Genomic DNA, 71,094 nt, shown 5'->3' with positions numbered 1-71,094 from the left:
ACAGTCATTGTTTGGAAAGGTGGTGTGATGTCAAGTGTTAATTCTGTGAGCAACCATTTTTGTGAACATGTTCATGCTGTCTGGGAAGAAATGTTTGGGGGTGTGGCCATTATTCTGGAAAGTTGTTTCCAGTTGATTTGTGTTGGCAGAGGCTTTGTTGGTTTTGGATCCAAGCAGTGTCCTCCCTTATTAAGGGAAGTATTGGTTGTCACTGTTTTTGGTCACTGTGTAACTTAACTTGGTAAATCTAGTCATGTGAAGGCACTGCACTTTAGAAAGGAACTGAGACCCAAGAAAACCTTTGGGTATCCATGCTGTATTTTGTATGTGTACTTATCTATTTCTATACAAGCAAACCTAACCTTATTTTTTTACATCTGCCCCAGACTTTCCCCTAAATGGGCCTTGAACCTGTAACCTTACATTATTGTACAGGTTTATTCTGTTTTGCAGGCTATCTGTTGGGATATGGTGCTGTATCTGGCTGTGCTCTTGCTGCTCTGCCTCTGTCAGCAGGGACTAACTGTAAGGGGGCCAACCGTAACCCTACCCTGAAACACATCAACCTTTCTTAAATATCTAAACTTTTAGCTCCCTAACCCTACTCTGGTCTCTAGTCTAACCCCTAGACTGTCTCTCTTGCTCTTTCAGGATGAAACTGGTATGGTAGCTCCTGAGGACCACTCCTGTGGAGAGCAGGTGTTCAGACAGGAGGCCTGGCGGTCAGTAGGAGGTGCTATTGAGAGACTGGGCCGGCAACTACTGGACAGCCTGCATACAGGGCCGGAGCAGCCCAATGTCATCATATCACCCTTAAGTGTGGCCCTCGCACTAGCACAGCTCTCACTGGGTGAGGCGTGTGAGAGCTCATCTATAATGTTAAGAGTGTATAGCTGAGATTGTATGTGCGTGTTAGCTTTTACCTCCAAGACTTAATGTGCTCAACATGGTCGTTGCCCCTATCAGGAGCTCACAACGAGACCAAGAAGTTGCTGCTCAGTTCTCTACATGCCCACACTGTACCCTGCTACCATCACACCCTGGGCAGCCTGCTCCAACACCTCACCAACACTTCCCTACAGGTGGCCACACGCATGTACCTGCGCCCAGGTGTGTGTGCTTCCAGGATGAGTAGATGTCAGCGCTGCAGCTCTGTGCCAGAAAATGGCAATCTACTAACATAATTATAAAGCACATCCATTGTAACTGCTGTAAAGGTCTTACCATTTTGACACTTGGTACATGTTGTGTTCACCTCTCTCTCAGAGTTTGAGGTGTACCAGTCCTTTATTGCAGAATCCCTGCGTAGGTACAGATCAGAGCCTGCCCCCCTGATCTCAGTGGAGGAGGTCAACCGATGGGTGGAGGAGGCCACCAAAGGTCACATGACCAATTTCCTGCCCAGTATTCCGCACGACATGGTGCTAATGCTTATCAATGCTGTGCATTTCAAAGGTATGACTTTTCACTCCCTGTCTTTAAAATAAAGGTTTGGAAACTGTACACCATACAGAAGTGTCTACCCTTTACAACTGGCTTGTTCTCCTGTTGTCTCTGGTAGGTGAGTGGGAGGCTCGCTTCGACCCTCAGCTCACACAGAAAGGGGAATTCTACCTTGACAACAACAACTTTGTCCATGTGGACATGATGCGCTCAGCCAAGTACCCACTGAGCCTGTTAGAAGATGGGGAGCTTGGAGCTCAGGTGAGCTGGGCTGGCTGTTCTGCACTGTTGCTGTCTTAAATTTCTATATTTTGACATCCTCCTACTGGAGATTTGTTTTGATCCTGAAACGTTGATAATAAATGCTGTCCTTTTCCACCTTTCTCTTAATATTTACAGTGCAGTTTGTGCATTATCCCATTCTAAAATCTATCTCCCACCCCCCTTCTGTTTGCAGGTTGCACGTTTTCCGTTTAAGGGAAACACCAGCTTCCTAGTAGTGATGCCGTTGCCAGGAAGAGGAAATGTGTCATCGCTGGTGGCCAAGCTAAACATCTCGGACCTGTACAGGCGTCTACCTCAGGAGAGCACCATGCAGGTCCAACTGCCAAAGTTCACCCTGCAGTACCGTCAAGAGCTACAGGAGGCGCTGTCCAGCATGGGTGAGCACAGACTTAGTCTAAGAAATTCCAGACCTAGGACCATTGCACTAGGTCTGGGAGTCATGTTGGATTTTCTTGGCCAATTCGGAGAGGGTGCTATTCAGACCTGACACTCCCAACAAATCACAAGTTTGGGTAGGCGGGGCAAAAACTAGATGAATAATCCCCTCAAACATGAGGTGTACACCCAGTTATTTTTGCCACAGCCGGTCAGTGGTTGTAAACTTGTAATGCTAATGTCATGGCGCATGCAAACTACTCAGTTGATTCTCCGCAAGTTCCTAGCTAACTGCCGGAAATGTTTGAGGCAGGGCTCTGGATGGATTTTCTGGCAGCCAACTCCGCTCTTTCCGATCTGCCAAACTGACATTTGTCTTAGTACTGATGTGAAATCTGGAACATTGGTAATTTGTGGGAGGCATCCAGTCTGTTTAGAGACTAGCAGAGAAAGGTCAATAGTTTTGGCCATGAGTTTTTTCCTCTCAGGTCTAAAACTATTCCATGAGTCAGGTGAGCTAGAAACAGGTGTTTTACATCAGTCAAATGTAGGATGGATGAATGCTCAATCAAAATCTCTTCTCTCAGGTTTGGGATCTCTGTTCTCTGGTCCTGATCTGTCCGGTATATCGGCGGTTCCTCTGCAGGTGTCCAGTGTGCGTCACGCTTGCGGGCTAGAGCTCAGTGAGGAAGGGGCCGACGCATCTGCAGCCACCTCTGTTACCATAATGCGCTCCGTTCCCATCTTCTTTGTAAACTCCCCCTTCCTGTTCGCCCTGGTAGACCACACCTCCCTTTCTCCCCTCTTCCTGGGTACTGTCACTAACCCTGCCCCTGACACCAGCCCAATGCACATTGACAGTCAACTCGGTGATGATCCCCATGGCAACAATACCCAAAGTGACAGCACTAATAGTAACAATGTACAGAGTGATGGTCCCCATAGCAGCAACAATGTACTTTGACCAGCCATAGTGAGAATGCAGTGTGGCGCCCCTGCTGGAGGGAGGTGCATCGGCACCCCCTGAATGAAGTGGAGGAGGAACTCCAACAACCAAGTGGCAGGGCAAAGATCCTGTGCCAACCCCTCTCATACAGTTCCTTCCTAAACCAACTTTGGATGGGGCAGGCTGGGCATCAATCTCTCACTTTTCTGTCCTGAACAATACAGCACAACCAGCCGGTCACATATGGATCCTAGCCCTCATATAGCAAATCCCAATCCATTGGCACAGTTCCCAGACCAAAATCAACCCCAGTCCCTATGCCTAGACACCTGACTTCTCACAGTCCCTCCCCACTGTGTGCCCCTGGACTTAGGAGAGACCATGGACCTGTCCCATAATACTGTGTGGATGAACACTCAAATTTGTTGCCATTTTTACACTTGGTTGTGCACTGTCTTACACTATTTGTGCTTTGTTCTGATTATTCCCACCTCTGGTATTGATTAAAGAAAAGGGATGAAGTCAATGTCTTAGTAGTAGATGTGATCATGTTACTGGAGTTTTGGTATAAGAACTGATTATTTTATTTGAAATGGGCTTATGCTAGGCCTTATAGCCCAATTTTATTTAATTAGGAATCGCTATTTCCTGGTTGCTAAAATTCTAATAGTTTGCTTAATTTCAGTTTGACAAAATAAGCAAGTATAGTGCAGAATCATTGTACCATCTAAACCATTGAAATATATTTTCTAGAACCAAAAATACTGATATCAGTAGTTTGGCGCTGGTGTACAAAAGTAAAAGACACACGAACTAGAAGCATAGAAATAAAATGCATCTCCCGCATTTTAGACTTGCTTTCAATGAGTGACAGATCTATAACTAAGGTCTGATTTTGATTGGGTCGCCCAAAATGTTACATATTGCAGAATTAACTCTCTTCTCCAGCACGTTCTTGCGATTCAAAAACTAATTCACGTTTTAGGTAATTTGCTTGCACGTGGAATTTGACATACTGTTATGTTAGGGGAGAGAAGGGACCATGAATGTGCCTTTCGCTCAAAACAGCCATCCGGCTTCTTGCTAAACCCAACCGGCTACGTCAGAGCAGGGCGGGGGAAAGTTGGCTCCACCGCACTCATACACCGCTGTGTGCATCGCCCCGCTATATTCAGCACTCTACGCGAGAGACCGCTGCTGAAGACACACGGGCGGGCGACGTGGCCCATATTCGCGCTGAAAGGTTAGTCGCCTTTACGCATCATATGGGATGTTTTATCAAGGTCGATTGCACGGAATGAAAGACTCGGGCACTAAACCTTAACGGTATTTTCTTTTCTCCAGTCAGAACCTCCTGTGCAACAACATTTACAGAACGGAGGAGACCTAATAACACTTCAGTAAGCAGGACTTTTTTTTTGTAAAGCTTTTTAATCAGGCTTTGTAGTGTTATGGTGTTTTGAAGCCTTCATTTTATGATAACTTAATCATATCAGGAGTGAATAATCCATGCTTTTGACTTATAAGTGCACAATGTTATGGTGGATTTGGTCCACTGGTCCCTTTTCTTTTCCAGTAGGCTACTTTTCACTGGTTCAGAATTTCCATTCAAGCTGCTGAGCAGGGCGCCAAGGGAAACACGCCAAGACTAACCTTTCCCAGAGCCCAAACAACTTGTTTAATTGTCCGTGTTTTTAGTCAGTTCTATATCACAGTAAACACTCAAGATGGTTTGAATCAACTGCAAACCTATCTAATAGATACTAAAGACATGTCTAGACTCCATATGCAAGGTGATGTGTATAGAGCAATTGAAGAACACTGTGCACATAGTGGTCCGTACCTCGGGACCTGCAGGATAGACATTCTCATGGCAGGAGATTCATTGTTCGTGACCTGAAAGTATGGGAGTCAATAGATGTGTGAGCGTGTAGGAGAGCAGTGGTTTGGTGTCCAAACAAAACTTTTTGTGCCCCCCACCCACCCACCCCAAAAAACCCAAGATGACCTATAGTACCATTAGCCAAACATTGTGGTAATTTACCATGCTTGTGATTGCCTCAGTACAGAGAGGTGGTCTCTCTGTGGGTTTGGCTGGCTTCTTTGGGTTGGAAAGAGATGGAGTGCCTAGGTTAACCATCAGGACTGCAGAGAGGGGGCGGAGAAGAAGAAAGGAATTGAGAGAAGTGTGTGTGGTCTGAGGTTCAGTGATGGATGTTTCTTTTCATTAGGGAAGCCAGGAGAAGCTCAATGACAACCAGATGTGCTGGGGGAACAAGAGAGTATGTGTGTGTGGTTAAAAGAGAATGTGAGAGGGAGAAGGAAAGAATGAGCGGGGGTGTTGGGAATGAGAACTGGCAGAGTTATACTACTATTCTGTGTTTGTGTGTGGTCTGAAAAATCCTCCTCAAACTCTCCATAATCTCCTGTGACCTTTCACTTTGTCACTTCTCTGTCTGTGTCAATGAGTCTGCTCACCTCTCTGGACTCTGTATGACCCTATTCAACCCACAAAGCTCATTAACATTACTAGCTGTGTTAGTGTGACTAGCTAGTAAACCGGTGTGAACAGTCTGCCTCTGCTTGTGTTGTGCGTTAGCTAAACTGTGTGTGTGGAGAGCCAGAGGTTTGGGATATATTACATGGTTTACACGCTACCCAAACCGGACCCGTCGCGTGCGCAAGCGTTGCAAAATAAAAACACACGTTATTCGAACATTGCACCCACAATGCTCGCAGGCACCAACGAGCGTCTGCGTTGGCAAGCGCTAAAATAGAAGTTGCAAGTCCTGCCTCACATTTCCTCATTGTCTTTTAGAAGCATATACCCACATGCCATCTCATTGGTTATACCCACGTGGGTGATTTTTTTTTTATTTTAATTTTTTTATTTCACCTTTATTTAACCAGGTAGGCTAGTTGAGAACAAGTTCTCATTTGCAACTGCGACCTGGCCAAGATAAAGCATAGCAGTGTGAACAGACAACACAGAGTTACACATGGAGTAAACAGTTAGCAAGTCAATAACACAGTGGAAAAAAATGGGCAGTCTATATACAATGTGTGCAAAAGGCATGAGGAGGTAGGCGAATAATACAATTTTGCAGATTAACACTGGAGTGATAAATGATCAGATGGTCATGTACAGGTAGAGATATTGGTGTGCAAAAGAGCAGAAAAGTAAATAAATGAAAAAAAAACAGTATAAAAACAGTATGGGAATGAGGTAGGTGAAAATGGGTGGGCTATTTACCAATAGACTATGTACAGCTGCAGCGATCGGTTAGCTGCTCGGATAGCTGATGTTTGAAGTTGGTGAGGGAGATAAAAGTCTCCAACTTTACTGGAACGAAAGGCGGCCAAATGAGGTGTTGGCTTTAGGGATGATCAGTGAGATACACCTGCTGGAGCGCATGCTACGGATGGGTGTTGCCATCGTGACCAGTGAACTGAGATAAGGCGGAGCTTTACCTAGCATGGACTTGTAGATGACCTGGAGCCAGTGGGTCTGGCGACGAATATGTAGCGAGGGCCAGCCGACTAGAGCATACAAGTCGCAGTGGTGGGTGGTATAAGGTGCTTTGGTGACAAAACGGATGGCACTGTGATAGACTGCATCCAGTTTGCTGAGTAGAGTGTTGGAAGCCATTTTGTAGATGACATCGCCGAAGTCGAGGATCGGTAGGATAGTCAGTTTTACTAGGGTAAGCTTGGCGGCGTGAGTGAAGGAGGCTTTGTTGCGGAATATAAAGCCGACTCTTGATTTGATTTTCGATTGGAGATGTTTGATGTGAGTCTGGAAGGAGAGTTTGCAGTCTAGCCAGACACCTAGGTACTTATAGATGTCCACATATTCAAGGTCGGAACCATCCAGGGTGGTGATGCTAGTCGGGCATGCGGGTGCAGGCAGCGATCGGTTGAAAAGCATGCATTTGGTTTTACTCGCGTTTAGGAGCAGTTGGAGGCCACTGAAGGAGTGCTGTATGGCATTGAAGCTCGTTTGGAGGTTAGATAGCACAGTGTCCAATGACGGGCCGAAAGTATATAGAATGGTGTCGTCTGCGTAGAGGTGGATCAGGGAATCGCCCGCAGCAAGAGCAACATCATTGATATATACAGAGAAGAGTCGGCCCGAGAATTGAACCCTGTGGCACCCCCATAGAGACTGCCAGAGGACCGGACAGCATGCCCTCCGATTTGACACACTGAACTCTGTCTGCAAAGTAATTGGTGAACCAGGCAAGGCAGTCATCCGAAAAACCGAGGCTATTGAGTCTGCCGATAAGAATATGATGATTGACAGAGTCGAAAGCCTTGGCGAGGTCGATGAAGACGGCTGCACAGTATTGTCTTTTATCGATGGCGGTTATGATATCGTTTAGTACCTTGAGCGTGGCTGAGGTGCACCCGTGACCGGCTCGGAAACCAGATTGCACAGCGGAGAAGGTACGGTGGGATTCGAGATGGTCAGTGACCTGTTTGTTGACTTGGCTTTCGAAGACCTTAGATAGGCAGGGCAGGATGGATATAGGTCTATAGCAGTTTGGGTCCAGGGTGTCTCCCCCTTTGAAGAGGGGGATGACTGCGGCAGCTTTCCAATCCTTGGGGATCTCAGACGATATGAAAGAGAGGTTGAACAGGCTGGTGATTGAAAGATGAACTGAGGTCAGATGGTCAGTTGTGGTAATTAGATGCCATATAAAGTCCAAAGAAGAAAAAGCCTGGAAGGAGGAGAGTTGACTAGAAACGATTCGGTTGACCGTTTTCTGTGAAGATTAATTGTCGGAGTAGTGAACCTTGTGCATTTCAGGTAAAATAACAACCCAGGACAAATTAGCTAGCAACTGCAAGCTAGCTAGCTAAATTGCCATAAATGTTTAATGCTTTTCGACCTGTCCCCAAATTAATATAATTGGTTCAGAGTTTGTTTTGATATTTCAACCTGTGTGTCGTGATCACGTTTGGTGTAGGGGGACAAAATCAATTTTCGCATGATTGCACGCACAGACGGTTTGGGTATGGTTTTAGTCTCTGCTCAGTAAGAGGAAGAAATGGAGTTCAGTTTGAACACACAAACATGTAAACATCACCGCCTAGTGAGAGCAAGAAAAGAAGAGGGAAAAGAAAAGATCCTGACAGGATTTATCACAAGTTAAAACTACGTTCTCCCACAGGAGCCCTGCAGCCAATCACACTCACAGTCAAAAAATCTGACTCACACACCATGGGCCAGTTTCCCTGACACAGATTAAGCCTAGGCCCTGGACTAAAAAGCATTCTCAATGGAGAGAGTGTATGTTTGAATAATAATGTGTGTGTAATTGAGTTTGTGTTGCAGGATGATGCGGACGACCCTGTTGCTGTGTTTGGGGTTCCTCCTCTCCCTCTCTTATGCTCAGTTGGTGAGACCACTCCACATTGCTGTTTTCACTCTCAATTCTTTCTTATGCTCTAAGGTCTTTTATTCACTCCGTCCCTTTGGCTTTCCTGTTCTACACTTCATCTCTCATCTTCCTCTAGTAGATTCACCACAGTCTCTCCATCTCTACGTCCCTCCATTTTCATTCTGGCTTGCCAATTCCGAACAGCATCACTCTTTGTCACATCACTTCTCTATCTCCTTATTTTTCTCATTCTCCATGAACAAGCCATGTCAATAACCCTCCTCTCTCTCTTCCTGTGTCTTTTGATTGACCAATCCCATGCAGTTGGAGACAGAGGAGGCGGGAGGGGAAGAGGAAGCTGTGGAGCTCTTTACCACGCCCAGAGCAAAGATGGCCGCTGCCACCTCTGACTTCGGCTACAACCTGTTCCGGGCCTTGGCGGGTCGCAACCCAAAGACTAACGTGTTCCTGGCCCCCATCAGCATCTCTGCAGTGCTCACTCAGCTATCTATGGGTTAGTAAGCCTCAGCACTGTTATACTTTATATCACTGTCTGCTATTTATCTGGTATTTAATTGGCAAATTTGTAATTACATATTGATCTCTCTCTCTCAGGAGCGTCTCCGGATCGTTCAGAGAGGTGGTTATACAGAGCTCTGAGGTATCACACCCTGCAGGACCCTCAGCTCCATGACACACTCAGAGACCTACTTGCATCACTCAGAGCACCTGGCAAAGGCCTCAGCATCGCTGCACGTGTCTACCTGGCCCGCAGTGAGTGTGTGTGTGTAAGCATGCATGTGTCTCAGATAATTTTGATCAGTCTGTGTGTGTTTTGATTGTGTGTATGTTTGTTGACCTGTGTGTATCTCTCTAGGATTGCGTCTGAAGCAGGAATACTTAGGCGTGGTGGAGAAGCAGTATGGGGTGCGGCCCAAGACTCTGATGGGCGGGGCTAAAGATGTGAATGAGATCAATGATTGGGTCAAACAGCAGACGGGCGGCAAGGTCGACCGCTTCATGTCCAAGGCCCTGGGACGGAACTCTGGTGTGGTTCCTCTGGGCGCCGCCTACTTCAAAGGTAAGGACAGTCTGTCTGCAGTCCAATTCTCTACCCTTCTCCCCAAAGTGTGCAGTCGTTAATGGGATGCTGTTTGTGTGTGTGTAGTGAAGTGGATGACTCGGTTCAGCAAGAGTGGAGTGATGGAGGACTTCCAGCTTGTTGGAGAGGCTCCTGCCCCCATTTCCATGATGCAGCAGGACAATTACCCAGTGAAGATGGGTGTAGACCCAGACCTGGGCTGTACAGTGAGTACAGATGCAGTATATTCAGCAGTTATGCTTTCTCCAGTGGTCATTACTTTCTTAACTAGCCAGTAATCAAGTTTGCCTCAGGGAAAACATTTATTGATGACCCCCCCCACACTCCCTCTCCCTTTCTCTCCAGATTGCTCAGATCCAGATGCAGGATGACGTCAGCATGTTTGTGTTCCTTCCTGATGATGTCACCCAGAACATGACCTTGGTGGAGGAGAGCCTGACAGCTGAGTTTGTTCAGGACCTCTCCATGACCCTTCACCCCGTGCAGACGGCCCTCACACTGCCTGTCCTAAAATTCAGCTACTCTACTGACCTCCTGCCACTGCTCACTGACCTGGGTGAGTTTCTTCTCCTCCCTCCTTCTCTCTTCCTCTCACTCCCTCTCGCTCTTCATTTTGCTCTTCTGCCTTCACATCTCTCATATCCTCTTTCTCCATCTCTCCAGGTCTCGACGAATTTCTGGCAGACACGGACCTGACCAAGATCACGTCTCAGGCGGCGAAACTCAGCAGCCTCAATCATAAGGTTGTCATGGAGATGGCCCCAGAAGGCACCCAGTATGCCAGCTCCCACCCCGCCTCCACACCCCTTTCGTACTGCGTGGACCATCCCTTCCTGTTCCTGGTGAGGGATGAGGCCTCGGGGGCACTGCTCTTTATTGGCAAGGTGGTTAACCCACGCAATCTGAGGATATAAACACAGACACACACTGCATTCTAAGCAGGTCCTAGGAGGGTATCAGCCATCGTTAAGCTTAAGCTTCTTTGTGTCATAAATGCACAATATGAGAGGATGGATAAGCAGCTAGATTTACCCATTGATCATATAATACAGTTTCTTAATCATGTATGAAAACCATGCATACCATTCAGACTACAAGTTCAGACCAAAAGTCTGAACACTCACAACTGATAGTCTCAAGTTGTTTTCAGGGAAAATAATTTGTGATTGAAAAGTACACCTCTCATAATGTTTAAATAAAGGCAAATACTTTAACCCCCCCAAAAACACTCTTCATAATATTGTCAATTGCGATGCAATAAATAAACATTGAAGTTAAGTCTTTCTGTTTGTCTGTCTGACTCCATAGAGGGAGTTGTATAACTTAATCCAGTTGACATACAATAGCTGCTTCTAGTAAAGGGTTATTTTGGAAAGAAATTGGACTCTTGGATGTTCTTTCTTTAGCTATTGTGCTGGTAAACAAAATTAAAGGACGAACACAAACATATGTTTGTTTATCTTATGTTGCATAATTTGAAATTGTGTTTTTTACATTGGATAAAGAGCTACAAAATTGTATTTCATACACTGCATTTGAGGAGCAATGGGAAAGTAATTCTGCTTTGAAAGTTGATTAACTTAACCTCACTTTTGAGAAAATGGCCTTTGAATGTTTTGGTACCTACTGGAGAGCTGCTCATTGTCTACACCCATTCAGCATCATTCACACCCTCTTAAGCTTTAGCCGAGCGTTCTGTCCTAACAACGACGACAACAGTCAAGCACCCAAGCTAACGTTGGCTAACTACTTCCAGACACAAATGAGAGAACAGCTCACATATCACCTTTGACATTGTCCGCAAGCTTGAGTTCTTTTGCATACAAATCATACAATGATGGAAAGACCTGTGTGTTGTCCTTCTTATTGCAGACAGAAGAGCTCCAACTTTTTAATCATAGCCCCAATTTTGTCCCGCACATTGAATATAGTTGCGGAGAGTCCCTGAAATCCTAGATTCAGATCATTCAGATTAGAAAAAAACAGCTGTCAGGCATTCCCTTGGCAGCAAAGCCTCTCGGTGGATGCTGCAGTGTACCCAAGTGGCGTCGGGAGCAACTGCTTGCACGCGCGTTACCACTCCACTATGTCTCCCTGTCATGGCTTTTGCACCATCAGTACAGATACCAAAAATGGTAGCAGCTATGTTTGGCTACTTATGGACCGTTAGTGGAATTCCCGCGATAGAGTAACGGTTAATGTGATTGGATGTTAATTATTTGACTAGGCTACCTGTATTTGACATTGTGTTGTTATTTCGCTGAACACCTAGATGGCTTAATTTTATTTTTGGCAGTGAAACGAGGCGATTTAGGCACGGGAATAAAACTCACCCAAATGTATAGCCCCATCTGACATTATAAATGTACTGTTTGAAAATGTGAAGAGATTAATTTTTATTTGGCATACCCCTGACGGCATTGCGCGTACCCCAGTTTGGGAATACCTGTACTACGTGATACATAAAAAAAGCCATGTTAGACAGGATTACCTACACATACTGACCAACTCAAATAGACAGAAGCGAGCTATATGGCAAACCAATCCGAACGCCTCTCTCGGCATGTCCAGCCCACTCATTATCTCAGCCAATCATGGATAGGAGGTTGCTGTTTTTTTTCTGTGGCTAAACCAACTAGGCTTGTAATTTAACAATTGTATTCATATTTACATGGCATACAAGTATGTTATTAAGGCACATGGAAGTTCACATGTTCCAGAAGGCATTTCTACCAAAAAACGCATTTTGATAAAAAGAAATGTACGTTCAAATGCCTCTCCTGTGAAGTAGTGACGTGGAACATACGCCTAGCTTTCTGGAACGGGTCACATATACTCTTCTCATTCTTCTCTGTACGTTAGAGCATCTTTCAAATTAAACATAGATGAAGAGTATGTGTGTGTGTGTGTGTGTGTTTTGCATGAAGTCATGTTTCTTGTACGAGCTGATTCGAAATACATTTTCCATGTTTGGGAAGAGATTCCTGTGGCCACAGTAACTCTCCCCAGAACAAACACAGCCTGAAAGACATCAGTCGCTGATTAGAGGGGAACAATTAAAAATGCAGTGGAACTGGCTTCGAGATCCAGAGTTAAGTTTGAAGGCGTGAATCATGACTCACTCGCTCTCTCCATGCCACCCCTCTCAGGCCCCCATTGTGGCCACTAGAGGGAGCCCTTTATCACGGACAGCGCTGAGGAGGCAGAGAGAGAACAGGAGGAGAGTAATTCATAGTAATTCATATCCCTGTCAGTAAACATGGTTAACCTTTGGCTTTAAACCATTCACCATTTCACAACTTCATGTTTTCATAGCACTATGGGTCAGATTGTCTGTAAGAGGAAGTCGCACATGCACGAACACACAGACAGAGGAAGTCGCACACGCACGAACACACAGAGGAAGCAGTGTGCAGACATGGGATGCAGTTTCACAATGGAATAAAATAAGGGGAGATGTGAATGAGGTAAAGATTAGTCTGTGTACATAGACTAAAGAGGAGAATTCTGACAAATGATTTGAAGACAGTTGACAGACGCGCTCGCCAGCACACCTCTGTGACTAGCTGACTGGTCATTAAGGGATCAGAGATAAATAAAATACAATTTGTATACGTTCAATTACTTATGCAGAAGTAATACATGTATACAAATGTAATTTAACTTATGCCCAAAAAACCTTTACCCTAGGATACTTTAACTGGTGACTAACCGGGAGATTGAATTGCATTTATCAGGTCACTACAGTCCCTGGTTCGAATCCAGGCTGTATCACATCCGGCCGTGATTGGGAGTCCCATAGGGCGGTGCACAATTGGCCCAGCGTTGTCCGGATTTGGCCAGGGTAGGCTGTCATTGTAAATAATAAGAATTTGTTCTTAACTGACTTGCCTACTCACTCACTCACTCACTCACTCACACTCCCCTATACCCCAGCATAGTGTTCTGGAAGCAGCAGTGTTAGAGCCAGCCAGCAGACACACTCACAATTCAAGAATGATGTGTCTCTCTGAAATGAAAACAGGAATTGGGACTTTGCCTTTTGACTCTGTGGGACATGGCAGGACTCCCAGATGTTAACTCTGATATTCTGAGATTCAGGTGCATTCAGATATCAGATATATCAATGTTAGGGAGGTCTTGGCAGGTCCACACACACAATCGTTCATGTATCAGCTTGTGTCACCCCATACCTGTTTAAGACAGTAAGTCAGCAAGACACAGTTCATCTATGAAGTAAAAACATGCCATCTCCTGCCAGGACTCCTTGACACAACCTTTTCTGCAGTGAAAGGATGAGGACTGAACATGTCTGTTGATAGAGTTTATTTACCTTGTGTATCATCACTCAGGATGGCAGTTATAAATGCTTGGCTCAGGTTTCACAACATCCCCGCCCCATCTCCACCTCCCTCCTCACGCTCCCCTTGGAGAGCAATGCCCCTCTTCCATGTCACATGGGTTCACATTAGTTCATTACATGCATGATTTCTTCCCTGTTTGGAAAGGGCCTTTGAACTCACAATGCTTGCCTACCATAACTCATTACATGACAAGAGCAATGGAGAAACAGATGCATTGTGTGGAATTGTCCATCAAATAAAAATTCCACTTTATATAATGTAGTGAAAATATTTATATATTTTTCTTCACAGGATAAGATTATAAGCATGATATATTATTGGAGTTGTATATATGTAAGGCGCCTCCTCAATCTATAATGATCATTTTCTTTGAAAGTATACGTTCAAGTATGCGTTGTTTACAAAGGACAAAAAGTTTGTAAAAAATCTGTAGAAAAATATATGGTATATAAAAATGGTATAAAAACAACCAACATCTGAAGACCATTAGTTTGGTAAGTTTGGTTATCTTAATGCTCTCTTTGGTCTGATAACGCTGATCTTCAGTTCATAGATCAGGTGTCTCCTGTAATACTCACTATAGGTAGAGATTACCCTCTAGAGGTCTAGGATCAGCTTATAGCAGTTTATCCTCCCCAAGTCCTAACCTTAACTATAAGAGGTATAGAAAAAGATCTGACCCTGTTTCAGTGGATCCCAGAGAATGACATGCTATAGTAAACGTACCATGGCTCAGATACAGCACTTGCTGTACACATTATTACAGTCAGTTTGGGCGCAGTAATGGTGTACCTTCTCTATGCCCAGTTTTGGGAGAAGGGAACTATGTAGTTCAAGCAGTAATTGAAATACATTTTGCAGTGGCTTGGTGTTACTTGAACTAAATTAAAATATGGTAGTATTTTTAGTAGGTAACTAGAAAGGTATAGGATAGCCTGAACATGTGACAGTTGGTTTGGTGTTTCTAGCTTGAATGGTTCAAGGGTTACTGTTGGTGAGGTATTTTATGCTAATTTGAATAGTTCTAGTTAATACGCGTTTTAAGAATTGGAAGTTATGATAGTCTGAACATGTGACAGTTGGTTTGGTGTCTCTAGTTTGAATGGTCTAAGAGTTACTGCTGGTGAGTTATATGCAAATGTGGGACACATTCATGTAGTTATAGTTAATGATTTTAAAGTATTTGAAGTAGGTATAGTCAGGATGTTTTAAAGTTGGTCTTGTAGCTTAGCTTAACTGGCCAAGGAACTGGTTTATTTTGATAAGCTACCCCTGTATTCCTATGCTTCTCATTTAAACTCATGTTCATTTTTGCACATTTATATTTAAAGTATACATATTTTAAGAACATCCTTTGACAGGAAATCTAAGTTGGGTCAGTCTGAACATTTCAATGTTGGTTTGGAGTTAATAGCTTAATAGAGATGCATTTTCCATTGAAATGCATTGGGAGCTCATTTAAATATTGATATGGTTCAAAAGGTATAAATGTTATCAAAAATATTTTTCTCAAGCAACCCCAGTTGGGGCAGTCTGGGCATTTGGAAGTTGGTTTCGTGTTAAATCGTTTAAGCTCGAGCGGCCTAAGAAATCAAATAATAATAATATGAGTATGTAAGAAATCTAGAGTTGCACACCTAATTACTTTTTGCCATGTAGGGGTGTAGTTAACTACTGGAACTACACCCTACTCTTTTTCAAAAATAAAATGGGTGATGTAATCAATAATTTCGTTTTTTCTGCATCACACCTGTCTAATTTTTTTTTTTCATTTAGCAAACAAGCTTATTCAAAATTGATTCATTTTTGTACTGGTCCACCATGGGAATCAGACCCCCAACCCTGGCATTGCAAGCACCATGCTCTACCAATTGAGCCACACATGACTTAATTCTCACTTGCCTATATGTGTTTAATAGGCAAATGACACATTCTGTTGATACCCCAAAGTGATGTGTTATTGCAACTGGTAGTCTATGACATTTCAGATGTCATTTTTATTTTTATAAATTTTCACTAAGTAGTTTGGATGTAGTGAACTCCTTTTTCAAAGTAACTTTAGTTTAATAAAACTATATCTTTTTGTTAAAGGGTAGCTTTAGTGTAACTTAACTTCTTCCAGTGTGAAGTAATTGCTAGCTTGGTAACCTATATTTTCAGAGTAGCTTCCCCAACACTTTCGAAGCAGCTCTCATTTCTGTAGTCTTCATCGTGACCCTCTGGGGGATAGAAATAGACTTTCTACGCAGTTCGCAATTCAGTTCTTTCTTTTTACTTTTCTCCTTCTCTATCAGGCCTCTCTCATGCTGCCATATTCTGCAATTCTTTGGAGGCGGTGTTCTTGTCTGGACTCTGCTCTCTGTCAATCATAGTGTATCCCTGTCCTGCCTGCTTGCCTTGTTTTCCTGCCCTATGTCTCAGGACCAGGAGGGAGAGCAGGAAGCAGACAAACGCTCCGGTGACAAAGAATGCCTGCAGACCCAGGAACCTGCACACAGAAGAGAGGAGGGAATATCAGACATACTGTATACTCTATAACAGGCCTGGATCTAAGAAATACAGTATTGGAAATACTTTTAAATACTTGAACTGTGTTTGATTTAGTTTGCCTGGTAAAATGGTCCGTAACAACTCTATGCTAAATCAAGCGCATCTCAAATACTTTTCTAGTATGGTTGACATGGCTGACATGTCTGTTGGCTCTTGCCTCTGTCTGAAGAGGTCCATGTTGTAGTAGTGACAGGACGTGTTCCTCCCACACTTCTTCCCCCAGATGATACAGGTGGTGTCTATGGCAGTGCCATACAGAACTGGGGCTGGCAGGAACGCTGGAGACACACATACACAGAATTATAAACACACATCCATGCACGCACGCACACACACAGACATGCATGCACACACTGTGTAAACATAGATTTAGATGAGTGCCTGTGAGGGGAATCTTCTTGAGTGGCAGTGTTTTTATATGAATTATCCTCGTAGAGTCTTATTTCCATTGTGCACATGGTCCTGCTTAAAGGTAGAGTCAGCTAAATGACATTGCATGAGCAGCAACGCAGATATTGCGATGAGTGAGATGCTTCACACTTTACAACGTGGTAGCCACGGGACAAAACAGCAGAGAAGTTTGGTATCTCGCTCCAATGCTCTTAGTTGTTGTGGAAATTGACCCACTATGCGGTTTGCTTTGTGCATCTACGTCATATTGCTGACTCTACTGTACCTTTAATGTCACCTAACAGGACGTACAGAGTAAAATTCAGGGTTAAATTCAGGTTTAAAAGTCAGTTTCCCAGACATTTGCTGTTAAAATGATGGATGTCTGCTCGAGCAGAAAAGTCAATCCATGTAGGTCATTTATCTACATTTCTTGGAATCCAAGGCAAAGAGGTGAGTGTCTGTGTAATGCTGATATACAGTGTCTTCAGATAGTATTCACACCCCTTGACTTTTCCACATTTTGTTGTTTTAAAAGGTGGGATTAAAATGGATTTAATTGTAATAGATCTACACAAAATACTCTGTAATGTCAAAGTAGAAGAAAAATATGAACATTTGTAAAAAACATTATAATAATATATATATTTTTTAAAGTAGGAAAATAAACACTAAAATGTTTTGATTACATAAGTATTCATACCCCTGAGTCAATACGTACACATTAGAATCACATTTGGCAGTGATTACAGCTGAAAGTCTTTCTGGGTAAATCTAAGAGCTTTGCACACTTGGATTGTACAATATTTGCACATTATAAATGTCTTAATTCTTCAAGCTCTGTCAAGTTGGTTGTGGATTATTGCTAGACAGCCATTTTCAAGTCTTGCCATAGATTTTAAAGACAAAACTGTAACTAGGCCACTTATTTAATGTTGTCTTGGTAAGCAACTCCAGTGCAGTGTTTACTGTATTTGGCCTTGTGTTTTAGGTTGTTGTCCTGCTGAAAGGTGAATTTGTCTCACAGTGCCTGTTGGAAAGCAGGCTGAACCAGTGATGTATTGTGTTGGATTTGCCCAAAACATAAAGCCTTGTATTCAGGACATGAAGTTCATTTTTGTCCATTTTACTTTAGTGCCTTATTGCAAATAGGATGCATGTTTGGGAATGTTTTTTTTTATACTGTACAGGCTTACTTCTTTTCACTCTGTAATTTAGGTTAATATTGTGAAGTAACTACAATGTTGATCCATCCTCAGTTGTTTCCTGTCACAGCCATTAAACTCTACCTGTTTTAATGTCAACATTGGCCTCATGGTGAAATCCCTGAACGGTTTCCTTCCTCTCCGGCAACTATATCTTTGTTGTGACTTGGTGTATTGATACACCATCCAAAGTGTAATTAATAACATCACCATGCTCAAAGGGATATTCAGTGTCTGCTTTTTAAAAACATTTTTACCGATACCAATAGGTGCCCTTCTTTGCGAGGCAATGGAAAACATCCCTGGTCTTTGCGATTGTATCGGTGTTTGAAATTCACTTCTCAGCTGAGGAACCTTACAGATAATTGTATATGTGGGGTACAGAGATCAGGTAGTCATTAAAAAATAATTTTAAACACTATTAATGCACACAGTGTGAGCCCATGCAACTTATTTTATGACTTCTTGTTAAGCATTATGTGACTTGTTACTCCTGAACTTATTTAGACTTGCCATAACAAATGGGTTGAATACTTATTGATTCAAGACATTTTCAGCTTTTCATTTTTATTCATGTGTAACAATTTCTAAAATCATAATTCTACTTTGACATTATGTGGTATTGTGTGTAGGCCAGTGACACAAAATCTAAATGTAATCCATTTTAAATTCAGGCTGTAACACTGTAACTCACCCAGCACTCTGAAGAGCATGTACTGAACCCCCACAGCAAAAGACTTATCCTCTGGTCTCACTGTCCTGCAGAGGAGAGTGGGAGAGAGAAGGACAAATTGATGGAGAGGGTAGATGGGACGGAGAGTGAAAGGATGGGTGATGGGTAACATCAGTAACAGAATCAGTGCTGGTGTGAAGAAGCTACTGGCCAGCTGGATGGAACTGCGTTTAAATCAGAGTGAATCACAACAGCTGAACGGATGCAGTAAACCATGTCAGACTTATCTCTCTCTCTCACACACACACACGCACGCACGCACGCACGCACACACACACAACCCCCATCCACTTTATCTTGTAATCTTTGTTGTTGCATGCACCTTAGAGACTTTTCCCTACATATAATCATTGAACATTGGTCACTTTAATAATGTTTACACACTGTTTTACAGACTTTATATGTATATACTGTATTTTAGTCATGGCTCAACCTATGTAACTACTGCTGTACACACCATTTCTACTCATATACTGTCCATTCTGTCTATACACACCATTATATATATTTATCTTCCTGAACTCTGACATAGCTCGTTCTGATATTTCTTAATTTCTTTTCCCTTTTGGATTATGTGCTTATTGTTTTCTAGGCATTGGAGCACGAAACAAACATTTTGCTGCACCTGCAATAACATCTGCAAATCTGTGTACGTGACTTTGATTTGCAGATGCTTTCCCTCTCCCTCTCCCTCTCCCTCTCTCTCTCTCTCTCTCTCCCTCTCCCTCTCCCTCTCTCTCTCTCTCTCTCTCTCTCTCCCTCTCCCTCTCCTTCTCCCTCTCTCCCTCTCTCCCTCTCCCTCTCCCTCTCCCTCTCTCTCTTTCATTGGTGTGTGTGTGTTCAGTATGTTAGTATCATGTTAGGCCTGTGTGTGAATGGCGTGTGTGTCTGTTCTACCTCAGTATCATCATGTAGGATGGGGTCTGTGAGAATGATGCAATGAAGCAGGTGAGAGCTGAGAGAACCATGAAGGGCAGGAGGAGGTGTTTACAGTCACTACCGCATGTCCCTGGCAATGCATAACCATAGGATCCGCTGACCCCTATGCAGCCACAGTCGGTGTATTTCTGTCAGAGAGACAGAGAGAGTCACATGACGTTAACCACTGGCCAATCAGACTCACACCATTGCATCTGGCAGTAACTGTTGGCATTAGTAGGTATGAATGAGAATCTCACAAAGATGTTGAAAAAAATTATCAAGAAACAGTCTATCTGGCTTCAAGCAAAACTAATATTCTTCTCCCAGGCTTTGTGTGATGGTGGCGTGTGTGTGTGTGTGTTGGTTCAAGAATGCTGAGTCTGGCTTTAAACTCTGTTTTCCGTGCAGTAGGCATCGGATTGTGACAGTAAAGCAGAAGTGAGGCCCCTTTAGAGTCTGTCTGACACGTCTACTACCTTGAAACCCATCATCTAGGGCAGGGGTCCCCAAACTTTTTCCTGTGAGGGCCACATAACTTTTCCCTTCTCTGATGGGGGGCCGGTGTCAGTTTGTAACAGAAAAAGTGTGACGATCGTAGGGGAGCTTAAAAAATTTATTGTTTTCCAGAAAGCCACACATAACCAAATAACCCTTTCCAGGTTCTTTACAGAAAAAAAGTCAGGAAACAAATAATAACACTATTAATGAAATAAATAATAACTAAATAACCCTCTCTGAGTTCTTCACAGAAAAAACAGGAAATAAATAATAACTAAATAACTCTCTCTGGGTTCTTCATAGAAAAAAAAGCCATGGAACATTAACTTTCTGTCGTGCCATGCACAATCTTAACAGATAAAAGTTCAGCTCAGTTGTCAGAGCAGTCTCTTAAAGTTCTTGTGTTCCTTCCTTATAATCCTTTTGTAGGTTCCAGTAGGCTTGTAGACACCGCTGTTTGCAGCTCTCTCTCATCAACTTCCCTGTGAAAACCACAAAAGAAGCAGGTTGAGAAACTGAACTAAGTGATACAGCACCTACACAGCACAATACATTTCACTACCAGTATGGTTGTAAAGATGGATTTTATCCCAGTAGATTTTATTATGATTATATTTGTTTATGCTCAGAATGACTCATTCAAGTCAGAAAAGTGAGCTTACCTATGTATGTTCATCAGTGTGAACTGTGGGCCTGCATCTGGCTGGTGAGAAGTTGAATATCAGGTTCCATTCTAGTTACAGCCAGTCTCAAGCACTGATGCAAATGTTCATCTGTCAATCTTGATCTCATCGGGGTTTTCAGCAGTTTCATGCGAGAAAAGGTTTTCTCGCAGATATACGTGCTGCCAAAAACTGTGGACATTTTCATTGCGTGTTTTTTGATGTTTGGATATGTGTCGTTTGGGAGGGCGGCATAGAAGTCAATGAGACTGTTGGGCTTGAATGCGTCTTTCAGAACATCACAGTTCTGTAACTCAGCCAACTCAAACTGATATGAAGGCTGGGCTTCAACTCCGCCTTCAGCATTTCCAGTGCTTCCACGCACTTTTCAGCTGGGAACGGGACCGCTGGGTTCTCTGTCGACAGGTTTTGGGTAGCAGGAAGATGGACGAAGTTGCGCTTTTTCACTTGTTCCAAAAGCAGCGCTAATTTCACCTCAAATGCTTTTATGTGTGAATACATGTCGCAAATGAGTTTCCCCTCGCCAAGTTAAGGCTGTTAAGTATTTCTGTCACGTCTGTTAAAAATGCGAGGTGCCATTTCCATTCTGGGTCGATCAGCTCTGGGACCGTTTTGTCTTTTAAATGAAGAAATGCGTTAATTTCGGGCGGCTCAGCCATCGGACCTCTGTGTAGTACAGCACATCTCCGTGTGTAGACTCCAGTTCAGACAGGAATTCTTGGAACTGCCTGTGTTTAAGTCCCTTTGCTCTGATGAAGTTTATGCACGACACCACAACCTTCATTACAGAATCCCACTTCAACACTTTGCAGCACAGTGCTTGCTGGTGAATTAGGCAGTGGACTCGTAGCGGGGCGGTGAGACCCCTTTTTTCCAACTCCCGGTTCATGCGTCCTATTAGACCGCGAGTTTCGCCCACCATGCTAGGAGCCCCGTCAGTCGTGATGCTAGCTAGCTTTGACCAGTCCAGGTCCAACTTCTCCATGGTTTGGCACACTTTGTCAAAAATATCCTCTCCCGTTGTAGTCCCTTTGAGACTTTGGAGGGCTGCCAGCTCCTCGCATATCTCAAAGTTTGCGCTAACTCCACGAATAAAAATGAGCAGTTGCGCTGTGTCTTGCACGTCCGTGCTCTCATCCAGTGCTAATGAAAAAAGTCAAATTCTTTCGTCTTCTGCTGCAGCTGGGCATATACATTACTCCCGATTTCTTCAACGCGTCTGGTGATTGTACTCGCCGACAGACTTACGGCATTAAATGCATCTTTCTTCTCGGGACACACCTCCTCCGCGACAGCATCCATACATTTCTTAACAAACTCTCCGTCAGTGAAAGGCTTACCGCTTCTTGCTATCAGTTTAGCAACCCGAGCTGGCCCGAACGGATGCCTGGTTCAGCTGAGCTTGGCGTACAAATGTATTCTGCTGAGATAGTAGTCCACTTTTTAGCTTTGAGAGTTTGTCTGCTCGTATTTGGACTTGCAAGCTATCGTACTTGTCTTTGTGACGGGATTCATAGTGTCGGCGAAGATTGTATTCTTTGAATACCGCCACCGTCTCTTGACAGATGAGACAAACAGCCTTTTCTTTGCATTGAACAAAAAAAAAATTGTTTGTCCACTGCAGGTTAAATACCCTGCATTCTGAATCAATTTTTCTCTTACCTAACCTTTTCGCCATTATTCCGTTCTCTCTTTGACAGGGCCGGGCCTAGGATTTTTTTTCTGGAGGCCAAATAGGAAAAAAATTCGATAGCGTCTCTGGTATTGTTCAGAGGGCCGGGCCAAATGTGCTGACGGGCCGTATCCGGCCCGCGGGCCGTAGTTTGGTGACCACTGATCTAGGGTTTCTTCAGTCATTCTGCATCTTATATGATTTCATTTTCTCTCTGCTTTCTTGTTTAAGCAAATATAATACATGGAAGATTCATTGAATGGGAATGGTTGGCCAGGAGAAGTTAGGATTCGGCCCATTAATGGATAGGCAGGTGTAGTGGTTTACCAGGATTTTGCTGGTGTTGTCATCCAGTACTTTGGTCAAGCAGCCTGCATGACAGGGCGATCTGAACTCCATCCCGTCTGAGCCACACACAGGGTTAAAGGCTTCAGTTGGACAGGAGCACCCAGAGCTACACTCCAAAGACCTGTTCTGTCTGAGAACAGAAGAAGATGTAATAGAAATGGTGCCTGGTACAATATGGCAACATATGGCTTAAGTGTTGTTTTAAGGAAGGTGGAGAGGTGAGGGTAACCTTTTGAGACGGCAACCTACTTGGTGGGGTAGACACCAGTGACCCTCTGTGTGGAGCAGCCGAGGAGGAGGAGAGGCAGTGCGGTGAGTATACACATCAAGATGGCTGACGTGCACATGAGGGCAGAGCCTCGAGTAGAGATTTTCAGCCTCCTCATCAGAGCCCCGCCCAGCACAATGCCCAGCACCGCCAGAGGGATGTTCACCCCACCTACAGGCACACAAAGATCAAAGAGTAAGGGTCACTCAGAATAAAGCAGTAGGCACGTTCCAGATCATGTTAATTGCAGTCGCCCTGCACATCGGAGAAGACAGCTATGTTAATATGGTTCCGGAGACATTTAAACACTGTGAGATGTGCGCATCCCGACTTTGAGAAAGACAATCTGGAACACAACCAATGTTTCCCATTACTTAGGCAGGGTGGTTCCCCTCTGCCTAGCTCTGTTAACCCCCTTCTAAAAATGGTCAGCCTTATTTGGAAAATGTTGATATATTGGCAGCTTCAGTTGCTAACACTGGAGATTCTGCACCCCGCCAAAGAACTGGCTACAACACTGGGGTAAAGGGCAAGTAAATCCTATCCAGATTTGAACCTGTTCATCAAAGAGAACACATTGTATTCCAAGGCTATAAACATGGGTGGGAGGGGTTTGATTGGCTGTGCTCTGCACATACAATGGAGTCTTTATCGTCTGGACAGCATCTGTGAATGATTACCTCCAGTTGTTCATTAATCTGACAGATTTTTCTGCAGATTTTTCTACTATGCTAATTAGATTTGGGGCGGCAGAGTAGCCTAGTGGTTAGAGCGTTGTAACCGGAACGTTGCAAGTTCAAACCCCCGAGCTGACAAGGTACAAATCTGTCGTTCTGCCCCTGAACAGGCAGTTAACCCACTGTTCCTAGGCTGTCATTGAAAATAAGAATTTGTTCTTACTGACTTGCCTAGTTAAATAAATAAATAAAGATTTCCACGGGGCGAGGACATTGACTTTAGGGGATTGAAAGTGTTTATGTGGTAGTTTTCTATGCGCCCTGTGCTTTCCATAGGCCATTGGAGAGTCGAAGCATAATTATCCTCAGCTAATACTGTGTATATGTCAAATACTGGAGGTGTGCAGATTTGACTGAAGAAATCACTCTCCATGGAGTGGAATTTTCATTTGGTCCTATTTCTATTCAAATGAACCGTAATCTAAACCAGGATGTTCCACAGAGATAACGAATGGTGTCTCTCACCGATCATCATGTTGGAGAAGGAGGCGGTCTGGGTGAACTGGCGCTCTATGAACTTGGCCATGAAGGTGGCAAGGCCGGCTATCATAGCTGCCAGGTGGACCTGTGCCAGCACCACCAACAGGTAGATGGGGTTCCGCAGGGTCCTCAGGGCGATACGGGGGAAACCTGGGAGAGAGAAGGGGAGGGGAAAGAGAGGGAGATGAGGGGGATAAGGAAGAGGCGAGCGAAGCCGCTGCTATCTGCTTCAGATCATATTTAACAAGGGATGAGAAGCAACAATAGAGGAAGAGAGAGACCACCACAACTACTTTTCGTATACTATCAGTATCATGACAGTGACCGTCACCCTCAACACCATGTAGTTACCCACAGACACAATGAAGGGAAATGGAAAGGAAACAGACGGATGTGGTCTTATAAAAGAGTCTAACTTTTGAGGAACTGTTTGAGGGTGAGCTCCTGGACGGGGTCTGGCAGCGGTTTCTTTTCCTCCTCGTCTCTGGGTTCTTTGGCATTGCCTGCAGCTTCCTAACCAGGGGAGAGGAAGATCCACAATTATGCTCTTTACTCGTGTTAAAACAGATTTGAGTGTGAATACGGTACAATAAACATGTAATCCTGCCTGTATTGCATTAACTCTCTCTAGTAGCCTTTGCAGAGACCTGGGTCACACAATGTGGCAAAGAGATATTGTCTGTTTGCGAAATGATCAAATGATCAAATGTAAAGTGTCTTTTTTATTTTATTTCACCTTTATTTAACCAGGTAGGCTAGTTCAGAACATGTTTTCATTTACAACTGCGACCTGGCCAAGATAAAGCAAGCAGTGCAACACAAACAACAACACAAAGTTACACATGGAATTAACAAACATACAGTCAATAATACAATAGAAAAAGTCTATATACAGTGTGTGCAAATGAGGTAGGATAAGGGAGGTAAGGCAATAAATAGGCCATAGTGGCGAAATAATTTCAATTGAGCAATTAAACACTGGAATGATAGATGTGCAGAAGATGGGTGTGTAAGTAGAGATACTGGGATGCAAAAGAGCAAAAATAAATAACAGTATGGGGATGGGGTAGTTGGATGGGCTATTTACAGATGGGCTATGTACAGGTGCAGTGACCTGTGAGCTGTTCTGACAGCTGGTGCTTAAAGCTAGTGGGGGAGATATGAGTCTCCAGCTTCAGTGAGTTTTGCAGTTCGTTCCAGTCATTGGCAGCAGAGAACTGGAAGGAAAGGCGGCCGAAGGAGGAATTGACTTTGGGGGTGACCAGTGAAATATATCTGCTGGAGTCCGTGCTACGGGTAGGTGCTGCTATGGTGACCAGTGAGCTGAGATAAGGCGGGGCTTTACCTAGCAAAGACTTATAGATGACCTGGAGCCAGTGGCTTTGGCGACGAATATGAAGCGAGGGACAGCCAACGAGAGCATACAGGTCGCAGTGGTGGGTAGTATATGGGGCTTTGGTGACAAAACAGATGGCACTGTGATAGACTGCATACAATTAGCTGAGTAGAGTGTTGGAGGCTATTTTGTAAATGACATCCCCGAAGTCAAGGATCGGTAGGATAGTCAGTTTTACGAGGGTATGTTTGGCAGCATGAGTGAAGGATACTTTGTTATGAAATAGGAAGCCGATTCTAGATTTAATTTTGGATTGGAGACGCTTAATGTGAGTCTGGAAGGAGAGTATACAGTCTAACCAGACACCTAGGTATTTGTAGTTGTCCACATATTCTAAGTATGCTGCAATGCAGTGCACTCAAGTTACACACCAAGCTTTAGAGCTTTTAAAGCTCCAGCATTCAAGAGAGAGAGAGATAGAGAGAGACTGTGTGTCTGTGTTTGTGTGTGTGTGTGTGTGTGTGTGTGTGTGTGTGTGTGTGTGTGTGTGTGTGTGTGTGTGTGTGTGTGTGTGTGTGTGTGTGTGTGTGTGTGTGTGTGTGTGTGTGTGTGTGTGTGTGTGTGTGTGTGTTGTGTGTGTTTGTGTGTGTACGCCAAGTTATGCTCTGGCATGTTAATGTGATATCCAGACTCTTTCACTATTGAGCAAGACCTGGCACGAGTATTCTTCTTTGTGCTAGATGCCTGATTAGAGAAACATGAACCAAAATCTGATAAAAAAATAATTTCAGAATGATGGATATGAGCCAAGACCTTATTCAACACAGTCAAACCACATCACTCTCACCTGCTCTGAACCACATATTTTCTATGAGAGAAGATTGTGCAACTTTCATTAGAGTCAATAAATCATAAATACATGTCATGACTGTGACACAGCTGGTACACAATCACCTCTTTTGGCATCTGTTGGGGGAAGAAGAGGTAGGGCAGGGAGGTGAGAAAGAGGAAGGAGGCTGCCACGACAAAGCCCAACCACCAGGCTCCCACCCAGCGAGGGTCCCCTCTCTCCAGACCTATCTCCTCTGCAGACAGGAGAGAGACATGTTATTGTACTAGTGGCAAAGTACATTATCAATAATAAAATAAAAATATTTGATGAAACTATTAAATCAAATAATAAATTGAATCAAATGCACTGTATGTATAGAAGTGTACCCTGAGCACAGTTCCTGGTTTCAACATGTTAAAACGTTTTCAGCAATTTTAGACAGTGTTAAGAGAAAGTTGTTTTTTCCCTTGGTATCATGCAACAGAACATTGAATCTCCGTCAAACTGATAGCAGTTTCCAGGAAGAAATCACAGTCTTTCACTTTCAGTCATTGAAAATGAATGTGGAGCTTCTCCCAGTGAAAGAGAGTGATTTCTTCCTGGAAACTACTATCAGTTTGCCGGAGGTTAAATGTTCTGTTGAATGAGGTCACACTGACTGTAGGAACCCAAATTCCAGTTAAGAACCTATTTTACTCCAAAAAGGGAGTAAAGCAGATTTCTCTCATAGAAATGAATCTCATATCATGCACTGTTTTACAGAAGTAAATAAGTTAAATGATTCATTATATGCAGTGCATTAGGAAAGTATTCAGATCCCTTGTTTTTTTCCACATTTTGTTGCATTACAGCCTTATTCTAAAATGGGTTATATTGTTTTTTTTCCATCAATCTACACACAATAGCCCATAATGACAGAGCAAAAACAAATGTATTTTAAAAAAACAAGTCTTCCTGGGTATGACACTACAAGCTTGGCACACCTGTATTTAGGGAGTTTCTTCCATTCTTCTGAGGAGCGTCGCTGCAGAGCTATTTTCACATCTCTCCAGAGATGTTCGATTGGGTTCAAGTCTGGCCTCTGGCTGGGCCACTCAAGGACATTCAGAGACTTGTCCCAAATCCACTCCTGCGTTCTCTTGGCTGTGTGCTTAGGGTCGTTGTCCTGTTGGAAAGTGAACCTTCATACCAGTCAGAGGTTCTGAGTGCTCTGGAGCAGGTTTGCATCAAGGATCTCTCTGTACTTTTCTGTTTTCATCTTTGCCTCGATCCTGACTAGTCTCCCAGTCCCTGCCGCTGAAAAACATCCCCACAGCATGATGCTACCACCAACATGCTTCACCATAGGGATGGTGCCAGATTTCCTCCAGATGTGACGCTTGGCATTCAGGCCAAAGAGTTCAATCTTGGCTTCATCAGACCAAATAATCTTGTTTCTCATGGTCTGTGAGTCTTTAGGTGCCTTTTGGCAAACTACAAGCGGGCTGTCATGTGCCTTTTACTGAGGAGTGGCATCAGTCTGGCCACTCTACCATAAAGGCCTTCTGGAAGGTCCCATCTCCACAAAGGAACTCTAGAGCTCTGTCAGCCTGACCATCGGGTTCTTGGTCATCTCCCTGACAAAGGCCCTTCTCCCCTGATTGCTCAGTTTGGCCGGGTTGCCAGCTCTAGGAAGAGTCTTGCTGGTTCCAAACGTATTTTATTTAAGAATGATGGAGGCCACTGTGTTCTTGGGGACCTTCAATGCTTCATACATTTTTTGGTACCCTTCCCCAGATCTGTTTTTCAACATAGTCCTGTCTCTGAGCTCTACGGACAATTCCTTCAACCTCATGTCAACTGTGGGACCTTATATAGACAGGTGTGTGCCTTTCCCAATCTTGTCCAATCAATTTAATTTACCAGTAGAAACATCTCAAGGATGATCAATGGAAACAGGATGCGCCGGAGCTCAATTTCGAGTCTCATAGCAAAGGGTCTGAATACTTGTGTAAATAAGGTTTTTCTGTTTTTGTATTTAATACATTTGCAAACACACACACACACACACACACACACACACACACACACACACACACACACACACACACACACACACACACACACACACACACACACACACACACACACACACACACACACACACACACCTCAAAACAATGGGGAATAATCTAGTATTACCTAAATTGACTTCAGCAGTCCTTTGAACAGTTTTGAACATTTATCAAATCATAGACAATGCTCTCACACCTTGATAAATGAGATGCATTAAACTGGAAAGCTGAGATCAATGAGAGCAGACTGCAAATACAGGACACTGGCCCATGATTGTTGTAAATCCAGTTTTAGAGGTATCTGAAGCATTGCAGGGTGAGAACATGTCTGTAGTGGTGGCTTTGGTTCACACAGAAGGAGGTTGAATATTTGCTTGTTAGAATTCACAGCCGTGGAGTGAAGATAAGGTCGTCGCTATCATTAACATTATTCCAGCTAGTCTTCATTAACACCTGATTTTATTCACTGCTTCAAACTCAGGCATGTAAAGAAAACACCCTAACGTGACCCTACAAAACCCACCCTATATTGCATTCCAACCCTAACCCTAGCTTTATTTCCACTTCCTGGTTCAACACTAACCCTAGCTTTATGTCCACATCCCGGTTCAACACTAACCCTAGCTTTATGTCCACATCCCGGTTCAACACTAACCCTAGCTTTATGTCCACTTCCTGGTTCAACACTAACCCTAGCTTTATGTCCACATCCCGGTTCAACACTAACCCTAGCTTTATGTCCACATCCCGGTTCAACACTAACCCTAGCTTTATGTCCACATCCCGGTTCAACACTAACCCTAGCTTTATGTCCACATCCCGGTTCAACACTAACCCTAGCTTTATGTCCACATCCCGGTTCAACACTAACCCTAGCTTTATGTCCACATCCAACACTAACCCTCCCACGTCCCGGTTCAACACTAACCCTAGCTTTATGTCCACATCCCTGTTCAACACTAACCCTAGCTTTATGTCCACATCCCGGTTCAACACTAACCCTAGCTTTATGTCCACATCCCGAGTCAACACTAACCCTAGCTTTATGTCCACATCCTGGTTCAACACTAACCCTAGCTTTATGTCCATATCCCGGTTCAACACTAACCCTAGCTTTATGTCCACATCCCGGTTCAACACTAACCCTAGCTTTATGTCCACATCCCGAGTCAACACTAACCCTAGCTTTATGTCCACATCCTGGTTCAACACTAACCCTAGCTTTATGTCCACATCCCGGTTCAACACTAACCCTAGCTTTATGTCCACATCCCGGTTCAACACTAACCATAGCTTTATGTCCACATCCCGGTTCAACACTAACCCTAGCTTTATGTCCACATCCCGGTTCAAACCTAACCCTAGCTTTATGTCCACATCCTGGTTCAAACCTAACCCTAGCTTTATGTCCACATCCTGGTTCAACACTAACCCTAGCTTTATGTCCACATCCCGGTTCAACACTAACCCTAGCTTTATGTCCACATCCCTGTTCAACACTAACCCTAGCTTTATGTCCACATCCTGGTTCAAACCTAACCCTAGCTTTATGTCCACATCCTGGTTCAAACCTAACCCTAGCTTTATGTCCACATCCTGGTTCAACACTAACCCTAGCTTTATGTCCACATCCCGGTTCAACACTAACCCTAGCTTTATGTCCACATCCCGGTTCAACACTAACCCTAGCTTTATGTCCACTTCCTGGTTCAACACTAACCCTAGCTTTATGTCCACATCCTGGTTCAAACCTAACCCTAGCTTTATGTCCACATCCCGGTTCAAACCTAACCCTAGCTTTATGTCCACATCCTGGTTCAAACCTAACCCTAGCTTTATGTCCACATCCTGGTTCAACACTAACCCTAGCTTTATGTCCACATCCCGGTTCAACACTAACCCTAGCTTTATGTCCACATCCCTGTTCAACACTAACCCTAGCTTTATGTCCACATCCTGGTTCAAACCTAACCCTAGCTTTATGTCCACATCCTGGTTCAAACCTAACCCTAGCTTTATGTCCACATCCCGGTTCAACACTAACCCTAGTTTTATGTCCACATCCCTGTTCAACACTAACCCTAGCTTTATGTCCACATCCCTGTTCAACACTAACCCTAGCTTTATGTCCACATCCTGGTTCAAACCTAACCCTAGCTTTATGTCCACATCCTGGTTCAAACCTAACCCTAGCTTTATGTCCACATCCTGGTTCAACACTAACCCTAGCTTTATGTCCACATCCCGGTTCAACACTAACCCTAGCTTTATGTCCACATCCCTGTTCAACACTAACCCTAGCTTTATGTCCACATCCCTGTTCAAACCTAACCCTAGCTTTATGTCCACATCCCTGTTCAACACTAACCCTAGCTTTATGTCCACATCCTGGTTCAAACCTAACCCTAGCTTTATGTCCACATCCCGGTTCAACACTAACCCTAGCTTTAAGTCCACATCCCGGTTCAACACTAACCCTAGCTTTATGTCCACATCCCGGCTCAACCCTAATACCCTGACTACACCGCTCGCGTAGCGTGCGAGTGCGCTGCAAAATAAATGTAGAAATCTATGTTATTCAATTATTGCACCCACACTGCTCGCACGCATCAACGAGCATCTGCGTTGCCAAGGGCTAAAATTGAAGTCCTTTCTATTTCTGACGCAGATCGCACTGCAAGTCCTGCCTCTCCCATCTCCTCATTGGTTTTTAGAAGCAGGTATCCACGTGCCATCTCCTCATTGGTTATACCAACGTGGGTGATTGAAAGACGAACTGTGTTGCTGGTTGTTGTGGTAATACTATGAAAGTTTAGATGCCAATCACGATATAAGTTCAAAGATGAAAAAGCCTGGAAGGAGGAGAGATGACTAGAAATTATTCGGTTGACCATTTTATGTGTGGATGAATTGTCGGAGTAGAGGACCTTGTGCATTTCAGGTAAAATAACAACCTAATGATTATATCCCAGGACAAATTAGCTAGCAACAGCAAGCTAGCGAAATAGGACAAAATAGCTAGCAGGTTTGGTGTGGGGGGACAAAATAAATTGATGCACGATGGCGCACGCGCACAGCCGGTTTGGGTTCTGTGTAACCCTAGTTTTATGTCCACATCCCAGTTCAAACCGAACCCTATGTTTATGTCCACATCCTGGTTCATCACCAACCCTCAATCCTCGTTAAATTTTGGTGAAACTCATTGTCAGTAGTGTGATAAGAGAAAACATGACCCCTGGATGTTCCTTCCCCATATCAACTCCAGATTAAACACTTCTGACATGCTGTGAACATCTGAGGAGTGCCTGGGACTGTGTGTGTGTGTGTGTGTGTGTGTGTGTGTGTGTGTGTGTGCGTGCGTGCGTGCGTGCGTGCGTGCGTGCGTGCGTGCGTGAGCAAGTGTGCTAACCTTTGGACATCTTGTCGATGTCGACATAAAAATTCAGCATGAAGGAGCCCATCATGAAACCAAATGCAGGACCGATAGACGTGACAGCCAGGAGAATACCTGCAGGGGGGAACCACAGTCAGACATAACACTCCTGTTGTGGGGTCAATACAGTTAAACAGAAAATAAAGTGTGATTGCTCATGATTTGCTTCTCCCCAGATCATACTTCTGAGTTGATGAAAAGAAAATGAAAGTCTGCTCATGGTTTTTAGACTAAACATGACACAGCCTTGAGAGCTGCAAACAATGAGTGGATACAATACATTCACTTTTGCTTCATTGCTATTTTTTCACCTTCTGCACCAGGGTTATGTGTGAAATGTCTCATCTAGCACTCCATCTAACATCCCTGCAAGTATTCCCAGTATTGGAGGGTATAGAGTGCAGGCAAAAGTTGCAGGAATGTTGCAGAAGTAAGGTGGAACGCTCCCTCTTAAAAAACAACAATGATCTATTGATTTGTAGCTTAAAATAACTGACATTTTGGCCCAAAAGACCTGCATCAGAATGTGTTTTCCCAGTATTCCAAGAATTTTCTGTGTATCCCAGTCATTCCCAGTGATCATACCGAGGTAGAAGGGAGAGTTTCTCTTGCTGGCATAGTCATCAATGTAGGAGATCCCGAAGGGTTGGATGGGAACGCCGCCGATTCCCAGGAGTAGCTGTCCTAGGAGCAGGAGCGGGAATACGCCCTGCTGAGCATGACTCTCCTGCTGTGTGCAGCTGTGATTGGACAAGGGTGTTTGGAAGGAGCTCTCTAATTGGCAGAGACCAGAGTTGTCATCCTTGGATTCTATGGAACAAAGGTAGAGGTAGGAAGGAGTTAGAAGTTAGGTGATAACAAGTATTTTTGTTTTGAGATTCAAACAAATGTGTGTTTGTGTGTGCGTGCGTGTATTTGAATGTGTGTACGTGTCTGCATTTGTGTGTGTGTGACTTACGACTGATGTGGACTGTGTACTCATAGGGGCCACTGATGAAATGAGGCAGGGCCATCATCAAAGCAGCCAGACTGGCCACCAGTGCCCCTCCACCGATGAACCGTGGCCGGTGAACACGGCTACCAAAGAAACTCACAAACACTATCAGGACCGTGTTCCCCACCTACACACACACACACACACACACACACACACACACACACACACACACACACACACACACACACACACACACACACACACACACACACACACACACACACACACAAAAATTCAGGCCCATTTAAAATCCTATTTTCCCTAACCCCTAACCCTAAACCTAACACTAAACCGTACTCTTACCCTAACCTTAATCTTAACCCTTAACCCCAAAAAACTAACCTTTTTACATTTTTATTATTTAACCAGGTAGGCCAGTTGTGAACAAGTTCTCATTTACAACTGTGACCTGGCCAAGATTAAGCAAAGCGATACGACATAAACAACAACACAGACTTACACATAGAATAAACAAACATACAGTCAATAACACAATTGAAAATTCAACATACAGTGTGTGCAAATGAGGTAAGATAAAGGAGGTAAGGCAATAAATAGGCCATAGTGGCGAAATAATTTCAATGTAGCAATTAAACACTGGAGTGATGTGCGGAAGATGAATGTGCAAGTAGAGATACTGGGCTGCAAAGGAGCAAAAAATACAAATAACAGTATGGGGATGAGGTAGTTGGTTGGGCTATTTACAGATGGGCTATGTACAGGTGCAGTGATCTGTGAGCTGCTCTGACAGCTGGTGCTTAAAGTTAGAGAGGGAGATATTAGTCTCCAGCTTTAGTGATTTTTGCAATTCGTTCCAGTCATTGGCAGCAGAGAACTGGGAGGAAAGGCGGCCAAATGAGGAATTGGCTTTGGGGATGACCAATGAAATATACCTGCTGGAGAGCGTGCTATGGTGACCAGTGAGCTGAGATAAGGTGGGGCTTTACCTAGCAAAGACTTATAGATGACCTGGAGCCAGTGGGTTTGGCGACGAATATGAAGTGAGGGCCAGCCAACGAGAGCATACAGGTTGCAGTTGTGGGTAGTATATGGGGCTTTGGTGACAAAATGTATGGCACTGTAATAGACTGCATCCAATTTGCTGAGTAGAGTGTTGGAGGCTATTTTGTAAATGGCATCGCCAAAGTCAAGGATCGGTAGGATAGTCAGTTTTACGAGGGCATGTTTGGCAGCATGAGTGAAGGATGCTTTTTTGCGAAATTGGAAGATGATTCTAGATTTAATTTTGGATTGGACATGCTTAATGTGAGTCTGGAAGGAGAGTTTACAGTCTAACCAGACACCTAGGTATTTGTAGTTGTCCACATATTCTAAGTCAGATCCGTCCAGAGTAGTGATGCTGGACATGTGGGCAGCGATCGGTTGAAGAGCATGCATTTAGTTTTACTTAAATTTAAGAGCAGTTGGAGGCCACGGAAGGAGAGTTGTATGGCATTGAAGTTTGTCTGGAGGTTAGTTAACACAGTGTCCAAAGAAGGGCCAGAAGTATACAAAATGGTGTCGTCTGCGTAGAGGTGGATCAGAGAATCACCAGCAGCGAGAGGGACATCATTGATGTATACAGAGAAAAGAGTCGGCCCGAGAATTGAACCCTTTGCCACCTCCATAGAGACTGCCAGAGGTCCAAACAACAGGCCCTCCGATTTGACACACTGAACTCTGTCTGAGAAGTAGTTGGTGAACCAGGCGATGCAGTCATTTGAGAAACCAAGGCATTTGAGTCTGTCGATAAGAATGTGGTGATTGACAGAGTCAAAAGCCTTGGCCAGGTCGATGAATACAGCTGCACAGTATTGTCTCTTATCGATGGCGGTTATGATATCATTTAGGACCTTGAGCGTGGCTGAGGTGAACCCATGACCAGCTCGGAAACCAGATTGCATAGAGGAGAAGGTGCGGTGGGATTCGAAATGGTTGGTGATCTGTTTGTTAATTTGGATTTCAAAGACCTTAGAAAGGCAGGGTAGGATAGAGTGTCTCCCCCTTTAAAGAGGGGGATAACCGCGGCAGCTTTCCATTCTTTGGGGATTTTAGACGATACGAAAGAGAGGTTGAGCAGGCTAGTAATAGGGGTTGCAACAATTGCGGAAGATAATTTTAGAAAGAGAGGGTCCAGATTGTCTAGCCTGGCTGATTGGTAGGGGTCCAGATTTTGCAGCTCTTTCAGAACATCAGCTATCTGGATTTGGGTGAAGGAAAAATGGGGAGGCTTGGGCAAGTTGCTGTGGGGGGTGCAGGGCTGTTGACTGGGGTAGGGGTAGCCAGTTGGAAAGCATGGCCAGTGTTAGAAAAATGCTAATTGATATTCTCAATTATCGTGGATTTATCGATGGTGACAATGTTTCCTAGCCTCAGTGCAGTGGACAGCTGGGAGGAGGTGCTCTTATTCTCCATGGACTTTACAGTGTCCCAGAACATTTTGGAATTTGTGCTACAGGGTGTAAATGTATGTTACAAAAGCAAAGGCTAGCTTTTTCTAACTGCCTATTGGTTCCTAACTTCCCTGAAAAGTTGCATATCACTGGGGCTATTCGGTGCTAATGCAGTACGCCACAGGGTGTTTTTGTGCTGGTCAAGGGCAGTCAGGTCTGGAGTGAACCAAGGGCTATATCTGTTCTTGGTTCTAATTTTTTAAAATGGGGCTTGCTTATTTAAGATGGTGAAAAAAAACAATTTTAAAGAATAACCAGGCATCCTCTTAGCCCTAACCCTAACCCTAACCCTAGCTACTAATCCTAAATCTAAAATTAACCTTAGCTCCTAACCCTTTACGTAATTCTAACCCTAACCCTAATTCTAAGCTTAACCCTAAACCCCCTAGAAAAAGCAGTTGACCTTGTGGGGACTAACAAAATGTCCCCAGTTGGTCAAAACATTTTTTATTTTCTATTCTTGTGGGGACTTCTGGTCCCCACAAGAATAGTTAAAAACGTCCACACACACACACATACCTTAACACACTCACGTGCACCCTCTCACATGTGAAAATTAAAAGTACATCTTCTGAAAATAATAATCTTAACCCAATGAATATGCAACAAATCAGCCTGTTATCTGAACCAGCTCAGTAGAGTGGTGGGGTGCATGGCACGCTCACCTCATTGAATGAGGCCAGGATGCCAGACTTCTGGCTGGAGAAGCCGTAGCGTCTCTCTATAGTGGAGATGGAGCTCTTCAGATACCCAGACACCAACAGTTGGGCCAGCTGGAGCATACCATGGCATAGCACGAAGATCTAGTGGAGAGAGAGGCTGACAGACTATAGATACGTGTAGTAGGAATCATTCAGAATTAATATAACAGATCTGATCAATGGTCTACAGAAAGCTCAAAAGTCTCATTCAAATATTCAGGAGAACTTTATGTGGAACCTTGTCGTGTTTCACGTATGGCACCTTTATGTAAAGAAATTATGTAATGTAACAAAACGTAATGCTACTGTAGTTACCTGGAGGGCTATAGAGGGTCTGGTTTTCTCTCTTTAGAATGGCCACTCTGTAGGCCTATGGGTAACTTTATGAGGATTTTCACTCCCAGAACATAATGTGTTACACGTAATACAAACTGCCTAACCCTAATCTTTTTAAAGTCATTCTTTATTTGCCAAGTTTCTTATCTTTTAACTCTCCTGAAGATACAGTTTTACAAGTGAATTCACAAGGAAGTAGACTCATGTAGTTAAAAGACACATACAAGAAGCCAAGTGTATGTGTTTCTAACTCAAGGGAACACTACAAGGATGTGCTGAAAACACCAGGAAACACAACCCTTCCTGGGGCTACAGAGGAAAACAACAGTAGACTACAGGACACACATCAAAGTTTTCACTACATTAAGAAATAAACTACATTTCAGATTGCAAAACAAGGAAGATTTGCTCCCTTTCCTCTCTGACGATGGACCTTAGATTTTTTGCCTCCAGTCCACAACATGAGGATATGCTGTCAATTAATGGAGCTTAAACTTCTTAATGTTAGCACGCTAGCTGTCTCTGTGACCCTAACATCACAGAATCCAAGTCTAAATCTTCTGGACTCCTGAACAGCAGTCTGTAGACATAGATTTGCCCTTTGACCTCACTGGGCTTTTTCGACATTGCAGATTATTTACAAATCAGCTTGAATCTGAAATAACTACTAATTATTATTTGGAGATCAGTCAATTTACTCACAACGCATCACAGATTTGATGCTCTCGAACACTGACACTCACTGAGACTTGGGAGTAATGATGTGAGAGGTGAGAGACAGGAGTAAACAATTGTGTAAAAAATACTACATTTTCATACCTGAGCAAAAGTAAAGATACCTTAATAGAAAATGACTCAAGTAAAAGTGAAAGTCAACCCGGGTAAAATATTACTTGAGGAAAAGTCTAAAAGTATCTGGTTTAAAATGTACTTAAGTACAGTGGTAGAAAAGGTACTCAGTTGTCATACCTGAGTAAAAGTAAAAAGGAAACGCTATACATCAAATTCCTTATATTCACAATTTTCTTGTTTTTTAAATTTACAGACAGACAGGGGCACACTCCCACACATCAATCATTTACAAATGCAATATCTGTGTTTAGTGAGTCCGCCAGATCAGAGGCAGTAAGGATGACAATGTGTTATTGTGATTGGTGCATCAATGGGACCATATTGCTGTCCTGCCTGAGCAATCGAAATATAATGAGTAGTGTTGGGTGTCAGGGAAAATGTATGGAGTAAAAAGTACATTATTTTCTTTAGGAATGAGTAAAAGTAAAAGTAGTCAAAAATATGAATAGCAAAGTACAAATACTCAAAAAAATGACTTAAGTATTACTTCAAAGTATTTTTACTTAACCTTTCTAAAGGAAAGTGTGGGTCCCACGCCGGATGGTTGAGCTAACGTAGGCTAATGCGATTAGCATGAGGTTGTAAGTAACAAGAACATTTCACAGGACATTGACATATCTGATATTCCTAGAAATCTTAAATCATTGTTAATCTAACTGCACTGTCAAATTTACAGTAGCTATTACAGTGAAATAATACAATGCTATTGTTTAAGGAGAGTGCATATAGTTATGAACTTGAAAATGTCTTAATAAACCAATTAGGCACATTTGGGCAGTCTTGATACAACATTTGAACAGAATGCAATGGTTCATTGGATCAGTCTAAAACTTTGCACATACACTGCTGCCATCCAGTGGCCAAATTCTAAATTGAGCCTGGGCAGGAAAAATATGTATGTTTTTTTCTTGGTATTATCTTTTACCAGATCTAATGTGTTATGTTCTCCTACATACATTTCACATTTCCACAAACTGCTAAGTTTTTCCTTTCAAATGGTAACAGGAATATGCATATCCTTGCTTTAGGTCCTGAGCTAAAGGCAGTTAGATTTGGGTATGTCATTTTAGGCAAAAATTGAAAAAAAGGGGTGAATCCTTAAGAGGTACTTTACACCACTGGGAGTAAAATGTAATAAACGAGAACCAATAATTTTGGAAATTGTACACACAACAGCAACAGCCGGACGGTAAAATGCAATTTTGCTCATCAGCAGTGTTGCGTGGCGTTCTAAAAAGTAAATTTACTCTCATAGATTTCTATTCCTTTGCTACTACTGGTATTTAATTGACATTTGGCGCAAGTTGCAAGTGGAAATGTTATATGTAGTTTTGAGGTGACGCAGCCTACCTTGATGCTGTTGAAGGGGCTCCTGCATCTGGTGGGAGGCTTCGACCTCAATTGTTCAGAGTTCATCTGGAGGTCGCTGGCCATCATACCTGTCCGACTCAGTGATCCAACCCAGGAAGTAGAAAATCTATAAATGTCACAAGATTTCCAGTCAAGTTCTTTTCCTTGTACTCTGGTTACTTCATATCTTCAATCTTTATATTAACTTTGTCTCTCTATAATTTGGACTCCAATAACACTTATACTTACTTCTATCTCTGCTGGTGTTCTGTATCTACTGCCATTGTTAAAATCAGGTAGAGGAGATGTGCTATTCATATAAATCAAATTGAGATGCAGTGCTCTGAGTTATATTCATTTTGAAGTGAAACGATCTTCATTCACATCATAATGTTGAGAGAGAGAAAAAGAGAGAGATTAAGAGAGAAAGAGACAGAGAGTGGGGACAGACAGATCGACAAATTGAGACCAACAGAGACAGATGTAGGGAGAAAAATTTAGGGGGATATGCCTGGGTTCAAGTTGTCCACCATTTCTCATTACAAAGTGAATGTGAAAGTCAGTGAGCATTACTCTATTACAGCCCATAAAGAATCCCAAGTTGTGGTGACATGCTGGAGAGATCATGACTTTAAGATGAACTTTACCTCTGTGTTTTACAACAGGTTGGTGAATTACTGTGCACATTATGCACATTATGCACATTATGCACATTATGCACATTATGCACATTATGCACCAAATCACACTAAACAAATCACAAAGAGCAGATATAAATCTGACCTGAAGACCACACAGAAGAGAGGTTGCATTGCACTGGCCACTAGAACACACCTTAGAGAAGCATTTCCTCATGCACTATATACTCACTGTGTGTTCTTACAGTAAAGCAGAGTAAAATGCTGCAACATACAAAGTCTTCAGAAAGGATTCACACCCCTTGACTTTTTGCACATTTTGTTGTGTTACAGCCTGAATTGAAAATGTATAAAAAAAAACATTTTTGTCACTGGCCTACACACAATCCCCATGATGAGAAAGGTGCTTCGACAAAGTATTGACTCTGAAGTGTGAATACGTATGTAAATTAGATACTTCTCCATTTAATTTGAAATACATTTGCAAAAACTTGTAAAAAAAACAACATGTTTTCACTTTGTCATTATAGGGTATTGTGTGTAGATGGGTGAGAGAAAAAAAATCCATTTTGAATTGAGGCTGTAACATAACAAAATATGGAGTCAAATGGCATGAATACTTTCTGAAGGCATTGTAGTGTTTTTGTGTGGTGTTTTTTCACGTACCCCCCCCCCTCCCCCAAGCATGTTTGTGTAACATGGGAGTTGGTGTGGCTGCAGTCAACAGAGATAAGATGGGCAGGAGACGACCACCAATCAGTTGTGGAATGTCAACAAAAACAAAGACTGCACCATAAAATACCACACCAGTGGGACTGGCATTACTGCGGACATAGAAATATCAAACTCCATTTCAGACTCCTCCTCAAATGTATACGTACAAAAGCAATACCTTTTAGATTTGAGTGCTAACACCTTGGTGTTCATTGTTAGGCGCATGCACCAAATGCCAAAAGGCCAGTTTCAACAACAAAAACAGTTGAAGTCGGAAAGTTACATATACCTTAGCCAAATACATTTAAACTCAGTTTTCACAATTCCTGACATTTAATCCTAGTAAAAATTCCCTGTCTTAAATCAGTTAGGATCATCACTTTATTTTAAGAATGTAAAATGTCAGAATAATAGCAGAGAGAAGGATTTATTCCAGCTTTTATTTCTTTCATCACATTCCCAGTGGGTCAGAAGTTTACATACACTCAATTACTATTTGGTAGCATTGCCTTTAAATTGCTTTAACTTGGGTCATACATTTAAGGGTAGCCTTCCACAAGTTTCCCACAATAAGTTGGGTGCATTTTGGCCCATTCCTCCTGACAGAGCTGGTGTAACTGAGTTAGGTTTGTAGGCCTCCTTGCTCACACACGCCTTTTCAGTTCTGCCCACAAATGTTCCATAGGATTGAGGTCAGGGCATTGTGATGGCCACTCCAATACCTTGACTTTGTTGTTCTTAAGCCATTTTGCCACAACTTTGGAAGTGTGCTTGGGGTTATTGTCCATTTGCAAGACCCATTTGCGACCAAGCTTTAACTTCCTGACTGATGTCTTGAGATGTTGCTTCATTATATCCACATAATTTTCCTACCACATGATGTCATCTATTTTGTGAAGGTTACCAGTCCCTCCTGCAGCAAACCACCCCCACAACATAATGCTGCCACCCTCGTGCTTCACAGTTGGGATGGCGTTCTTTGGCTTGCAAGCCTCCCCATTTTTCCTCCAAACATAGCGATGGTCATTATGGCCAAACAGTTCTATTTTTGTTTCATCAGACCAGAGGACGTTTCTCCAAAAAGTACAATCTTTGTCCCCATGTGCAGTTGCAAACCGTAGTCTGGCTTTTTTAATTGCGGTTTTGGAGCAGTGGCTTCTTCCTTGCTGAACAGCCATTCAGGTTATGTCGATATAGAACTAATTTTTCTGTGGAAATAGATACTTTTGTACCTGTTTCCTCCAGCATCTTCACAAGGTCCTTTGCTGTTGTTCTGGGATTGATTTGCACTTTTTGCACATAAGTATGTTCATCTCTAGGAGACAGAACGCGTCTCCTTCCTGAGCGGTATGACGGCTGCGTGAACCCATGGTGTTTATACTTGCGTACTATTGTTTATACAGATGAACGTGGTACCTTCAGACATTTGGAAATTGCTCCCAAGGATGAACCAGACTTGTTGAGGTCTACAATTTTTTTTCTGAGGTCTTGGCTTATTTCTTTGGATTTTTCCATGATGTCAAGCAAAGAGGCACTGAGTTTGAAGGTAGACCTTGAAGTACATCCACAGGTACACCTCCAATTGACTCAATTGATATCAATTAGCCTATCAGAAGCTTCTAAAGCCATGACATAATTTTCTGGAATTTTCCAAGCTTTTTAAAGGCACAGTCAACTTAGTGTATGTAAACTGTAAACTGACCCACTGGAATTGTGATACAGTGAATTATAAGTGAAATAATCTGTCTGTAAACAATTGCTGGAAAAAATTACTTGTCATGCACAAAGCAGATGTCCTAACCGACATGCCAAAACTATAGTTTGTTGACAAGACATTTGTGGAGTTGTTGAAAAACAAGTTTCAATGACTCCAACCGAAGTATGTAAACTTTCGAATTCAACTGTATGCTGCACACCGCAACCTGTCCTCTCACACATAATCTCTACACACTGCACAGTACATTAGATTACAGTGTCTGAATTACAGCTAGTAGAGTTAGTGGATCACAGTTAAAAGAAGTAGTACAGAACAGTACAGTTGGTCACTTACTCTGTAGATGAAGCTGAGGTTTAGTGGCTTGTTCTGTATCCACTCCTCAGATGTCGACTCACACAGAAAGTGATCTTAGTTGGAACCCCAGGAGGTAGCTTTCACTCGATGAAACAAGGCGTGCTCAACTTTGAGGAATTCCTTGAACTGGGCAAGTGACTGAACAGAGAGGGGGAGGAGAGTGGGGCTGGGAGTGGGAGTGGGGGTGTGGGTGGGAAGGAAGGAGGAAAAGGGAGGTAAGTTAACAGTATAAAAGAATACAAGATAAGCGAAAGGAGATAAACCCTACTATCATGTGGGTGGAATGTCTGAACATAACATACTGTACTGGTTGTTAGACAGCTATGCACATTGTTTATTTGGTTTACAGTAAAGACTGCGCGCAATAGATCTGAATTGGATGGTTAATTTGGTGTGATATACATTTGAAGTCGGAAGTTTACATACACTTAGGTTGGAGTCATTAAAACCTGTTTTTCAACCACTCCACAAATGTCTTGTTAAACGAAACTATAGTTTTGTCAAGTTGGTTAGGACATCTACCTTGTGCATGACACAAGTAATTTTTCCAGCAATTGTTTACAGACAGATTATTTCATTTATAATTCACTGTATCACAATTCCAGTGGGTCAGACGTTTACATACAATAAGTTGACTGTGTCTTTAAGCAGTTTGGAAAATTCCAGAAAATGATGTCATGGCTTTAGAATCTGCTGATAGGCTAATTGACATAATTTGAGTCAATTGGAGGTGTACCTGTGAATATATTTCAAGGCCTACCTTCACACTCAGTGCCTCTTTGCTTGACATCATGGGAAAATCAAAAGAAATCAGAAAGAAATTATAGACCTCAACAAGTCTGGTTCATCATTGGGAGCAATTTCCAAACGTCTGAAAGTAACATGTTCATCTGTGCAAACAATAGTACGCAAGTACAAACACCATGGGACCACGCAGCCATCATACTGCTCAGGAAGGAGACACGTTCTGTCTCCTAGAGATGAATGTACTTTGGCGCGAAAAGTGCAAATTGATCCCAGAACAACAGCAAAGGACCTTGTGAAGATGCTGGAGGAAACAGGTACAAAAGTATCTATATTCACAGTAAAACAAGTCCTATATCGACATAACCTGAAAGACCGCTCAGCAAGGAAGAAGCCACTGCTCCAAAACCGCCGTAAAACCGCTATGGTTTGCAACTGCACATGGGGACAAAGATTGTACTTTTTTTAAAGAAATTTCCTCTTGTCTGATGAAACAAAAATAGAACTGTTTGGCCATTGTCACGTTCTGACCTTAATTTCCTTTGTTTTGTTTTTATTTAGTATGGTCAGGGCGTGAGTTGGGGTGGCCAGTCTATGTTTGTTTTTCTATGATTTGGGGATTTGTATGTCTCGGCCTAGTATGGTTCTCAATCAGAGGCAGGTGTCATTAGTTGTCTCTGATTGAGAATCATACTTAGCCTGGGTTGCACTGTTTGTTTGTGGGTGATTGTCTATGTTAGTTGCTTGTGTCAGCACAGGTCTCATATAGCTTATAGCTTCACGGTCGTTATTTGTTTATTGTTTTTGCATAGTTTGTATTCAGTGTTCAGTGCTTTCTTTTATTAAATATTCATCATGAACACATACCACACCGCATTTTGGTCCTCCGATCCTTCTCGTCTCTCCTCTTCAGATGAAGAGGAGGACGACCATGACAGCCATAATGACCATAGTTATGTTTGGAGGAAAAATAGGGAGGCTTGCAATCCGAAGAACACCATCCCAACCGTGAAGCACGGGGGTGGCAGCATCATGTTGTGGGGGTGGTTTGCTGCAGGAGGGACTTGTGCACTTCACAAAATAGATGGCATCATGAAGTAGGAAAATTATGTGGATATAATGAAGCAACATCTCAAGACATCAGTCAGGAAGTTAAAGCTTGGTCGCAAATGGGTCTTGCAAATGGACAATGACCCCAAGCATACTTCCAAAGTTTTAGCAAAATTGCTTAAGGACAACATAGTCAAGGTATTGGAGTGGCCATCACAAAGCCCTGACCTCAATCCTATGGAACATTTGTGGGCAGAACTGAAAAAGTGTGTGTGAGCAAGGAGGTCTACAAACCTAACTCAGTTACACCAGCTCTGTCAAGAGGAATAGGACAAAATGCACCCAACGTATTGTGGGAAGCTTGTGGAAGGCTACCCGAAACATTTAATTGTTACCTTGATTAGCGTTAATAATCCTTTGAATTATACTGAACAAAAAGTAACGCAGCATGCAACAATTTCAAAGATTTTACTGAGTTACAGTTCATATAAGGAAATCAATCAATTTAAATAAATGAATTCGGCCCTAATCTATGGATTTCACATGACTGGGAATACAGATATGCATCTGTTGGTCACAGATACTTAAAAAAAAAAGGTAGGGACGTGGATCAGAAAACCAGTCAGTATCTGGTGTGACCACCATTTGCCTCACGCAGCGCGACATCTCTTTTGCATAGGCTGTTGATTTTGGCCTGTGTAATGTTCTCCCACTCCTCTCCAAAGGCTGTGCGAAGTTGTTGGATATTGGTGGGAACTGGAACTCACTGTTGTACTTGTCGATCCAGAGCATCCCAAACATGCCTGGAGTATGTCTGGTGAGTATGCAGGCCATGGAAGAACTGGGCCATTTTCAGCTTCCTGTAATTGTGTGCAGATCCTTGCGACATGGCGCAGTGCATTATCATGCTGAAACAGGAGGTGATTGCGGCGGATGAATGGCACGACAATGGGCCTCCGGATTTTGTCAAGGTATCTCTGTGCATTCAAATTGTCATCGATAAACTGCAATTGTGTTCGTTACCATAACCCCACCGCCACCATGGGGCAATCTGTTCACAACGTTGACATCAGCAAACCGCTCGCCCACATGACGCCATAAACGTGGTTTGCGCTAGTGAGGCCGGTTGGACGTACTGCCAAATTATCTAAAATGACATTGGAGGCAGCTTATGGAAGAGAAATGACCATTCAATTATCTGGCAACAGCTCTGGTGAACATTCCTGCAGTCAGCATGCCAATTGCAAGCTCCCTCAAAACATGAGATATCTGTTACATTGTGTTCTGTGACAAACCTAATTGTTTTTAGTGGCATCTTATTGTCCCCAGCACAAGGTGCCCCCGTGTAATGATCATGCTGTGTAATGATCATCTTCTTGATATTACACACCTGTCGGGTGGATGGATTATCTTGGCAAATGAGAAATGCTCACTAACAGGGATGTAAACAAATTTGTGCACAAAATTTGAGAAAAATATTTTCTTTGTGAGTATGGAACATTTCTGGGATCTTTTCTTTCAGCTCATGAAACATTGGATAAACACTTTACATGTTGCATTTATATTTTTGTTCAGTGTAAATAACACTATTCTGATGTTGGCCTATGGTGGTTGGATATCCTCAGGACTCTGATCCGGCTGCAATGGCATCATATCACCAGGAGGTGGTAATACAGTGCTTTGTATGGGATATTTCCGTAAAGAGCATGCTACAGAAAATCACAGAGAACCTGTACTATACAACCAACTGCAAGACAAAACTCACTTTGCAGCAGTCTTCAAATGTTTAATTGGACATTTTGAAAAGCAATGATATATTGGTCTGACTCACAGGCCTACTGAATCACAGGCCTACACTTAGGTTTAGGTTAAGGGTAGGGTTAGTAGATAGTTAGTTGAAATGTTACTGATAGTCTGTCAAGCATCTACAGATGGACTATCCAAGTTAACTGCAAAATCCAAACTTGTCAAAATTGTTTAATTTCTCGTTCAGCCCACTCCTGATTTTGGCTTCCGGTCTAAGGCATTACATTTCAGTGCAAGAGGCATCACTACAGTCAATGGGTCGGATCCAGGCTGTATCACATGCGGCTGTGATTGGGAGTCCCATAAGGCGGTGCACAATTGGCTCAGTATCGTCCGGGTTTGGCTAGGGTAGGCCGTCATTTTAAATAAGAATTTGTTCTTAACTGACTTACCTGGACAACGCGTCCGATGTTGCGGGCCAGTGAAACAGATTTTGTTGTCTAATTCATTATGGCTAGAGGTGTCCCTACAGACCCTGGTTCAATTCCAGGATGTATCACAACCAGCCGTGATTTACCAGGGTGGAAAGTAACCTAGTGGTTAGAGCGTTGGGCAAGTAACCGAAAGGTTGTAAGATCGAATCCCTGAGCTGACAAGGTAAATGTCTGTTGTTCTGCTCCTGAACAAAGCAGTTAACCCACTGTTCCTAGACTGTCATTGTAACTAAGAATTTGTTCTTAACTGACTTAACAAGTTAAATAAATCAATTACAGCCTCTCAAATACTGTGAATCTTTCCAGAGCAAAGTAATAGGTTTTCAGAATCTGACCTTGGCAGTCATTTTCTTAAACAATAAAGGCCTTGGATGTGTTTCCAATTCTTGTTGGAAAGGAAATGCCTAAATGAATTTCGCTACACTCGCATTAACATCTGCTAACCATGCGTATGTGACAAATACATTTGATTTGATTTTGATTTGATACATTAAAGTCATCATTATCATCATCATCACCTCCAATGTTGTAGTGGACGCCGGTTCAATGGTCAAATAATTGTAATTAAATGTGTCAAGGACTAGGGGTAGCCGACTAGTGAAAAGGAACATATTTGGTGAGAGAGTAACAGGACAGCACAGATTTCCAGCTGAATTGGCAACATTATGTACTTATTTTCAGATGGTCAAATTCTTGAGTTAGGGCCAGTTCTTACTCTCATGTCCTTGAGTTTCTATGACAACTAAAGTTCTGTTTGCATCTTTCTCCTCCTAGCACCATGGAACACTGCTATTAACAAGGAGCTCAAGGGAAAAATTGGCTCCCTAATGTCTGCTGTTTCATCACCTCTGCCCCCAGTCAACACGCCCCCCATTAGAATAGCATGGACCTCTGAGAGACTAGAGGATCTATAATGAACACTAACCTAATGGCTCTACCTAATGGCTCTGCCTAACACCCATAGGGATGAGTGGAACTGTTGCACTGTCATTATCAAGCTCCATTGTGGGATGACTTCAACAAACACCTATTAACAGGGTCTGATAGTAATTAGTCTTTGGGAGCCAGAGATTGTGTTAATCAGATGGCTACGTTAATACTAATGAGATAAGGCCATAATGTTGTCTCCTGGTATTTGAGGCCCAACAGCTCCACCTCTACCTCATAGTCACAAGACTGATTGGTGTTTGGCTTTTGGGCCTTGCGTTTTTCTGTATTGTCTACTAGAGTGATATAGTTTAGACAACAGTTCACACTTTGAATTGTGCTCAGTCAGTATTATATAGTCTGTGTTCATAATGAATCCCACTCCTATTTCAGACAATAATAGGCCTACATAAACTTACATTATGTAAGCTGACCTTTTCTGTCTGTAGTTGTGACACTATTTTCTGTGTCCTCACTCCTACCTAAAGTATGCTCTATAACCCTGCAGTGTCCAGTGGAAAACCTTGCTGAGAAAGGGAGAGAATGCCCTGGAGGGCCATCCCAGGGTGCATCATCCCAGAGTGCATCACCTCACCACCTCTAATTCAATTATCTCTGGGTCATCAGCAACACCTATGAGGCCAGAGGGACCGTTCACTACCTACAAGACCACACACACCACCTCCTTCACACACATACATACAGAAGCACACACACACTCACACTGACCACATCAACCATAGTCCCTAAAGGAGTACAGTGCAGACATCTCTGATCTTCTGAAGTAAAACTTTAGTTTGTTGACCGGACAATGAGTGAGTCTGCACAGTGCTTTCTCACCAGTGGCTGTTTGGAGGGGGTGAGGAGGCTGTCCCTACAGAGACCTCATTAACCCCCTGGTGTTACATGGTGTGATTAGTGGCTCTATGACAGTGACTGGGGAACTCATTAGTCAGACATGGGCTCTATACTGCAGCAACAAGTTGCAACACTGACAAACAAGCATGTGTGATGAAATAGCAGAGTCAATCTTACACACAGATATGCCTACACACCAGGGTTGGGGTCAATTTGGATATAATCAGTCAATTCAGGAAGTAAACTGTTGGCACTACATCTATCTTAAGTGACTTCTCAATAGACTGAAAAGGAGAAGCTATTTATTTCAAGTTTTGTAATTAAACATTCAAATCACTTTCTTTGAATTGACCTTAGCCCTGCTTCAAACAACAAGCAAAATAGCAAAACATTTCTTATTTGTATTTGCAACTCAATTGCTAAATAGTTTTTAAAAACGTATACATAAGGATATATCATACCAATTCTATATACTCATCGATTCCTTCAGAATATAACTTATAAAAGCTCAATGAGCTTAGTTCAACTGGTACCCCATCAGAACTCAAAATATAAGATTGTTTTACTCCAATGTTTGAAAACATTGTAAATGTAAACAAACACTGTTCAAACCTCAAAATATAAAACAACCTTAAAACAACTAAATTGGATAACTTAGATGGTCAATCCTTGCATCAATAGCTACAGTATGAATTTAAGAGTGGTTACATTTATTCAGGCCCATCTCAGCTTTTTACCAAAACAGAGGCTGGATGGCTGCTTTAAATATACATTTTGAAACAATACATTTTTCTGACCAATATCCCTGCTAACCAGCGACACACCCAATGCTTAGCCTAAAATTTGTACAATTAAAGTGTTTGGGACCTGATGGAAGGCACTAATACAAATGTTTTTTTACATTTGAAATCCATTACTAATTTATGTCACCATCCATGACTATCATCATCAAATGTGTGTTCCTTATCTACATTTTTCTCAGGATTATGGTACTGTAGAACCTCCTAACATTTATTGGAGCTAGTGGGAAGCGGTAGCTGATGATGATCATAAGAATGACGATCATAGATGACCAGGTGAGAGGCACAGGTCTGTAAGGTCTTACGTGGACTGCCCTTGTCACTCCTCCTCATCAGACAGGCTGACAGGATCTTGGCGTAGCAGAAACTGATGATAAAGAAAGGTGCTGCTGCTGAGAGTCCAAGACAAGTCATGCACAAACCTGGAATGACATGAAGAATACACTTACTTGCCGTAGATGTTGTTGATGGGGGTGGGTAAGCAGGCCAGGTTCAGGGTGGAGCGGTTGCTACAGTAGACATGCCTGATGAGGTTGCCACATAGGGAGGTACCCACATTCAAAGTGAAGAGCACAGCTATAAAGCTGATTGCTCCTGGCCAGCACGATCACAAACACCATGGTCATGGTCATGACAGCATGGTACCTCAGTGGTTCACCGCCACAGTGGTGAACTGCCACATGCTGTACCTGCAGTTAGAATAGCATAGAATAGTCTGTATCTGGTGTGACCAACATTTGAAGAGTGACACTCCTTAGCATAGAGTTCAGGCAGTTGATTGTGTCATGTGGAATGTTGTCCCACTCCACTTCAATGGCTGTGCGAAGTTGTAGGATATTGGCGGAATCTTAAACACACTGTCGTACACGTATATCCAGAGCATCCCAAACATGCTCAATGGGTGAAATGTCTGGTGAGTATTCAGGCCATGGAAGAACAGGAACATTTTCAGCTTCCAGGAATTGTGTACAGATCCTTGCAACATGGGGCCGTGTATTATCATGATGAAACATGAGGTGATGTCGGCGGATGAATGGATTTCGTCACGGTATCTCTTTGCATTCAAATTGCCATCGATAAAATGCAATTGTGTTCGTCGTCCGTAGCTTATGCCTTCCCATAACATGACCCCACCACCACGGGGCACTCTATTCACAACATTGACATCAGCAAACCGCTTGCCCACTTGACGCCATACACGTGATCTGCAGTTGTGAGGCCGGTTGGACGTACTGCCAAATTCTCTAAAACGACGTTGGAGGTGGCTTATTGTAGCGAAGTTAACATTAAATTATCTGGCTCTGGTGGACATGCCTGCAGTCATCATACCAATTGCACGCTCCCTCAAAACTTGAGACGTCTGTGGTATTGTGGTGTGTGACAAAACTGCACCTTTTAGAGTGGCCTTTTATTGTCCCCAGTTCAAGGTGCACCTGTGTAATGATCATGCTGTTTAGGCAGCTTCTTGATATGTCACAACTGTCAGGTGGATGGATTATCTTGGCAAATGAGAAATACTCACTAACAGGGATGTAAACAAATTTGTGCACAACATCTGAGAGAAATAAGCTTTTTGTGCATATGGAACATTTCTGGGATATTTTATTTCAGCTCATGAAACATGAAGTCAACACTTTACATGCTGCGTTTATATTTTTGTTCAGAATACAATGTTTTTGATCCAACCTCAGTTTTCTCCAGAGTTACAGGCATTAAACTCTGTAACTGTTTTAAAGTCGCCTCATTTTGAAATCCCTTAGTAGTTTGCTTCCTCTCTGGAAACTGAGTTAGGAAGGACAACTGTATCTTTGTTGTGACTGGGTGTATTGATAAACCATCGAATGTCATTAAAAACTTCACCATTCAATGTCTGTATTTTTAACAATTTACCAATAGGTGCCCTTCTCTGTGAGGCATTGGAAAATCTCCCTTGGAAAACCTCCCTTGGAAAACCTCCCTGGTCGTTGTGGTTGAATCGGTGTTTGGAACTGAGGGACATTACAGATGTGTGGAGTACAGAGATTAGGTAGTTATGGAAAATGTATGTTAAACACTATTATTGCACACAGAGTGAGTCCATGCAACTTATTATGTGTCTTGTTAAGCACATCTCTATCCACAGTTTCTGGTTTGGGTAGGTTTTAATAGTCACAGTGGGTACAACATCTCCTACACATTTCCTGATAAACTCAGTCACCGTATCCGGGTATTCGTCGATATTATTCTCAGAGGCTACCCGGAACATATCCCAGTCTGTCTGATCAAAACAATCTTGAAGCATGGATTACTATTGGTCAGACCAGCGTTGAATAGTCCGTAGCACGAGTACTTCCTGTTTGAGTTTCTGCCTACAGGAAGGGAGGAGCAAAATGGAGTCATGATCAGGTTTGCCGAAGGGATTACAGGGGAGGGCCTTGTAGGCGTTTCAAAAAGCTGAGTAGCAGTGGTCCAATGTTTTGTCAGAGCGAGTGCTACATTAAATGTGTTGGTAGAACATCTGTATCGGCTTGAGGGGGAGTATACTGCAAAGCTGCTTAGAAGCTAGAAGCACGGCTGCCTTAGAGTACCTCATGATAAGCTGTAGACCACACTATTGTCACGCCCTGACCTTAGAGAGACGTTTTATTTCTCTGACCTTATTTGGTGAGGTCAGGGTGTGATGTGGTGTGGGCATTCTATGTTCTGTATTTCTTTGGTTTTGGCCAAGTGTGGTTCCCAATCAGAGACAGCTGTCTATCGTTGTCTCTGATTGGGAATCATACTTAGGTAGCCTGTTTTCCCGCCTATGTTGTGGGATCTTGTTTTTTGTTAGCTCAAGCCGGCAGAGTTCGTTATTCCTTTTGTTGTTTTTGTTTGGTGTTCTGAGGATTAAAGATCATGAACACTTACCACGCTGCACCTTGGTCTACTTCTTCAGACAAACGTTATAACTATCTACCAAGAGAGTTTTCATCTATATTTTTCGTAGCCATCTATTTCCCACCACAAACCGACGCTGGCACTCAACGAGCTGTATAACGCCATAAGCTAACAAGAAAATGCTCATCCAAAAGTAGCGCTCCTAGTGGCCGGGGACTTTACTGCAGGCAAACTTAAACCATTTTACATAATTTCTACCAGCATGTCACGTGGAAAACTCCCCACACAGCGACGCGAACAAAGCTCTCCCTCACCCTCCATTTGGTAAATCTGACCATAATTCTATCCTCCTGATTCCTGCTTACAAGCAAAAACTAAAGCAGGAAGTACCAGTGACTCGCTCAATATGGAAGTGGTCAGATGAAACAGATGCTAAACTACAGGACTGTATTTTCCGGGATTCATCCAATGGCATTGAGGAGCATACCACCTCAGTCACCGGCTTCATCGCTAAGTGCATCGACAATGTCGTCCCCACAGTGACCGTACGTACATATCCCAACCAGGAGCCATGGATTACAGGCAACATCCACACCGAGCTAAAGGCTAGAGCTGCCGCTTTCAAGGAGCGGGACACTAATCCGGATGTTTATAAGAAATCCCGCTATGCCCTCAGACGAAACATCAAACAGGCAAAGCCTCAATACAGGACTAAGATTGAATCCTAGTATACCGGCTCTGACGCAAGTCAGATGTGGCAGGGCTTGCAAACTATTACGGACTACAAAGGGAAACCCAGCTGTCAGCTGCCAAGTGACGCGATCCTACCAGACCGGCTAAATGCCTTTTATGCTCGTGTTGAGGCAAGCAACACTGAAGCATGCATGAGAGCACCAGCTGTTCCGGACGACTGTGCTATCATTCTCTACATAGCTCAACATTCACAAGGCCGCAGGATATGTACTCAGAGCATGCGCAGACCAACTGGAAAGTGCCTTCACTGACTTTTTAAACTTCTCCCTGACCGAGTCTGTAATACGTTTAGAACACCTATTCATTCAAGGGTTTATTTATTTGTATTTTTAGAATAATAGTGAAGATATCAAAACTATGAAATAACACATGGAATCATGTAGTAACCAAAAAAGTGTTAAACAAATCAACTATTGGCATTCTCTCAACCAGCTTAATTTGGAATGCTTTTCAAACAGTGTTGAAAGAGTTCCCATATGCTTAGCACTTGTTGGCTGCTTTTCCTTCACTCAGCGGTCCGACTCATCCCAAACCATCTCAATTTGGTTGATTGTCGGGTGATTGTGGAGGCCAGGTCATCAGATGCAACACTCCATCACTCTCCTTCTTGGTAAAATAGCCATCACACAGCCTGGAGGTGTTTTGGGTCATTGTCTTGTTGAAAAACAAATGATAGTCCCACTAAGCCCAAACCAGATTGGATGGCGTATCGCTGCAGAATATTGTGGTAGCAATACTGGTTAAGTGTGTCTTGAATTCTAAATAAATCACAATCACTGTCACCAGCAAAGCACACCCACACCATAACAACTCCTCCTCCATGCTTTACAGTGAGAAATACACACGTGGAGATCATCTGTTCACCTACACCGCGTCTCACAAAGACAGCGGTTGGAACCAAATATCTAAAATTTGGACTCATCAGACCAAAGGACAGATTTCCACCGGTCCAATGTCCATTGCTCGTGTTTCTTGGCCCAAGCAAGTCTCTTCTTGTTTTTGGTGTCCTTTAGTAGTGGTTTCTTTGTAGCAATTTGACCATGAAGGCTTGATTCACTCAGTCTCCTCTAAACGGTTGATGTTGAGATTAGTCTGTTACTTGAATAGGTTTTAGCCTGGTCGAGGCGGAGGATAATGAAAGCAGGGTAGTGGACAAAGTCATGTAAGCAACAAAGTGAGGTAGTTTGTTCGTACAATCAGATTGAATGGTGCGAATTATTAGCTATATTGTATGCAGAGACCGAGGGATAAGTGAAGCAAGGTTTTAGATAGATTGGTTATCATAAACTATGGAGCGAGACAGGATTATCTAGGTTTATGCTTTGTTACGTGGGTGGACCAGTTATTGCTCTTCTTCCAAAACGTGGTTACATATATAAACTTCAAGTATTACTAACTATACAGTATGTTCCTAAGAAAAGTCAATGTAATGTAACAACCCAAATTGTGCTTTTTGGTCTACAGTACTCTAGTCTAAAGGTTGTTGATTTGGGAAAATATGATTTGATTGAAATAATCAAATCATATTTTCTCTGTCCAACAACCATTTGTCCAAATTATGAAACATAATTGCGAGAATGCATTACAGATCAAGGAATAACAAAAGTTGATTACATACTTTTCATTTTCTGTTTTACTTCAGAAATGGAGCCCAGGAGTCCATTTCCAAGGGGTTTATTTTATTCAACTGATAAACTTGTGTTTGCCCCACATTTATTGATAAATCCCCCATCATAGTAATATTTCCTCCATCACATCCCTCCACGATACCTTCCCCCATTTGACCCCCCATGCACCTGAAAACCCCCCACAAAATAAAATGAACCCCCCCATAAACCCCACTAAAATGGTTTCAACCGTTTATGGCAACCCTGTTCATGCTACGGCTAGGCAGTAGGATTGTATTTGGGTGATGATCTGTGAGGTTCTAACATATTATTTGCTTTGTGATTGGTCAAAAACTGTAAACAACTTGTTAAGTCATGTGCATCGGTTCTTGTATATAGTTTTTATATTTCCCAGTTGTTTTGAATGCAACATTATAGTGAATGGCATTCTGGGATTGGGGAGTTTTCTCTTGTCATACGTTAAAAAAACATGGCTGCCATCATAAAGAATTTAGCTGCTGTTAGCTTAGTTGACATGCATTTATTTTCTAAACAACATTCCATAAGTCCCTTGTGCTCACCAGAGATGTGATACATTGTAAACAAGTCTAGCTGTTAGGTCGCTAACTTATGTTTTTTTTTTTTTGTCAGCGCAACCTGTCATTCAGACTGGTTTATGGAGTGAGTTTGGCTGTGGAGGGGTTCCGTGTGATGCTTGGATGATGAAGTTTTCATTTATCTTTTACAATAAACGGTACAATTGAGGAATAAAGTTTAAGACCTTTATTTTCCATCAGTACAAAAAAAGATTTAGATGCTGTTCAGACAACAATGGTGTTTAGACGCCTGTATTGTGTCATACGTTCTTTTGCTATTGTCCCAATCACATATTTGAGATTGTACACTGCATGGACCACTCAACAATGATCACAAATATGTGATCGTATGCACCAAAGGGTTAACAGCTTCTAGCCACAAGCCATAAGACTGCTGAACAATTAATCTATTGGCCAACCGGACTATTCCATTGACACCCCCCCTTTGTTTTTACACTGCCGCAACTCGTTGTTTATTATCTATGCATAGTCACTTTACCCCTACCTACATGTACAAATTACCTTGACTAACCTGTACCCCCGCACATTGACTCAGTACCGGTAGCCCCTGTATACAGCCTAATTTTTGCTATTTTATTGTTTATATTTTTTACTTTAGTTTATTTAGTAAATGTTTTCTTAATTCTATTTTCTTTAAACTGCATTGTTGTTTATGGGCTTGTAAGTAAGAATTTCATGGTAAGGACTACTACACCTGTTGTATTTGGCGCATGTGACAAATAAAATTAGATTTGATTTATACAAACATGGCGCCGCACATAGCTGGCATATAGCTTAGAATTAGCTCATCATAATCGGTACATAATCGTAATCAAATTATTTTTTTACACACATCATATGTGTCCATTACAATCTATGCAAGAATCCGAATGCATGATTTGTCACCAGAACTTGAAAACATGTGAATTAAACAGTAAGTGCATTATGCTCCATACATATATACAGTATGCTACAGTAGAAACAACAACACAATCTACAGAAAATAAGGTACTTACTTTGATAGGAATGCACACACGTCCAAAGTTATTATTGGCACGGAAAACAACAATGAAGGCAATGCGAGCACCAACCAGAAAAAAAGTGCCAGGGAGAAAGCATTTGTGCTTTCGACTCTCTCTCCATCACACCTGCTCTCTCTAACTGAATGATCGGCTATGAAAAGCCAACTGACATTTTCTCCTGAGGTGCTGACCTGTTGCACCCTCTACAACCACTGTGATTATTATTATTTGACCCTGGTGGTCATCTATGAATGTTTGAACATCTTGGCCATGTACTGTTAGAATCTCCACCCGGCACAGCCAGAAGAGGACTGGCCACACCTCAGAGCCTGGTTCCTCTATAGGTTTCATCCTAGGTTCCTGCCTTTCGAGGGAGTATTTTTCTAGCCACCGCGCTTCTACATCTGCATTGCTTGCTGTTTGGGGTTTTAGGCTGGGTTTCTGCAAAGCACTTTGTGACTAATGTAAAAAGGGCTTTATAAATAAATTTGATTGATTGATTGGGATGTGCAATGTATTCACACTTGAGAGAGAGAGAGAAGCCTGTCCAGCTCAGTAAAGTCTCAAACCTAAATTGTCCATAACAGTGAAATAAATGGGCTACTCCGTATGTGAATTATTGAGGAGGCCGAAAACACCTCAATTCAAACTGTTGTTAGAAAATCAAACTTGTTCGAAAATCATTTGAAATTGGCAAGTTGTAACATAGCTTATACATAATAAGAAGGCAGCATGCCTTGGTTTGAGGGCAGCACAGGTTAACCTCTTAAGTCGACCCTCTACTTTTTTGAACATTCTGTTAAAAATCGCGCAACATTTCAGCGCCCTGCTACTCATGCCAGGAATATAGTATATGCATTTGCTTAGTCTGTGTGGATAGAAAACACTCAGACGTTTAAAAAACTGGTTAAATCACTGCTGTGGCTTTACCAGAACGACATTTACATCGAAAAGCACAGGAAAAACTGATCACTGAAAATGGGAAAATATATCCATGCGCTACTTGATCCCATTGATAAAGGTGAACCACAATTAATTGACTGAGGTTGCAGTACCTACAGCTTCCACACGGTGTCTAGAGTCTTGTCATTTCCCTTCGAGTTTTTTCTTGGTCAAACACATGCAGGACACCGTATCTCCTCCGGTCTAGGACCGGATATTTTCGTTGAGTTTCTAGCCGGACATTTTTCCAGACGGACAGCTAATGATCTTTACATCGCCTCCTGATGAATTTTATCGCTTATTAACGTTTACTAATACCTAAAGTTGCATTACAAACGTATTTCGAAGTGTTTTGTGAAAGTTTATCGTCGACTTTTTGAATTTTAAAAAATGACGTTACGTTTTGAAACTATGTTTTTTTCGTTTATCACACAGTCTACATATAACGATATCTAGGCTTTATATGGACCAATTTAATCGAAATAAAGACCCAAATAGTGTTTATGGGACATCTAGGAGTGCCAACAAAGAAGATGGTGAAAGGTAATGAATGTTTTCTATTTTATTGTGCGGTTTGTGTAACGCCGAAATGCTAATTATTTTGTTTACGTCCCCTGTGGGTCTTTTGGGGTGTTGCATGCTATCAGATAATAGCTTCTCATGCTTTCGCCGAAAAGCATTTTAAAAATCTGACTTGTTGCCTGGATTCACAACGAGTGTAGCTTTAATTCGATACCCTGCATGTGTATTTTAATGAACTTTTGAGTTTTAACTAATACTATTAGCATTTAGCGTAGCGCTTTTGCATTTCCAGAGCTCTAGTTGGGACGCAAGCGTCCCGAGTAGAAGCAACAGGTTAACTGTCCTGTTGCGTAACAATAACATTTTGAAACAGTGAGTGCATTCTGACGTCATGCGCATAAACAAAACTCACACTGGGGCGACCATTAGAGATATTTGGAACTCACACATGAAAAGGTTAACCTCTTGGAACACTAGGGGCAGTATTTCATTTTTGGATGAAAAAAACGTTCCCGTTTTAAACAAGATATTTTGTCACGAAAAGATGCTCGACTATGCATATAATTGACAGCTTTGGAAAGAAAACACCCTGATGTTTCCAAAACTGCAAAGATATTATCTGTGAGTGCCACAGAACTGATGCTACAGGCGAAACCAAGATGAAACTTCAAACAGGAAATGAGCAACATTTTTGAGGCGCTGTTTTCCATTGTCTCCTTATGTGGCTGTGAATGAGCCCTGAACGAGCCTACACGTTCTGCCGTTTCCCCAAGGTGTCTGCAGCATTGTGACGTGTTTGTAGGCATATCATTGGAAGATTGTCCATAAGAGACTACATTTACCAGGTGTCCGCCTGGTGTCCTTTGTCGAAATTGGTGCGTAATCTCTAGCTGCAAGCATTCTTCCATGTGATTCAGAGGAGAGAGGAGACTTCCACGAACGATATATCATCGAAGAGATATGTGAAAAACACCTTGAGGATTGATTCTAAACAACGTTTACCATGTTTCAGTCGATATTATGGAGTTAATTTGGAAAAAAGTTAGGCGTTTTGATGACTGAATTTTCGTATTATTTTGGTAGCCAAACGTGACGAACAAAACGGAGCGATTTCTCCTACACAAAGAATCTTTCAGGAAAAACTGAACATTTACTATCTAACTGAGAGTCTCCTCATTGAAAACATCCGAAGTTCTTCAAAGGTAAATGATTTTATTTGAATGCTTTTCTTGTTTTTGTGAAAATGTTGCCCGCTGAATGCTAACGCTAAATGCTACGCTAGCTATCAATACTGTTACACAAATGCTTGTTTTGCTATGGTTGAAAAGCATATTTTGAAAATCTGAGATGACAGTGTTGTTAACAAAAGGCTAAGTTTGAGAGCTAATATATTTATTTAATTTCATTTGCGATTTTCATGAATAGTTAACGTTGTGTTATGCTAATGAGCTTGCGGGATAATTACACTCCTGGATACAGGTTTTTTTCGTAGCTAAACGTGATGAACAAAACGGAGCGATTTGTCCTAAACAAATCATCTTTTTGGAAAAACTGAACATTTGCTATCTAACTGTGAGTCTCCTCATTGAAAACATCTGAAGTTCTTCAAAGGTAAATGATTTTATTTGAATGCTTTTCTTGTTTTTGTGAAAATGTTGCATGTTGAATGCTACGCTAAATGCTACGCTAGCTATCAATAATCTTACACAAATGCTTGTTTTGCTATGGTTGAAAAGCATATTTTGAAAATCTGAGATGACAGTGTTGTTATCAAAAGGCTAAGCTTGAGAGCTAACATATTTATTTCATTTCATTTGCGATTTTCATGAATAGTTAACGTTGCGTTATGGTAATGAGCTTGAGGCTGTATTCACGATCCCGGATCCGGGATGGCTAGAATCAAGATTAAAGGAACATTCGTAAAGTGTTCTAAGCTGTCATCTGTCTCCAGAGATGCCCCCTAAGAATCCCGACACTTGACTACTTGTTGGTGTTCTCAGGGTGTCGTATGATGGATGGATAGAAAGATGGAACAACTCCTACTGGGGGGAGGAGCATTAACAGTATAAAGGACAGTCACCTCTTGCCCAGTAAGGACTTCATCACCGTCTGCTCAGATAGGTAGATAGTAATTTACAACTAATATTGTTACTATGGGCTATGCAAAATAAAATAGCAAAGTAATACAAGAATAAATTGACTATGCTGTGTAGATGATCAATGATAAACTCATTGTGAATAGCTCTCATAGTTATTAGGTGACGAGGGGACTGTACACAGCTCTCTCTCTAAAGCATGTGTGTTCTGAGGAGGTTCCTCCTGTGCTATGCTTTTTACAGGACTCTGATGTTGCGCATGGAGAACGTGTCCTACGTGGCCCTGAGGCAGCCCATCGTGTTTGAGCTGGAGGGCTTTGAAGTGTCTCAGAGCCATGGTTACCCCCTGTTTGCCTTGGTCCTGGCCATCTACTTCCTGGTGCTGCTGGGGAACGTGGTTGTGATGGGTGTGATTGCAATAGATAAGACGCTACACAAGCCTATGTACGTGATGGTATGTAACCTGGCTGCCTGTGACCTGCTGGGAGGAACGGCTGTGATGACTCAGCTCATGGTCATCTTCCTGATGGGGGAGAAGAGGATTCCATACAACAGTGCCTATGCTCAGGCCATCTGTGTTCACACCTATGGTGCAGCTGTACAGACCATACTGTCAGCCATGGCCTATGACCGGTATGCAGCAGGTCATGGTAGATGAAAATGTCTCACATTAAAGTAAAGTTCTGCCTAGCTGTACTCGTCTATGGGAGAGTGAAATGTTCTCTCAGGGCCACATTTATTAAGTTGTTTCCACAAGTGCAAAAATTGAATCTGTTATTGTTAAGAAGGAATAATACTACTAGTAGTAAAATAATGCATTATACTCAAATTACAGGTATGTGGCAGTGTGTGAACCATTGAGGTACCATGCAATCATGACCACGGCCCACATGGTTTTTGTGATCTTGCTGGCCTGGGCTGTCGCAATCATCCTTATAGCTGTGCTCTTCGCTTTGAATGTGGGTACTCCACTATGTGGCACCTACATCAGGCATGTCTACTGCAGCAACCGCTCCATCCTGAACCTGGCCTGTGTGCCCACCCCCATTAACGATATCTACGGCAAGTTTGTGTAAATGAGGATTGACCCCCACCATTATGTTATATCACTGCAATTATGAAGCGTTGGTTGTTTTTTGTATCTTGTTTTGTCATTCACATTTTCTTTCCCATGACTTGTATTATGACATCTTCATCTCTTTCCAGGTTTGTGCATGACTTGGATTCTCAGCAGCAGTTCCTTCCTCATCATCTTTTTCTGCTATGCCAAGATCCTGTCAGCCTGTCTGATGAGGAAGAGTGACAAGGGCAGTCGTAGTAAGGCCCTACAGACCTGCGCCTCTCACCTGATCATCTACTTGATCTTCGAAATTGTCAGCCTCATCATTATCCTCAGTAACCGCTTCCCCCAGGTCCCAATGAACATCAAGAAGTTCTGCACTATCCTGATCTTCATCGTTCCCCCTCTAATTAACCCTATCATTTATGGATTTGTCACTAAAGAGTTACGCACAAGCATTATAAAGCTGTTGAAAACACGGGTCGCACCCAAACTGTAAAATGTTTAACAGTTTACTGTGGCATCCCCACCGTACCCATCGTTCCAGATAGAGAACATGCATATAATAATAACAGAGGTCATCTAACAGGTTGCAGGGGAAAAAATATGGCCAATGTAAAAGAAATTTGAATGAAGTGAATTTACTGTAGTGGCCTCCAGTGGGTACCCAAAGTGCTGTACAGTATGGCTTAGTGAGTATTGAATGTGTAGTGGGCTTGTAGTAGGAATACAATATTTGTTTGAAAACAATTATAATTAAAAGTTACATTCCAAAAGAGATAATACAAGCATGACATGATGTGTGTCTCTAGCTCATGCTGTTTAATTACCATGGTGGTTAGAATATGACACATGACTTTGTTGTGGCATTGTGAATTTGTGTAGCTGTTACATTTGTTTTGTTATACAAATGACAGCATGTTCAATGTGAATAATAAGTAAACATACATGATACCATTAATTGGGAATGCCTACTTTAAAAAATAATATTTTTGCAGCCCTTATAATAATATACAACTGAAACACAATTTTCTTGATTTGCACCATCACTTGGAACATAATAATATGAAATAAGGCAGGATGGGACTATGAAGTGTGGCAGGTAGCCTAGTGGTAGGTAGCCCAAGTCGACTAGGTGAATAATCTGTCGATGTGCCCTTGAACAAGGCACTTATAGCGCATTCAGAAAGTATTCAGACCCCTTGACTTTTCCCACATTTTGTTAAGTTACAGCCTTATTCTAATATAGATTAAGATCTTTGTTTTTCACCATCAATCTATACACAACACCACATAATGACAAAGCAAAAACAGGTTGTAATTATTTCATGCGCATTTATAAAAACATAAAAAACTGAAATATCACATTTACATAAGTATTCAGACCCTTTACTCAGTATTTTGTTGAAGCACATTTGGCAGTGATTACGGCCTCAAGTCTTCTTGGGAATGACGCTACAAGTTTGGCACACCTGTACTTGGGGAGTTTCTCCCATTCTTCTCTGCAGATCCTCTCAAGCTCTGTCAGGTTGGATGGGGAGCGTCGCTGCACAGCTATTTTCAGGTCTCTCCAGATACGGATTCAAGTCTGTGTTGTGGCGGGGACACTCAAGGACATTCAGAGACTTGTCCTGAAGCCATTCCTGTGTTGTCTTGGCTGTGTGCCTAGGGTCGTTGTCCTGTTTGAGGTCCTGAGCATCTGGAACAGGTTTTCTTCAAGGATCTCTCTGTACTTTTCTCCGTTCATCTTTGCCTCGATCCTGACTAGTCTCCCAGTCCCTGCCACTATAGAACATCCCCACAGCATGATGCTGCCACCACCATGCTTCACAGTAGGGATGATGCCAGGTTTCCTCCGGACGTGACGCTTGGCATACAAGCCAAAGATTTCAATCTTGGTTTCATCAGACCAGAGAATCTTGTTTCTCATGTTCTGAGAGGCTTTTAGGTGTCTTTTAGAAAACTCCAAGCGGGCTGTCATGTGCCTTATACTGATGAGTGGCTTCCGTCTGGCCACTCTACCATAAAGGCCTGATTGGTGGAGTGCTACAGAGATGGTTGTCCTTCTGGAGCTCTGTCAGAGTGACCATCGGGTTCTTACTCACCTCCCTGACCAAGGCCCTTCTCCGCCGATTGCTCAGTTTGGCCTGGTGGCCAACTCTAGGAAGAGTCTTGGTGGTTCCATTTAAGTATGATGGAGGCCACTGTGTTCTTGGGGACATTTTTTGGTACCCTTCCCCAGATCCGTGCCTCGACACAATCCTGTCTCAGAGCTCTACGGAAAATTCCTTCCACCTCATGGCCTGGTTTTTGCTCTGATATGCACTGACAACTGTGGGACTTTATATAGACAGGTGTAAGTCTTTCCAAATCATGTCCAATCAATTGAATTTACCACAGGGTGACTCCAATCAAGTTGCGGAAACAACCAAAGGATGATCAATGAAAAGAGGATGAACTTGAGCTCAAATTCGTGTCTCACATCAAAGGGTCGGAATAGTTATGTAAATAAGGTATTTATGTTTAAAAAATAATAATAATAATACATTTGCAAATATTTCTAAAAACCTACTTTTTCTTGGGTTATTGTGTGTAGATTGATGAGGACAGCAATTATTTCAATCCATTTTAGAATAAGACTGTAACATAACAGAATTTGTAAAAAGGGAAGGTGTCTGAATACTGTGTCATGACTGTCATGTGAGGATCACAATGGGTCATATCAGCTTTGCATTGACTGACAATATCCAGACCCTCTCCCCCCTGCAAAGGGGGGAGGAGGGCACTAGTCGTTTTAACACCCAGTCGTAAATTAAGCAGGAGAGGACTCTCTCTCTACCCTCCAGTGTTGGCTAAAGGAAAGTCCCCTTGGCTCCAGAGACTTTTACCCACCCAAAACTCTAATGTCTAAAGAGTGGTTACTGGAACAATAATTCTAACATTGAGAATGTGGGGAATGGTCAGTGGGGAGATATGGAAAACTAATTTCATGTGGTTGATTATTTTGTGATGTCATTGAAAATCTTATGGAGGAAATATTGTAACTTGGAAAGAATGGCCATTACAGGTATGAGGTTTCATCTTGTGCGTTGAGCATATAATATGAAAAGTGATGAAGGTATTTGTGTTAAGATAGGAATGTGATTTTAGTTTTCTAATGAGGTAATCGTTTTGGATAATATTTTACACAGTAACTAGCCATGCCCCGAGTGAGCTCAGAGAACTTGTCAGCCTGACGGAATGCCCTTTTTGACCAAGAGTGCATAAAGGCTTGGAAGAGAAATCAACCTTTAGACCAGGAAATGTGAAGCGGAGAGCTACATGTTTGAAATTGTTTAAACTTTCTACCTCATCACGAGGTGAAGAAAATGAACTCACCTACCAGACCAGAACCCCGCCAGTCTGCAGCTGCATGTGTACAGTGATTACGAACTTTGACTTTGATCTACACGAGGTGGAGAAAGGAGAAGCTCACCTCAGACAATCACTGGTACAGCTAAGTAGCTGTCCTGAGGAATGAACAACCCATGGAGACCTGACAACTAAGAAGAAGGACATTGTGACCTCTGGTGGACAATCAGAGCATGTACAAGTGGGCAGCGGAAAGGCCCAACAAACCCTTTCCAAGAAGGCTTGGTTTCGACAGAGATAAACAACGAACGAAGGCATTTCACACGTAAATACATTCATGATTTCTTACTACAAACGGGTGGCGGTTTGTGTGCAAAGTATATGATTACTGTGAGAATAGTTGCAGAATGTGTCCACGATAAATGTCCCTTTTCTCTATCTCTCTCTTTTCCCCACCCCTCTTCATTCGTTGTGTATAAGCCACCATATTTTGTCAGTCCAATAGGGACCATTGTCTCATGTAATAAGTGTGTTTCTAGTCTGTGTTATTATTTAGTTAGCTAGTAAATAAATCATTAAACCAATTTGTGTAGTACTGAATAATGAGCAAGACTGGGGTTTTTGCAGATGCATGAGGGTACACCTGTTCAGAATGACGATGATACGATCATTTTGATTGTATTTTCTTTATTTAACCTTCACATAATTTTTAGGGCTAGGCACCCTTTTTCTCAATTTCAGCCTGAAATGTGCCCAAAGTAAACTGCTTGTTGCTCAGGCCCTGAAGGCAGGATATGCACATAATTGGTACCATTGGAAATAAAACACCTTTGAAGTTTGTATAAATGTTAAAATATTGGAGGAGAATATAACACAATAGATAATGGTAGGAGAATATCCAAAGAAAAAACAACTGGAAATTTTCTTTTTTTGAGAGCCCATGCTCTTACAATGGAAAGTATAGGGGCAAACTGAATTCTAGATCCCAGGATGCAATTCCTACGGCTTCCACAGGGTGTCAGCAGTCTATGTTCAAAGTTTCAGGCTTGTAACTTCCAAAACTAATAAGAAATATTAGTTTTAGTACAGGGACACAGTCTTGGAAATTTGTGTATGCGCACGCGATGAAGACAGAACGCACCTGCTAAAATCGGTTTCCTATTGAACATAACAAAAATCAAATCAAATCAAATTGTATTTGTCACATACACATGGTTAGCCGATGTTAATGCGAGTGTAGCGAAATGCTTGTGCTTCTAGTTCCGACAATGCAGTAATAACCAACAAGTAATCTAGCTAACAATTCCAAAACTACTACCTTATAGAGACAAGTGTAAGGGGATAAAGAGTATGTACATAAAGATATATGAGTGAGTGATGGTACAGAGCGGCATAGGCAAGATACAGTAGATGGTATTGAGTGCAGTATATACATATGAGATGAGTATGTAAACAAAGTGGCATAGTTAAAGTGGCTAGTGATACATGTATTACATAAAGATGCAGTAGATTATATAGAGTACAGTATATACATATACATATGAGATGAATAATGTAGGGTATGTAAACATTATATTAGGTAGCATTGTTTAAAGTGGCTAGTGATATATTTTACATCATTTCCCATCAATTCCCATTATTAAAGTGGCTGGAGTTGAGTCAGTGTCAGTGTGTTGGCAGCAGCCACTCAATGTTAGTGGTGGCTGTTTAACAGTCGGATGGCCTTGAGATAGAAGCTGTTTTTCAGTCTCTCGGTCCCAGCTTTGATGCACCTGTACTGACCTCGCCTTCTGGATGATAGCGGGGTGAACAGGCAGTGGCTCGGGTGGTTGTTGTCCTTGATGATCTTTAATGCCTTCCTGTGACATCGGGTGGTGTAGGTGTCCTGGAGAGCAGGTAGTTTGCCCCCGGTGATGCGTTGTGCAGACCTCACTACCCTCTGGAGAGCCTTACGGTTGTGGGCGGAGCAGTTGCCGTACCAGGCGGTGATACAGCCCGACAGGATTGTCGATTGTGCATCTTTAGAAGTTTGTGTGTGCTTTTGGTGACAAGCCGAATTTCTTCAGCCTCCTGAGGTTGAAGAGGCGCTGCTGCGCCTTCTTCACGATGCTGTCTGTGTGGGTGGACCAATTCAGTTTGTCTGTGATGTGTACGCCGAGGAACTTAAAACTTACTACCCTCTCCACTACTGTTCCATCAATGTGGATAGGGGGGTGTTCCCTCTGCTGTTTCCTGAAGTCCACAATCATCTCCTTAGTTTTGTTGACGTTGAGTAACATATCATAGTTTGATTACATTTTAGGATATCCGAGGAGTAAATACAAACGTATTTTGACTTGTTGAAATAAAGTTTAGGAGTATAGTTTCGGATACCTTTCTCTGCATGTTAAACGAGTGGATTACTCAAATCGATGGCACCAACTAAACTGACTTTTTGGGATATAAAGAAGGATGTTATCTAACAAAACGACACTACATGTTATAGCTTGGACCTTTTAGATGACAAATCAGAGGAAGATTTTCAAAACGTAAGTGAATATTTAAATGCTATTTGTGAATTTATGAAACCTGTGCTGGTGGAACAATATTTTGATGTGGGGCGCCGTCCTCAAACAATCGCATGGCATACTTTCGCTGTAATGGCTACTGTAAATCGGACAGTGCAGTTAGATGAACAATATTTTAAGCTCTTAACCGATATAAGACACTTGTATTTTCCTAAATGTTTATTATCCATAATTTTTATGATTATTCATTTGAATTGTGCGGAATGCTTAGCCCCATTTTCTAGGCAAGTCAGAGGTAAGAAGTTATGATTAATATGTTGACTGTTTTATGGATGTTGTAGGTACATTCGGGTGATGGTAACTCTTTAAACAACTTCTTCCAAATTAGTTAAATGTTTCATGATTGATTTAATCTTGTAACAATTAAACATAATTAGTGGATTAAATAAATAACAGTCATCAGATTAATGAAAGTCAAATCACGACAGCTGTATGTACCATCTCTCAAAACTCCTTAGGGATCAAATCCCGTTAACGGGATCCATTTGACAACATCCGGTGAAATGGCAGAGAGCCAAATTCAAATTAAATTATTAGAAATATTTCATACAATCACAAGTGCAATACACCAAATTAAAGCTTTTCTTCTTGTTAATCCAGCCACCGTGTCAGATTTCAAAAAGGCTTTACGGCGAAAGCAAACCATGCTATTATCTGAGGACAGCACCCATCAAACAAACACAGACAATCATATTTCATCCCGTCAGGCGCGACACAAAACTCAGAAATAACGATATAATTCATGCCTTACCTTTGAAGAACTTCTTTTGTTGGCACTCCAATATGTCAAATAAACATCACAAAAGGTCCTTTTGTTCGACTAATTCCGTCGTTATATCTCCAAAATGTCCATTTATTTGGCGCGTTTGATCCAGAAAAACACCGGTTCCAACTCGCACAACATGACTACAAAATATCTAATAAATTACCTGTAATCTTTCTCCAAACATTTCAAGCAACTTTCCTAATACAACTTTAGGTATTTTTTAACGTAAATAATCGATAAAATTTAAGACGGGATAAACAATAGTGGATACAAACAAAGTGGAGCGATCTTTCAGGTCGCGCACCCCAACCACAACAGTACACTACACTCAACCCTCGTTCTGAACATCCCTACTTCTTCATTTATTAAAGGAAAAACATCAACCAATTTCTAAAGACTGTTGACATCTAGTGGAAGTGATAGGAACTGCAAGCAAGTGCCTTAGAAATCTAGATCCCTGTAGAAAACCCATTGAAAAGAGAGTGACCTCAAAAAATAAATCATGGTTGGTTTGTGCTCGGGGTTTCGTCTACCAAATAAGTTCTGTTATACTCACAGACATAATTCAGTTTTAGAATCTTCAGAGTGATTTCTATCCAAATATCCAAATAATATGCATATCCTCTGGGCTTGAGTAGCAGGCAGTTTACTTTGGGCACACTTTTCATCCGGATGTGAAAATACCCTAGCCTAGAGAGGTTAAAATACAGTAAGTCTCTCCACAACACACTGGAGAACTTGATTCAATAATAAAAAAAGTGTTCACTTATTAGGGACCATATTCACAAAGCATCTCAGAGTATGATTGCTGAACTAGGATTAGGTTTGAGTTTCAGATCATCATTTATAAGATTACATGGACAGAGGGGATCTGATCCTATATCAGCACTCCTATTCTGAGATGCTTTATGAGTTTGGACCCAGATCTTCTCATATCAGTGAACATCTGAGAGAAAGAAGGAAATGAGGAAGGAAAATAGGAAGGAAGAAATAAAGGAAAGGAGGGGAGGCGAGATGACTCTGCTGTTTCAAAACACATTTGTTTATCAGGATTGCATCTTGTTGCTGCAGTCTGACTAATGACTACCCCAGTCACTTGCATAGAGTCACTAATCACACCATGTAACACCAAGGGGTTAATGAGGACTCTAGGGACACAGACTCCTCACCTCCTCCATACAGCTACTAGTGACTCAGCACTGTGCAGAAACTCACTCATTGTCCATCCAATTAGACTAATCAACTCAAGTTTTACTTTCTGAGTTTAGAACTGACTGACTAACATCAGACCATGGCTTTGATCTCATGTCAGGGATGCTGTATGATGATGTAAACCTGACAAAGACCCTTACATGTCAAAATATTGTTAATAAACGTTGGACGCATGCTCTCATTCAAAGATGTTTCTTTCTTTTTTACTAATTTCTAGAATAATAGTGAAGACATAAACTATGAAATAACACATATGGAATCATGTAGTAACCAAAAAAGTGTTCAACAAATCAAAATATATTTAAGTTTTGAGATTCTTCAAAGTAGCCACCCTTTGCCTTGATGACAGCTTTGCACACTCTTGGCATTATCTCAACCAGTTTCATGAGGTAGTCAGTCACCTGGAATGCATTTTGAATTTTTGAGTTTTTTTATTCTTAATGCGTTTGAGCCAATCAGTTGTGTTGGGACAAGGGTGGTATACAGAGATAGTCCTATTTGGTAAAAGACCAAGTCCATATTATGGCAAGAACATGTCAAACAAGCAAAGAGAAACGACAGTCCATCATTACTTTTAAGACATGAAGGTCAGTCAATACAGGACATTTCAAGAACTTTGAAAGTTTCTTCAAGTGCAGTCGCTAAAACCAACAATCGCTATGATGAAACTGGCTCTCATGAGGACCACCACAGGAATGGAAGGCCCAGAGTTACTTCTGCTCCAGAGGACAAGTTCATTAGAGTTACCAGCCTCAGAAATTCCAGCCCCAAAAAAAGCTTTGCAGAGTTCAAGTAACAGACACATCTCAACATCAATTGTGTGAGACAGTGTGAATCAGGCTTTCATAGTCGAATTGCTGCAAAGAAAACACTACTAAAGGACAACAATAAGAAGAGGAGACTTGCTTGGTCCAAGAAACATGAGAAATGGACATTAGACCGGTGTTAACCTGTCCTTTGGTCTGAAGAGTCCAAATATGAGATTTTTGGTTCCAACCGCCATGTGAGACGTAGAGTAGGTGAATGGATGATCTCCACATGTGTGGTTCCCACCATGAAGCGTGGAGCAGGTGTGATGGTGTGGGGGTGCTTTGCTGGTGACACTGTTGGTGATTTATTTAGAATTCAAGGCACACTTAACCAGCATGGTAACCACAGCATTCTGCAGCGATATGACATGCCATCTAATTTGTCCAGAATATATTTATGAAATATAAAACTTAAACACATTTTAGAACATGGCATATATTTTAAAATATCTGTTAATTTAATATACTTTTAGCTTTTCTTTACCTCTGGTACCTTAGCATTAGGTTGCAAAAGTGGAGTTTGAATGCAAAAGTTAAATAATTGAGTTGTATTTTAAGATAAATTGTGCAGCTATTGAGGTATAGCCTACCTGTCACTTACGAAACATAGTACGTTTAGCTGTGTGTATTTAAAAAATAGCCCCAGCCCGCCTTCAACTGACAGAGCACCCATTGCAATTTTGAATTATCTTCTGATGAAGGAGAAGAACAGCTGGACCACCAAAAATCTTTTTCATGGCTAATGGCATTTAATTTGATTGTATTTTCATAATATTGGTCCATCTTGGTACACATTTGTAGTAAGTACACTCATCATGAGAACACTCTTCTGGTCTTGGTGGATGGAATATTGAAGCACCGTTAGGTGCAGCTCGTTGCATTTCTTGCAGGGTCGTCTGAGGTGGCAAGCATCTAGTTTGTGGGATAGTCCGCACTTCCAACACTGTTGTCTATCCTTTATCCACACAATGATCTGTCCTGTGTTCAGCTTCTTGAACTCGGGACAGACGGTGAGGTAGTGTTTGTTGGCACAGTGAGGAGAGTATGGCTTGGAAGAGGGATTGGATGATGCAGGCTCCTAAGAGCTGGGGTCTTTGCTAGAGTTGAAGTAGATCGAAGTGTATCTCTCCTTTGGTCTAGAAGAGGCACGTTGGTTTTCTTTGCTGGCATGGGCATGTCATATGTGTAGAGGGCCGCAGCTCTGCTTGCAATACACTTAACCTGGGACTTCCTCTGCAACCAGGCTGCCAGGTCAGACAAGGTGTACGTTTGGTCCGTGCCTGTCTAGAGAATGCTGTGAGTAAAGCAATACTCTACGATGGCATTCCGGTAGTTCTGTGGCATCTTGCTTTTAAGAGTCGGTCGACATGGGATCCGGATCTGAACTCGTAGGGATCTAAGCATGGGCGTAGGTAGACAGTGCAAAATCATCCGTGCAAGGTCTTGGGTAATGCATGTAGGCCTTAGTGTGCTGGAGTACCCTCGGTAGTTTTAGGTGTCCAAGGAGCACTTGATACTTGTACCGCTCTTTCACATGTCTGTGATTGCTCATCATGTTGAAGAAATTCGGCTTGTCACCAAAAGCACTCACAAACTTCTACAGATGCACAATCGAGAGCATCCTGGCGGGCTGTATCACCGCCTGGTACGGCAACTGCTCCGCCCACAACCGTAAGGCTCTCCAGAGGGTAGTGAGGTCTGCACAACGCATCACCGGGGGCAAACTACCTGCCCTCCAGGACACCTACACCACCCGATGTTACAGGAAGGCCATAAAGATCATCAAGGACAACAACCACCCGAGCCACTGCCTGTTCACCCCGCTATCATTCAGAAGGCGAGGTCAGTACAGGTGCATCAAAGCTGGGACGAGAGACTGAAAAACAGCTTCTATCTCAAGGCCATCAGTCTGTTAAACAGCCACCACTAATATTGAGTGGCTGCTGCCAACACACTGACACTGACTCAACTCCAGCCACTTTAATAATGGGAATTGATGGGAAATTATGTAAAATATATCACTAGCCACTTTAAACAATGCTACCTAATATAATGTTACATACCCTACATTATTCATCTCATATGCATACGTATATACTGTACTCTATATCATCGACTGCATCCTTATGTAATACATGTATCACTAGCCACTTTAACTATGC

At 42.3% G+C, this 71,094-nt stretch overlaps 4 protein-coding genes across 11 annotated transcripts in view; 3 read left to right on the top strand and 1 right to left on the bottom strand.

The window, feature by feature from the left end:
- Window positions 1-3,575, top strand: part of LOC115105599 (alpha-2-antiplasmin-like) — a 4,664-nt gene extending 1,089 nt beyond the window's left edge. Inside the window, exons 1-8 of one of the 4 annotated variants that reach the window (XM_029627818.2) lie at window positions 1-45; window positions 436-525; window positions 652-850; window positions 967-1,110; window positions 1,267-1,455; window positions 1,562-1,704; window positions 1,901-2,105; window positions 2,691-3,575. The exon at window positions 1-45 is cut by the window's left edge and continues 396 nt beyond it. In XM_029627818.2, coding sequence (XP_029483678.1) covers window positions 1-45; window positions 436-525; window positions 652-850; window positions 967-1,110; window positions 1,267-1,455; window positions 1,562-1,704; window positions 1,901-2,105; window positions 2,691-3,067 — 1,392 coding nt within the window. In that variant the 3' untranslated portion in view covers window positions 3,068-3,575. Of the gene's footprint in view, window positions 46-435; window positions 526-651; window positions 851-966; window positions 1,111-1,266; window positions 1,456-1,561; window positions 1,705-1,900; window positions 2,106-2,690 lie in introns of those variants that run through there. The other 3 variants (XM_029627819.2, XM_029627820.2, XM_065007356.1) reach the window with 3 other exon arrangements.
- Window positions 3,576-4,054: 479 nt separating this feature from the next.
- LOC115105598 (pigment epithelium-derived factor-like) lies at window positions 4,055-10,818 on the top strand. Of its 4 annotated transcripts, none has more exons than XM_029627814.2 (9): window positions 4,055-4,292; window positions 4,398-4,449; window positions 8,388-8,451; window positions 8,758-8,947; window positions 9,049-9,207; window positions 9,311-9,514; window positions 9,602-9,741; window positions 9,881-10,091; window positions 10,199-10,818. In XM_029627814.2, exons 1-9 carry the CDS (start codon window positions 4,070-4,072, stop codon window positions 10,447-10,449), a joined length of 1,494 nt encoding a protein of 497 aa, XP_029483674.2. In that variant the 5' UTR covers window positions 4,055-4,069; the 3' UTR covers window positions 10,450-10,818. The 4 variants fall into 4 exon arrangements, with proteins under 4 accessions (XP_029483674.2, XP_029483675.1, XP_029483677.1 ...); XM_029627815.2 differs by having other exon boundaries at window positions 4,203-4,292; window positions 4,394-4,449; XM_029627817.2 differs by having other exon boundaries at window positions 4,203-4,292; window positions 4,394-4,449; window positions 8,376-8,451.
- Window positions 10,819-13,848: 3,030 nt separating this feature from the next.
- Window positions 13,849-42,277, bottom strand: LOC115105597 (solute carrier organic anion transporter family member 2B1-like). 2 transcript variants are annotated; one of them, XM_029627812.2, is made up of 16 exons: window positions 42,131-42,277; window positions 38,978-39,038; window positions 38,729-38,855; window positions 36,155-36,292; window positions 32,998-33,160; window positions 32,625-32,849; window positions 32,016-32,114; window positions 26,675-26,805; window positions 24,801-24,897; window positions 24,370-24,534; window positions 23,149-23,338; window positions 22,879-23,029; window positions 19,675-19,844; window positions 18,739-18,803; window positions 16,607-16,727; window positions 13,849-16,387 (listed from the first exon to the last, which is right to left on the bottom strand). In XM_029627812.2, exons 3-16 carry the CDS (start codon window positions 38,813-38,815, stop codon window positions 16,201-16,203), a joined length of 1,989 nt encoding a protein of 662 aa, XP_029483672.1. In that variant the 5' UTR covers window positions 38,816-38,855; window positions 38,978-39,038; window positions 42,131-42,277; the 3' UTR covers window positions 13,849-16,200. The 2 variants fall into 2 exon arrangements, with proteins under 2 accessions (XP_029483672.1, XP_029483671.1); XM_029627811.2 differs by lacking the exon at window positions 38,978-39,038.
- A 16,906-nt stretch (window positions 42,278-59,183) lies between these two features.
- On the top strand, window positions 59,184-61,692 carry LOC115104778 (olfactory receptor 52D1-like). The gene is made up of 3 exons (XM_029626119.2): window positions 59,184-59,800; window positions 60,003-60,229; window positions 60,374-61,692. The coding sequence occupies exons 1-3, from the start codon at window positions 59,367-59,369 to the stop codon at window positions 60,724-60,726; spliced, it is 1,014 nt and encodes a 337-aa protein (XP_029481979.2). The 5' UTR covers window positions 59,184-59,366; the 3' UTR covers window positions 60,727-61,692.
- Window positions 61,693-71,094: the final 9,402 nt, after the last annotated feature.

The sequence above is a fragment of the Oncorhynchus nerka genome, linkage group LG22 (assembly GCF_034236695.1).
Source record: "Oncorhynchus nerka isolate Pitt River linkage group LG22, Oner_Uvic_2.0, whole genome shotgun sequence".
NCBI classification, from domain to species: Eukaryota; Metazoa; Chordata; class Actinopteri; order Salmoniformes; family Salmonidae; genus Oncorhynchus; species Oncorhynchus nerka.
This window is presented reverse-complemented; position numbering and strand designations above follow the sequence as displayed.

Bases quoted from the DNA above. Each gene is read 5' to 3' on its own strand.
- LOC115105598 (XM_029627814.2), top strand. From the start codon at position 4,070: ATGTTAGGGGAGAGAAGGGACCATGAATGTGCCTTTCGCTCAAAACAG. The intron at 4,450-8,387 runs GTAAGCAGGACT...TTTGTGTTGCAG, and splicing joins GGAGACCTAATAACACTTCA to GATGATGCGGACGACCCTGT. The intron at 10,092-10,198 runs GTGAGTTTCTTC...CCATCTCTCCAG, and splicing joins GCCACTGCTCACTGACCTGG to GTCTCGACGAATTTCTGGCA.
- LOC115105597 (XM_029627812.2), bottom strand. From the start codon at position 38,815: ATGATGGCCAGCGACCTCCAGATGAACTCTGAACAATTGAGGTCGAAG. The intron at 36,293-38,728 runs GTAGGCTGCGTC...TCTCTCCACTAG, and splicing joins GCCCCTTCAACAGCATCAAG to ATCTTCGTGCTATGCCATGG. The intron at 24,535-24,800 runs GTTAGACTCTTT...TCTCTCTCCCAG, and splicing joins CCTCAAACAGTTCCTCAAAA to GTTTCCCCCGTATCGCCCTG.
- LOC115104778 (XM_029626119.2), top strand. From the start codon at position 59,367: ATGTGTGTTCTGAGGAGGTTCCTCCTGTGCTATGCTTTTTACAGGACT. The intron at 59,801-60,002 runs GTATGCAGCAGG...CTCAAATTACAG, and splicing joins TCAGCCATGGCCTATGACCG to GTATGTGGCAGTGTGTGAAC. The intron at 60,230-60,373 runs GCAAGTTTGTGT...ATCTCTTTCCAG, and splicing joins CCCCATTAACGATATCTACG to GTTTGTGCATGACTTGGATT.